The 72,089-nt window shown below is 39.8% G+C and overlaps 1 protein-coding gene across 3 annotated transcripts; it reads left to right on the forward strand.

Annotated features, from left to right (window-relative positions):
* Positions 1-27,647: 27,647 nt before the first annotated feature.
* Hapln1 (hyaluronan and proteoglycan link protein 1) lies at positions 27,648-53,505 on the forward strand. Of its 3 annotated transcripts, none has more exons than XM_036207364.1 (5): positions 27,648-27,666; positions 28,619-28,742; positions 43,519-43,890; positions 47,263-47,565; positions 50,025-53,505. In XM_036207364.1, exons 2-5 carry the CDS (start codon positions 28,643-28,645, stop codon positions 50,312-50,314), a joined length of 1,065 nt encoding a protein of 354 aa, XP_036063257.1. In that variant the 5' UTR covers positions 27,648-27,666; positions 28,619-28,642; the 3' UTR covers positions 50,315-53,505. The 3 variants fall into 3 exon arrangements, with proteins under 3 accessions (XP_036063257.1, XP_036063256.1, XP_036063255.1); XM_036207363.1 differs by lacking the exon at positions 27,648-27,666 and adding an exon at positions 27,843-28,034; XM_036207362.1 differs by lacking the exon at positions 27,648-27,666 and having other exon boundaries at positions 28,397-28,742.
* Positions 53,506-72,089: the final 18,584 nt, after the last annotated feature.

Genomic DNA, 72,089 nt, shown 5'->3' on the forward strand with positions numbered 1-72,089 from the left:
CTTAACACTTGTGGCTCTTACAACCCTCCTTCCCTCTCTTCAATGGGATTCCTGGAGCTGGGTCCAGTGCTTGGCTGTGGATCTCTGCATCTGTTTCTACCAGTTACTGGATGAAGCCTCTCTGATGATAATTAGGTTAGTCACCAATCTGATTATAAGAGGTGGCCAGTTCAGGATACCTTTTCACTATTGTTAGAAGTCTTAGCTGGGGTCATCCTTGTAGATTCCTGGGAGTTTCCCTTGTATCAGGTTCCTAGCGTACCCTGAAATGCCCCTCCTTTCCAATCATCTCTTTCAATACTCTCTCACTCCATCCACTACCCAACCTGATCGCTCATGCTCCCATCCCCACTTGCCCTGAATCTACCCTTTCCCAGGGAAATCTGTCCACCCACCTTTGGGCCCTCCTGTTACCTAGCCTCTTTGGGGCTGTGGGTTTAGCATGGTTATCCTTTACTTTACCACTTACATCCACTTATGAGTGAGTACATATCGTGTTTGTCTTTCTGGGTCTGGGTTACCTCACTCAGGATGATTTTTGTCTAGTCCCATCATTTGCCTGCAAATTTTGTGATGTCGTTGTTTTTAACAACTGAGTAATACTCCATTGTGTAAATGTACCACATTTTCTTTACCCATTCTTCAGTTGAGGGCATCTAGGTTGTTTCCAGGTTCTGGATATTTACAAATAATACTGCTATGAACGTATTTGAGCAAGTGTCCTTGCAGTATGATTGAGCATTCCTTGAGTATATGCCCAAGAGTGGTGTACCCAGATCTTATGGTAGATCAATTCCCAGTTTTCTGAGAAACTGCCACATTGATTTCCAAAGTGGCTATAGAAGTTTGCACTCCCACCAGCAGTGGAAGAGTGTTTCTCTTGCTCCATATTCTCTTCAGCATGAGCAATCACTTGTGTTTTTGAACTTAGCCATACTGACCGGTATAAGATGGAATCTCAGAGATGTTTTGATTTACATTTCCTTGATGCCTAAGGATGTTGAACAGTTCTTTAAGTGTATCTTGGCCATTTAAGATTCTTCTGTTGAGATTCTGTTTAGATCTGTACCCCATTTTTAAATTGGATTATTTGGGGTTTTTTTTTTTTTTGATGCATAGTTTCTTATATATTTTGGAGATTAACCCTCTGTCAGATACAGAGTTGGTGAAGATCCTTCCCATTCTGTAGGCAGGGCAGAAACAATTTTTGAAGAAATAATAGCATATGATTTTCCAAATATCAGAGACTGAATAACTCCAAAATCCAAAAAGATAGTCACCAAACATTGAGAAGTCAATACTCAGTCATGGAAGGGAACAACTGCTGGCACAATAGACATGTCACTAGATTCTCCCAATAGTGAAAGACTTCAGACAAAATGAGTAGCAAAAAAATTACTACTTTGCTTTTATTTCCACCTTAATAAAGGACAAAAATCAACATGTTGATATGACCTGATCCCAGGTAGAACTTGCCTGACCAACCTGTTTTCTCTCAAAGCAGAATCTTCTAGGATGAAAGGTGTCAGGGAGTCTTGCTCTGGCAAGCCATCTTTCTGCTGTCTGCTTCTAGCTGCTGGGTGGTCCTAATGATAACCAGGAAAAATTCTAGAGACATCTTCAGATTCTCATATACATTTAAAAATTACAATCTAATATTATTTAAGTTAAAAATAGAAGGCAGTCATTGAGAAGTTTATCCTTTTTAAGTTTTTATTTATTAGTACTACTTGTATGCACATGAATGTCTATGGGATGTGTGTGTGGGGGGGGTCGGTACAGGTACCATGTTGTGCATAAGGAGGTCAGACACCTTTGTGGAGTTGCTGCTCTTTCCACTTTTTTTTTTTTTTTTGGAGCTGAGGATCGAACCCAGGGCCTTTTGCTTGCTAGGCAAGAGCTCTACCACTGAGCTAAATCCCCAACCCATCTTTCCACTTTTTTATGGGTTCCAGGCTATCGTTCAAGTGCCTAGGCTTGCCCAGCTAGTCTCTACCTGGTGAGCCATCCCCTTGGTCAGGGTTTAATTGTGTGTAGGATCTCTCACAATGTCCTATTTGAGTCTCTAACAGATAAACATTGGGAACTCATCATAAAGGTTCCAAGAATTTAACTCTCAGAATGCTTATCTTGTCCCCTGACTCTGCACTCACCCACTGCTTCCCAGCAGGAATCCTTCCCACTCCATCATCCCCAGGACACTGGGCTCCTGCTGGGATGAGTGAGAGTTCTTCTTTCAGACTCTCAAGCTGATATCCAGCTGGAACGAGTCCCACCCTCCTCAGGGCTTTCTTGATTTTTTTTCTGTTCACGATACTATTTCTTTCCAGCTGTTTTATTCATCTTGTGCCTCAGTCCCCTATGGAAATACCCTTCCCTTCTTCAATGATTTATGAAATTCTTATTATGAGGTTGTTTATGGTCCTATGTTTGTTGGGAGTTCTAAACAGAAGTAAGGATGAGGTTAGAATTACAGAAAGCAAAGGAGTATATCAGTTCCAACATCCCACTCATTGTAGAAATGTCCAATGTCAGTGTCAAATGTGCTGAGGGCATGCAGACTGACCCACATCAGCACCTGCAGTGTCTTGAGGCCAGGCATTTCACTTTTAGATGACATGGTTCTTCCTCAGGACATGCAAGATTAGCCATCCCAGCTTCCTTTTGTTTGTTCTGGCAAAGCCTCATGAAGCTACATGCACAATGTGAAGATACATTGTATCTGCCCCACAGTTTAACAATATATTTATGAATGCGAAGCATAGTGGTTCTCTTTTCTAACTTGTTATTGGGGGAATACTGTTCCAAATATTGCAGATCACTTTGTTTCATCTGGCTTCTAAGCCATTGAACAAGCACTCTTAGTATTGGTTTGAATGCTCTGGAACAGAATTTAAGCTTGGACACTTTAAAACCTAAAGAATAACTCTTATTTATATTAGCATTATCTGAGAGCAACGTTTTTGGATAACAAAGGATATAAATGAATAAGATTATATCCTTGTTACTGCAGAGGTCTCCTTTCAATAAATGAGTGGAAAGGAGAAACAAATGTCAATACCGGCTGGAAAGTCTTCACTTTGAAAGCACGGTGCCCTGCACTCCTTCACTATTACTTCATTGCATATTGTTACTTTTAAAATCAATCATCAGAGAGCAGAGTGGAAAGAGCATTTTATTGTCACTCAGGTTCTGCATCATGAAGCTGATGGTCACTGCAAAGCCAGAAATTAAACTTAGTCTGGTCTTTATTCACTAACTGCTCAACAGTAGGACAGAATAGTTAGAGAAATTCATATCTCCACCCTAAAGAAAAGCCCAGCTTACTACAATTGGTATAAATGTATTAATGATCTTTTTAAAGATTTTCATGAGAAGATAAGACTTTCCCCATGCAGTTACTATATCCAGTAACTATATTCTCATTCCTTCTACTGGTGCACATTACCATTAACACTATTTTCCTTATACAAGGACAATTTCAAATTATTTCTTGAAGCGTGAGCCATTGAATGGTCATTTTGTATCGCTGACAGCATCTTCCAATGGTCTTTGCCTTGGATGGGCTGTTTGTTGCTGCTCAAGAATTCTAGGTTGACAGTTCTTTTCTGTCACTGGTTTAAAAATCACTCTCCACTTTCAGCTTAATTGTTTTGTTCCAGGCAAGAAATATGCCTTCATCCTTTATAAATGTTATGTCTTCTTTGCTAACTATTTCTTCAGAGATTTTTTGGATAGATTCAATTATTATATCCTTTAGTTAAATTTTCTTATGTCCAATATTTGTGATTTCCTAAGCTCCTTGAACATATATGTTTATATTTTCTTCAGTGTTGATTGGTTTTATTCATCAATTCTTCAAATAATCTTTCCCCCTCCTTGCTCGTTACCTCTGAGAAAACAATTACATATTTATTTGTCCACTTACAGTGTCTCAAAGCTGAATTGGCTTCTTTTCTTTTTATTGTTCAGTTCATTTACTGTTTCAATTTTAGATAATTTCAGTTGCAATTTTCCACTTCATTAATGTTTTATTCTGAGTTGCTTAACCTGTGATTAATCTCAGTAAAAATTTTCATCTCAGAAAATGTAATTCTCATATTTAAATATTTTATCCAGGTCTTTTGTAAATGTCTAGTATGTACTTCTTTTTGACATCTTCAGTAATTTCTCTACTCTCTACATTTGTAATATAGACATAATATGATTTTAATGATCTTATCTACTATTTCTGTGTCATTTCTGAAACAGTCCATTGATTAATTTCCCTTAATTTTTGCCAGTTCCCTGATTATTCACCTAGGAGCCTTCAACCTATTGACATAAATTGTGAATTTTCCTATGTTTGGTACTGGATCTTTATTTCCACAAATATTACTGATAACATTCAAAGATGTGGTTAAGTCACAAAAAAGTTGGATTTTTGTGGGGTTTTGTTTGTTGTAGTTTATGGTAGATGGCACCAGAGCTGCATTTAACTTTAGTATTACTGCCTTCCTGTTCCCAAGTAGGGCTATTTATAGCACTACACCAATGCTTAGAGTTACAACACTTGCTTTGTGCCTGTTGGAAGCAGGTGCTGTTGGGGTGCTGTGAAGCAAAATCTTCCATGATGTTTCATTCCCAAGACAGCCTGTTTCAGTTCAATCCCCATCAGAGCATCCCAGCAGGACATCTGTAAACATCTCTGTTCTTTCTGGGTACCACTGTCCCATCCTCTAACTTCTGCTGCTCTGCCATATAGTCAGTAGCAGCCTTAGATTTCCAGACTCCTGCTCATCCACTCAACTAATTATCAACCAACTCCAGGCTGTTTTCTCTTCCTTATCTGCAAGGCAGCCTTCTTTGAGCAGCGACACGGGCTTCACCTCACTTGTTACAAGTCAGTTAGAATGTAACTTTCCTTTGCTTAAAAGTCAATAGTCAATATCTTAAGAGCCACTGGGTTTAAAAAAAAAAAAAAAAAAAAAAACAACCTTCTCTCTAGTTTCCTAGAAACTGGAGTGTCCTGAGCAGCATGATCGCTGCTTACCAGTCTTGGTAAGAAGCAAAGTCTGCACGATTTTATTTTCATAGTTCTACTGTTCTTCATTTTTATACTCTCTGGAATGAATTTCACTTGTATATAACACAGTTGTAATAATTAAGACACATAACATTTTAATAGTACCATCTTAATAGTATCTGAGGACCTTGTTCAACAATTAATCGTGTTAATATATCTGCATGTATCATAAATCCTTACATAAAGAGTTTTCAATTTCATCACCAACACCCATATTTTTTTCTCTGAAGAATAGGGGATTGAGGATACAAAATACCATAAGTCAGGAGGTGAAAAAAGTAAAGACTTTTTTTTTAAAGTACAATATGATTTTTTAACTATAAAAACTTGTACTAATAAATCTCAAAATGTTGCAGTGAAACATATGAGCATAGTTAAATAGGTCTAAATGTAAATTATATGGTTTTCTAATAACTCTATAGCCCAATGCATTTCTCAATCATTTTTAATATGGACTTTCAGTTGCTATTGACAGATGTTTCTTCCGTGAGCTGATGAGAATTCCACTGCTTAGATATTCCACGTGGAATAGTGTCTACTTTCCCTAACCTAGCAATGTGTCACACTATAAAAACCCTGCTTCTCCACCTGTGAATTCGGCATCTGTGATCTCCTTGGGTGGCTCACTTTTTTTTCCCTTTGGAGTTTTCAAAGCTTTGATTATGAAACAAAATTTCTGGAAAAAGTATCAGAGATTGTAGACTTTTTTTTTCCTCTTAGGGTATTATATGGACAGAAAGGAAAGACTAGAATGCTTTGAGAATTTAAAAGTATCTTCACTTATGTACAATACAAAGTGGTATGAAAGTGTCCTGAACCCAGGAACATGTCCCATTGACCTTTCCCACTTAAGTCAGCTGAAGATTGCTTCCCCGATTAGTTCAATTTCTGGGTGGTCTTGAAATAAAATCCCTTTGAAGAAAGTAGTCTTCTAATAATACAGTAAATGCTAAGACATTTGTGTTTTAATCTTGAAGCTAAAAGGAATGAATATCAGTTGGTCTTTTTCATTTGTATAGAATGTCTTGCTTCAATTTTTAAAGATTTATTTTTATTCATTTGTGTGAGTGAATGCAAATGTAAATGTGGAGCCTAGGGATGCCCAACGAAGGATGCCTCAGGACTGATTCGTGAGGCATTGGTAAGCCTCCTGTGAGGGCTGGGAAGGGTCAAATCCTCCAGAAGAGCTCAAGCACCCTTACCTGCTCAGCTGGCACTCTACCTCCTACCCCTTACTTTTAAAAGAGCCGTGGTGGTGCACGCCTTTAATCCCAGCACTCGGGAGGCAGAGGCAGGAGGATCTCTGTGAGTTCGAGGCCAGCCAGGAAAGCCACAAAACTACACAGAGAAACCATGTCACCCTGTCTCGAATAAACAAAAAACACAGAGAGAGAGATGCATACGTACAACAAAGGAGTGTAAAATTCCTATCAAAACCCAATGGGGGGAAATATTCAAGTGTATTTGGTGTTAAAATTAACCAAGCTTATTTAATGAGTTGTGTGTGAACTTACCACTCAGCTTCACATTACAACAATAAAATATATGACACAATTAATTTCTAAAAAGAATTATTTAGGGGGATGGAGAGAAGGCTCAACAGCTAAAAGCACTGGCTGAACTTCCAAAGGACCCCAGTTCAGTTCCCAGCAGTCACATAGTGTCTCACAGTCACCTGACACCCTCTTATGACCCCCAGTGGTACACACACACACACACACACACACACACACACACACACCAAACCATCTATATACATAAAATTTAAAAATCAATGTAGACTTGAATTGTGTACATTTTCACAAAGTTTCCAAACTCGTGTCCTGTCCTTTTTCCTTCTATTAGTAAAGTAAAAGTTTCCTTTGGCAATGAACGCAGTGAAGCCAGTAAGCAAGGATTTTGGAAGTGTTAGGACAAATGGTAGATATCGAAGCAATCTACCAAGGGGAAAAAGATGGCTGGATGAAACAGAGCTCTGGAAAGGAAAGATTTCACTTACACCATCTGCCCTGAGGCCTAAGAATTTTAGTGCAAACTTCTAATAACTCATTCTGTTTCCTCTGCAAACAGTAATTTTCAGAAGGCTTGCTTAGCTGCTGCTCCAGGACTCCAGTCTGAGAGTGTGCCTCAACATGACTTTAGACCTTCAGTGAGAGCACCAGATGGAAAAGACAGGGAGCGGAGCATGCATTGGACCTCACAGTTAATTTCACCAGGAAGAAACCAGGGACAGAGCCCGAGTTCCACAATCCCCTTTAAAAGCAAGCACCAGGGAGGCAGAAATTCTCCACTGGGAAGCTGGTGAGATGGGCCAGCAGAACAACACACTTGCCACCAACACTGAAATCCAGACTTTAGTTCACAGCTTCTCAAAAGTAGAAAAACAGAAATCGCTCCTACAAGTTTTTCTCTCACCTTTGCACACACGCACACACACACACACACACACACACACACACACACACGCATGCACACACACACACACCACACAAGGCACACACATGCACACATAACACACACACATAAACAAACAAACAAATAAGAGATTAAGTGAATAAATAAATAGATAAATAATTAAATAGATAAATATTTAAATCTCCCACTGAGCCACTTTTTCTAAGGGTCCGCAACATCTCCTGACACCCCAGCCTTGGGATAGAACCTTAGCACAAGGGTCTTCAGGAGACACTATACAGAAAACAGAAATGACTCTCTTGACTTGTTTCTGTCCATGTGCTAATCACTGCCCACAGTCACTGCCTTCCACATTAAACTCACTGAAGGAAGGGCTGGTGATGAATGCAAGCTCAGGCGTTAGAGCCCAGGCTAAACATCCATGAGGCCACAGCGTTAATCTCATACCCAAAAAAGTGCAGATAGTAAATTTAATATGTCTAGGGTTATGAAGCAAATAAAAGCACTGTCCATTTTTGAGAAAACTAGCTATTATCCAGCCTTGTCAAAACTTTTGATTTCATTTTCAAATGTGAAATCACAAGATGTTTTCTGGATGTTAGGACTCTATTGTAACTCACCCAGAACAAAATATTAAGGTATTTAAAGTTGCTTTTGTGGATGATCCATTTTCTTTTTCAAAAGTCTTATTTTCCTTTTGTTTTCTTTACCTAGGCAATGAAACAAACTATATTTTAGTTGCAAAGGCATTTATTGCCCTGAAAAAAAAAATGTCTACACAGCCAGCTTTCCACTCCAGGAAAACACTGGACAAGTTGGTAATGCAATGACTCTTCACTATAGTGGTGATCTTCATTACCACACTGGCTGTGTGTGTGTGTGTGTGTGTGTGTGCGTGTGTGTGCCATGATAAAAGTCAACCTTTAGGGTGCTTAGAATGTGTAATTTGCACCTCAGTTAAAGGTACTGGCCTTATCCCTCCAGCTTCACTCAAATAATGCACCACAAATAAGGACCTCACAGTTGGAACTGGTTAGCGGACGGAGTGAGCTGACTTTCATAAAATACACCAGGAACAGATGCAGACCTTGCAAAACCCTCTCACCAGCCATTCTAAATGGTGTCTGGGGCCGTGCAGGTACAATGACTGTATTTATGGATGTACTTTAAGTGTGAACAGCAAACACTGAATTTAAGTTCCTCACAGCGCTGCCCAACTCCTTCAGCGTGAGCCAAACTGGGCTTTGGTTGGCAGATGAATATTGCATGGTCTGCAGCTTAGTGTTCTTTGTTTACTGCTTTATTAGAGGAGTTATTAGAAGATGTCAATGCAAATGGTAGAGGCCCTTTCTTCTCTCCACATTGCTCTTTCTGCACCACTTTCCAGTCTCATAAATCCCTACTCTATAGGAATGTCTCTTATTTAAATAGCTTTCCTCAAATACTCATTCTGAAACAAAAAGAGAGGAAAAAAAACTATCCAAAGATACATTTGGCAAATACCAGCCCAGGAAATTTTCCAGAATCGTGGATTCCCACAAAAGAGGTCAACATCCACTTACTTTTCATGTGCATTTAATCATTGGAAGGATTTTGATTGGGCAATTATGTTCACATTTTGAAGCAACTTCATTTTCTAGTTGAGAATGAGGCCTTCTTAAAGTGGGGATTGTGCCAGTGGGCTCTGCCAGATCCATTGTGGGCCCTGAAAACTTCAACTTGTGTAGAAAAGTGAGTAGAGAATGGCAGGCATTGCACTGTGGGGGACTGGTGTACCTAGTGCCTCAAAGGAGGCAGCCAAGGGAATGCTGGGAGTCTGTGACAACACCAGAGCTCCTGGGGCAAACCATCCCTCCCATTGCCTAAAATGTCCACTACAACAATTAGTTTTAAGTCAAAGGCAGTATGTTCTCCCAGAGAGAGTCAGAAGAGTAAAGCTTAATAAATGTGATGTTAACGGGAGTAAAGAAGGACTCAACATGTTGACTAGCAGGTTTTAGAGATTCTGTAAGCGTAGATGTTTCATAGCTTGAATGGCTCACAGAGCAATTTATTTTAAAAAGACAAATGGAATGAAAATTTTCAGAAAGAAAGCAATTGAGGGGCACAAAGCCAAGTTACTGTGGCCCTCTTGGTCTCTTTTTTGACATGGGATTTCTTGTTCAGCCTACCTCTGTAAGAATCTAAAGCAGTAGACACAGTCTTTTGATCTTCCAGGAGGACAGCAATAACACGGAACATTTTATAAAAATGCCTATCAAAATTTCAAATATTCTAACACCAAAGAGCAAGAAATGAACCAACCAATTGTCTTCATGCTTTCTAACTTTTTCTTTTTCCCTCCATGATATAAATAGATAGGATGTACAAAAATGTTAGATGTAATTCAACACAGTGATAGTATTTCCCAGGCTTCTGTGGTAGAGAAAAAAAAGATCAATGGTACAATTGGAATGACTGACTAAGCCCTTTCCATTCTAGGGGCATTCTGATTTAAAAAGGTCCTTCCTCTATGGACTGGATTTCATAATGGTGAAAGGTATTTGGAGACTTGGGTTGCATTTTATATACTTGATCCTACAATGATGCTGAAAAAAGATTTGACCATGATGCCAAGCAGTAGCTATTTCTTCTGCTCATGCATACTGCTGAATAGAAATTGATGTTCCTGCTGAGAGAGCTATTTTAAAAAGGCTTTAATACACTGTCACTAGAAAATGCAAATTGTGATCAAGAGGTTCCTGAGGGCCATGTTCTCTATGAGTTGAATGGCAGGTGCATACTTTGGGCATTCACTGCATCTGGAGAGAATATTTGGCATTGCACACAGTCTGTCAAAATGGGTTTTGACTAGACTAGCATGGAAGCCTGTGGGTCAGACGGGAAACTGTTTCCTCCTCTGGCTTTGCCCTCCCCTCTAGACCCCCTGTTTTGTTTTTCATGTTTCATAAATTTAACTTTATTTCCTTGTGTTTCACATTCTAAATATTATCACCCAGAGAGCCAACTTTACCTACGAATTTCTCCCTTTGTGAGTGCTTCTTTGAACAACAAGAATCTCTGAGAATGAAATTCAGGAATGCAAATGAAAACAATGTTCCAGATGTGAATTTTATCCTGTCTTGAACCCACAGAAACAGAAGTTACTTTTCTTGTTTTCTCTCACTTTGATCCTCACCTGCTCCACTGTCTGCTCCCACCTCCCGATCTGGGAGTTTAGATAACTTTATGAGTTTCCCTTAACTTGGTGGCCCTCTGGTTGAATGTAGACCAGGGAACAGGCACATGCCTCTGTTTATATCAAGCCTATGTGCCCCTGATATAAAACCTGAAATAATATACTTTTAGTCCACATTGGCATTAGGAGGAGGTGGCTTGGCTGTCTCTGAATTAGCTCATTGCTAGAATTTTCTGTTGAAATCCAAAGGCATTAAAATCCTTTTTGCTGCATGTTTTCCATCACTGTTAGTAATTGAAATATGAATTTAAATATGCAGATCTCAATGTTTCTCAGGTAACTAAGGTAGCAGTATTTTTAACCTAGCAGAAACAGTCAGTTTCAGAAAGCTATAGAGGTGATCGTGTTGACGGGCCCACCTTATTATCTCTTCCCCTCTTCCCAACTTGCAATAGCTGATTCTTTGCCTTAGAAATCATAACTTACCCTTTAAGTCAGAGAGTAAATAAAGGGATCAAACGGGGCACAAATTTTAAGTCAATTTTCAGCTCAAGGATAGGAACAATGAGGCAGAAGATGGGAAGGGATGAGGTGAGGATGGGAAGGGATGAGGCTGAGATGGGAAGGGATGAGGTTGAGGATGGGAAGGGCTGAGGCTGAGGATAGGAAGGGCGGAGGCTGAGATGGGAAGGGATGAGGTGAGGATGGGAAGGGCTGAGGCTGAGATGGGAAGGGATGAGGTTGAGGATGGGAAGGGCTGAGGCTGAGATGGGAAGGGCTGAGGTTGAGGATGGGAAGGGCTGAGGTTGAGATGGGAAGGGATGAGGTTGAGGATAGGAAGGGCTGAGGTTGAGGATGGGAAGGGCTGAGGTTGAGGATGGGAAGGGATGAGGTTGAGGATGGGAAGGGCTGAGGCTGAGGATAGGAAGGGCTGAGGCTGAGATGGGAAGGGATGAGGTGAGGATGGGAAGGGCTGAGGCTGAGATGGGAAGGGATGAGGTGAGGATGGGAAGGGCTGAGGCTGAGATGGGAAGGGATGAGGTGAGGATGGGAAGGGCAGAGGCTGAGATGGGAAGGGCTGAGGTTGAGGATGGGAAGGGCTGAGGTTGAGGATGGGAAGGGCTGAGGTTGAGATGGGAAAGGATGAGGCTGGGATGGGAAGGGCTGAAGATGAGGATGGGAAGAGATTCCTTTCAAGTTTTGCCATTCTCTTTCCTTCTCTTTCCCACCTCCACCACTGCCCTTTTGGCTCCATTTTTCATCTCTGATTTTGTTTTAGCTCAACTTTATTGGTGGTAGTACAATTTCATGTAATATCCAGTTTGCAAGAGTAGAAAAATGAAAGAGTATGATAGTGGCAAGGCTTTTCTGGCTTGGAAACTAAATCCTCCACGAGTGAGACTATCGTCAATCTGACCAGCTAGGACTTGACAAAATAGGGAAGGGGCAGAGTCAGTGTAGACCACAGTAAAACACACACACACACACACACACACACACACACACACACACACACACACACACACACACACACACACACACACTAATATGCTTTCTCTTTCCCTACAAATGAGCTTTAAAAACGTTAGTGGAAATACTTCCAAGAATGTCTAACTAGTCATGTGCTCTTGGCAAAACATGTTTTTAGAATTCAGCCTGGAATCGGCTTTTTGCAGTTGATTTCCCATGCTGCCCATGGCTCCAGTGTTCCCCGAGTTTTTGTAGTAGTACATGAACTAAAATTGATTTTCAAGCGTGGTGTTATTGCAAGCCTCCAACACTGAGGACCACCAGCGGTATTATGGTAGGTTCTCCGGCCTAGTTTGGTTTCTGTTGCTGTGATGAAACACTCATCATAATCAACTTGGAAGTAGAAAGGGTCTGTGTGGCTTACAGCTTACAGTCCATCAACAAAGGGAGCCAATGTAGAAATTCAAGGAGGGACCTGGAGGCAGAAACTGAGACGGAGATGGCTGCCCCCACTGGCTCCTTCAGCTACTCTCCTTGTTGCAGCTCAGGCCTACTGGGGTAGGGATGAAACTGTCATCTCAGCAAGGCTGGGCCTCCCTCAGTCAGTTAGTAAATATGCTGCAGCCATGGCCACAGACCTGTCAGATGGAGACAGTTCCTCAATTGAAGAAACCTCTTCCAGGTGACAGGTTGTGTCAAGGTGACCACAACTAAGCAGTGTGTTAAGAATTGGACCTGTTGTCAATACCTCTGCCTTCAGATGCTGTGTTCTCACAGTTACGTCCCTACACTTCATCATTTAGATAGAAGGCATACAGATACTTCCCTAAGTTAGGAGGGTCGAGGAGGGACGGGGGTGGGGTGATGACTTCTACCCCCCGACCCCCACCCCAAGCGTTGCTTGCTCAGCAGTGATGAGAAAGAGGCTCGTGGAACGACACCATCTCCTCTGAAAGTCATAAATGGCACAAATTTCTTCTTGTCCACTGCTCTGTTTTTGTTTTGTTTGTCTGTTTTTGTTGTTGTTGTTGTTATTCATTTCATTTTAATGAGATTGCTACCCAACCAGATACCCTGTCACTCTGGCCTTACTCCCATGAGCACAGCCAGGAGACTTTCTGTACAGTCTTCAGAACTATGGACAATTCAAAAGGGGAACTTTGTTCTGAATATCTAATGATGAGATTGGGAGCCATTGTAAAGTGAGACACCCCAAGGAAGGATGAGACTCTAAAGGTCATTTTAGAATAGTGAAAAAAATGGAGACTTAAGGCATATCTAACTTCTCTGTACACTTGTTTTTCTTCCAGAAAATTTTGCCCATATTTTTATGTAACACAATCATAATCATATAGTTACTTCACTCTGAGTTGATGACAAACCTAATATGCACACATAATAAAGACTTATCCATGTTTTAAATGTGAAAATGGTAAATAACTTGCTCCTTTATAAAGTACAAGTGCAGTTTGTAAAGGTTTTTGTAGCTTAGATGGTCATTCTAAGTTGGTTTAAGGATTGTACTTGCTTTCAATGTAGTATTTCATGGAAAGAGTTCAAGAGTTAAAAAATACTCTCCTATATCACTGTAATTTAAAAATGAGGGGTCTGAAGAAATGGCTCAGTCTAGGAAGTGCTTGCTGCGTGAGCATGAGGACGTGAGTGTGGAACTCCAGCGTCTGTGGAAAAAGCCGGACATGGCAGCTCAAGTCTGTATGGGGTTGTCCTGGCTTTGTTCTCTGTTGTTTTGTGGCTCTCCCAGCTCTATGGAGCACAGATAGGCAAACACTGGAGACTGACTGGCCAGCTGTCCTAACCAAAACTGCAAGCCCCAGGTTCAGGAAGAGTGCCTGTCTCAAACACTAAGATGAATAAGAGATTGTGATGACATCCCCGTGTCAAACTCTGGCTTCTATATGTACTGGTACAGATGAGCACACTCATATTCACACTTACATGTATACAACGCAGATACATACAAAACTACTAAATACATTTTAAGAGTTAGGTGAATGTTTAGATGGTCGTCGCACCACAGAGAGTTCAGCCATCACTGCATCTCTTTTAACTCAGATAATTGGTGGATAGTGTATTTTCCTGAGACCTGTGCTTTGTAGACAGCATTAGAGGCTAGAACAGGCTGTGTTGCTAATGAACAGAACTTTGATGAAATCATGCTTCAACGTGGGATGCTGATCAGCAGCAGAGCAGCATCCAGTCTTTTGAAGATGTTGGTAACCTGGCAGAGAAAATGGTAGGGATCTTTAATAGACTTTTGTATTTCATGAATCCACATAATCAGCACCTCAGTAAACCATTGATCATTTACATCTTAACTCCTAGTTGGAGGGAGTAAAAACAATGCAATGGGCACGTATTTTATGTCTTCCTGAGCCTCCTCATGATCTGTCAGTGCTTGACATAGGTATGAATTGTCTGATTCGTGTGGTGGGTCAGCATGTTCTGGACTACACAGAGCGGTGGTGAGCTCACTGTTGAGTTCTGCTTTAGGGCTGTGTTTCTGTCACGTCTGTGATGGAGGTAACGCTACCAGAAGATGGTCCGAAATTGTGTAAGTGTGATGCTGAAGTGACAGCTGTTCACATTTTGAGCTTTCAAACAGACATTAAAACTATAGAGGAAATGGAATCTTCTAGCTTCGCTAGCTCTGTGAGAAACAGGTCCAAAAGGAATTTAGTTCAAGTGATGCTACAATCAGTTTTTCTATCTGTGTAAATTCCTACTTCTAACACTAACAATTTTGGTCCAAATTATAAAACTTACAACTAAGAAGTTTATGTTCATTTATTTGTAGGCATATATATTTCATCCTCATTTTGTACAACCTACATTTCAAAGAAGAATCCTAAACATCTCAATTGTTTTCACATTTCTATATTATAGTATGAAGGGATACTTATTTCCTCTTTTTAAAAGTAATATAAAATAATCTGTAAAGGAAGTTGCTTTATTTTTCTTGTATTTTTTTTAATTCTGTAAGATCTAAGCTCTTAGTTTCTTTAGAATTAAAATAAATGTTTACATTATTGGCTAAAAGTGCCTTCCAATGTTTTTAAGATGCTTCCAATATTTATTCACATTGTAATTCACTAGAGAATACATTATGATTAGCTCACTTTTATGGATTCTTTAAGTCTGCCCTTGTCAGTGTTCTAATACTATTTAATATACTTATAATTTCAATTATGCATTTGATTTCATACATGAAGAAAAAATATTTTGAGTAAAAATGTCTATTATTCAATATAGTGCACTGTTGTAGATATTACTGGGATTTTGACTACCAGATCAAGTATGAGGGAAAGCTATGAGGTAATGTCTCTCCCATGCAAGTATGCCCAACATACACACCATTTAAAAGTTATGCTTCTTTGGTAAGTGAGATGTCTTAACTTGTACACTTGCCTCAAGACACCCTATACCTAATCCCCAGAAACCATGCAAAGGTAGAAAGAGAGAACTGGCTCCACAGATGACCTCTGACCTCTACAGAAATGCCTTGGTATGCACATTCCCATGTGGACACACCACGGGGGTGGGGGTGGGCAGGAGAGAGAAAATAAATGCTTTCTTAACTTTCTCACTATTTAGAGAATTTCCTTTTCTCAAAGCAGTACTAAAATATATATTGTCTTTATACTTCTGTTGTTTCACTTCATTTTTTTAATTTAATTTTTTAAAATTATAATATAATTATATGATTTCTCCTTCCAAAACCTCTCATGTATCCCTGCCATTGCTCTTTCAGATACATTGACATGTTTTCTTTAACTACTTATTGCTCGTGTGTGTGTGTGTGTGTGTGTGTGTGTGTGTGTGTGTGTGTTCCTACATAAAAACAACCTGCTCAGTCTGCGTAATGTGTGGGTGACTAGCTCCCACATTTACTTGCCCCAAAGACTCTTGAAGAATGAGGGATAAGAGACTTAGGTAGAAATAAAGAAGGGAGATTAATAGAGAGAAACGCAGGATTGCCTCCGGAGGGCCTGGATACTTATTCACCGACCCAGAACTTTATTCTAAAGGTTTTTTTTATAACAATACCAAGGGGGGGGGGCAAAGGACCTCCCCCTTGTTAGATATAGGCAAGTGGAGACCCTTCCAAACACCCAGTACTCAGGCCCATGGTCCAGTCAACCTTTTATGCAATCCTGCTGGGTACAGCCACTAGGAAACCTAGATGGGCTCCAACAGCAATGTTACTTGTGTGTTTTCAGAGCTGACCATTTGGTATTGGATAACCAATTGGTGTGCCCTTCCCTGGGAAAGACTTGTTTTCTCCTGTTTCAGCATTTCTTGGTTGCCTGCAGTTCTTTGGCATTATGACCTTCCCCCAGTCTGTTATCAGGTCCACTAGTGTCATTCTGTTTCAGTCTGTGTTTGGGCAGTCACGTCGGAAAGACTGTGTATAGGTGTGGCTTCTGACATCACAGGAAGACAGTCTCACAGCACACTTCCTGATCCTCTGGCTCTAGTCTTTACCCCCTATCTCTCAGTGTTCCCTGAGCCTTAGGTATGCGAGTTGATTTGTAGATCTATCTATTGAGACTCAGCTCCACAACTCCACATGTTGATTGGTGGTGGTTTTCTGTAATGGTCTCTCTCTGTTGTAAAGAGACATTTTCTTGATACTGAGTGAGAACTATGCTTATCTGTGGGCATAAGGACTAACAGAGTGTGGTTAGAGATGATGCTGGTTTAGTAAAGTGGTGGTTCTAAGTTCTCCTCCATGATCCATGACTTCAACAGATCTTAAGTCCAATCAGAGAGCCATTGTTTACTACTAAGGTATGTGCACCACTAGCGCACCAATAGAATTATCACACCGTGTTGGCCATTGCTGTGGTTTATAGTCATCATTGTGGGGTAGGACTGTGGCTATTTCTCTCCTGATAGCTTGCAAGGCATATTCTGGCATACAAATGCTAGTCCTAAGGGAGGAAGCTTTCAGGTCAGGTCTATTTTGGTGGCCTCTGGGCCCTGTGTCTGAAGTGCTATAGCCAGTAATGTTTTTTTTGAAGCCTGTTGGACAAATTTGAACAACTACTCAAAGCTTCTTGTGCCTGGTGTTGGGGATTTTGTTACATAATCTATGGTTCTTGAGGGGAGCATTGCCAGACCAGATAGGAAAATTTTATTTAAAATTATATATTTAGGTTGGTTCTTTGTGACATTTTTTTTTTTTCCAGAGCTGAGGACCAAACCCAGGGCCCTGTGTTTGCTAGGCAAGTGCTCTACCACTGAGCTAAATCCCCAACCCATCTTTGTGACCTTTTCAGACATACTACGTGTTTTTATCCTCTTCTATGTTCCTGTATGTATCACCCACCCTCTCCCTAATCAGAAGGCCTTCATTTTTCCCATTCTGCTCACTTGGACTCTGATATTCTCCAGTCTCCACAACGGTCCCTTTTTACTTTTCTTAGCTCTGTAGTACTCATATCTGAACATCTGGAGCTAAGAAGCTACTAGAAGAGTGAATATGTGATGCTTGTCTTTCTAGGTCTGGGTTACCTCACCCAGTATGATCTTTTCTAATTCCAGCCTGATTTCAGTTCTTTACAGCTAAATGGTATTCCATAGTGTATATTACCACATTTTCACTATTTATTTCTTGGTTAAATGGCATTTAGGTATAGCTGGGGCATATGGTGGAGTTATCTTAGTTTCGATTTTTAGGATTCTCCACACTGATTCTGTGGCAGTTTCTCCAGTTTACAATGCCACCAGCATGACTGAGTGTCTCCTTTTCCCCACACAAATGCCAGCATTTGTTGATAGTCTTTTTGGTGGTCTCAAAATTGCTGAAATTTTGAAATTGATAGAATATTGAAAATTTTGAAATTAATGAAATCTCAAAATCGTTTTGATTTGTGTTTTCCTAATTGTTAAAGATGGAGAACAGTTTTTGAGATTTTTTTTTTTTTTGAGGATTCACTGCTCTAATACCAGGTCCATTTTGTTGAGTAGGAGGTAGGCTTTTGTTGTTGTTGTTGTTTTTATTTTCTGTGTTTCTGAGTTCTATATGTATTCTGGATATTAACCTGTCAGAGGTATTCTACCCTCATCTGTGGACTTCCTCTTTACCTGCTTGATTGTTTCTCTGTGAAGAAGCTTTTCAGTTTTATGAAGTTTTACTCATGTTAGCCCTAATTCTTGGCGTTCTGGTTTCTATGCTAGAAACAAAGAAAGGATTAATGAAAATTTAATGTTATTCAATATTACCTCTAACACATGGCCTTATTTCCATAGTTTGGTGACAATCACAATTCCAGAACACCATAGTAGTAGAATGATATTTAGTATCTTAAAACTTAAAAGAATTCTAAGTTAGCCTGAGAAATGGCAACAGTGATAGCTTATATTCTGAAGATTTAACTCCCTTTCAAGAATTGTTCAAAGTTACTTGATTTTTTTTTTTATGATTTTCTTGATGTTCAATGAGAATTTTCTTCTACCCCAAATGAAGGATCTATTTATAAAGAACCACAATGTAATAGTCATACTGGTTGTTGCATGGGTTTTAATAATATATGGTAAGGAATTTAAGGGCAAGAAATGTATAGTAAGTTTCCATAAACAAACAAACAAACAAAGAGGGAAGTTTATTTCCTCTTAATATTACCATCATCATCTCTATGCAGCGCCTAATGTTTGTTCCTGGCTGTCTCTTCCGAGGACTAACTTCCTGCTTGGTTGTATTGATCTTGGAACCATGGAACATATGCACCTTGGAGACTCAGTCATTTCAAATAGATGAAAAAGCTGGAAGAAGTCTGTGAGAAAAATCTGCAAATAACATTGAGCCAGAGCTCTTGGGAACACTGTAGTCACTTCTGTACTGCACTGCAGGTCTCTCTCGGATTTTAAATTCTTTTATAGATCTATTGCACTTTTTCATTTTTCAACAAATTGTGAATGACCCACCAGAGCCAATTCTATAATATTACATTCCATAGTATATTAGTCCTGACTTAGGTTAATGAATAGGGAAAATGTCTTCTTTAGTATGAATCAGTGTTTCTGTGTACACATGCCACCCACCCCTGTGAGATAATTATTGCAGATATTTGGATACTGTGGTGATATATGGTGTACCCTAATAAAATTTGCCAGAAGATCAGAGGACATAACAAGCCACTAGATTAAACACAGATGCCAGGCAGTGGTGACACACACCTTTAATCCTAGCACTCAGGAAGCAGAGATCTGTTTGGATCTCTGTGAGTTCAAGGGCACCCTAGACTACATGAGATTGATTCAGTCTAGGAGAGAAACAGAGCCAGGCAGTGGTGGCACACACCTTTAATCCCATCACTTGAGATCTCATGCTTTTGCTTGGGAAGCACACATGCCTTTAATCACAGGAAGTAATGGCTGGGCAGAGAGAGGTATATAAGATGTGAGGAGACAGGAACTAGAGGCTTTTCAGCAGAAGCATCCCTTGTAGCTAGAGGCCTTTTCAGGCTGGAGTCCTAGAGGTAAGAGGTGATAACTGTGGCTTGTTCCTTTGTCTCTCTGATCTGTCATATCAGGGTACCAGTTTTTTATTATAAGACCAATTTAAGATTTGAACAACAGGATACCATTAAGAATGCCCATTTCTTTCATTCCAACATCCTTGTTTTCTTACTAGTATAGAATTGGATTTTGTCAACAACTTCAGACTTATATTAAAGCTTGAAAAGGTCAGAACACATTTGGAAGACATAGTTTATTCTTTCTAATCCTTTCATGGTCAGGAAATCGGTTAAATAGATACAAACTAATGTCAAAAATTATCTTCAGTATACCTGTAAATCCTATCTCAAACCTGAGGCCATGGAACAGACTAACCTGAGGGTTCTGCATAGAAATCAACATCATATGACATGTCAAGATTTTGAGAATCACTTCAGAAAAAGCTGAAGGCTTTTGTTTTGTTTTGTTTTTGTTCTTGTTTTTTGAGACAGAGTTTCTCTGTAGACCAGGCTGTCCTTGAACTCACAAAGATTTGCTTGCCTCTGCCTTTCAAGTGCTGGGATTAGAGGTGTGCGCCACCACCACCTGGCCTGAAGGTTTAACAGAGTTTACAACCTGTGTATCAAAATTATGCTAATGTGTATTACTCATTTACTTGCTTAGCCATCTGAGAGTTTCAGTTGGCCACAGACAGCAAAAGTGGTCCCTTTGCTTATTAGTGTATTTACACACTGCTGTTCTCATGTAAGAGCTGTATATATGAGCTCTATAAATACCACATTCAGTTTTTGCTTTTATTATGGTGTACCTATTATATTTCTCTCACAGTAATATATAAACTATTAAAAAGTTATTCAGGAATCTGGTTTGTTGAGACACATTACCCCTTAGTCCAACAATTACCTAAGGCTCAGATGGGCCAAAGAACAGTTTGGGTCAATGTACTTTGATTAATGGCTGCTGAGTTTGCAAAATCTCTGTCAATATTTTCCAAGAGAGGGCTAGCAACAAGCCAGTCAAAAAAATGAGAGAGAATTGAATTGTCAGTTAAGCACTATTGATACCATTCCTTTAAAGAAAAAAAATCTGCAAATTTATTTGCTTAGATGGGCAGTCTTAAAACACAGTTTAAGGAGAGCTTAGACCACATGCCTCAGTAAAGAGCAAGGAAGAGGAGGAGGGGGAGAAGGGAAGGAAGTGGAGGGGGGAGGAGGGAGGAGGACCAGGAATGAGGGGGAAGGGAATAATCTATTTATAATGTTCTCCTTCCATTTCTGTCATCCTTAGTAAAATAAAAAATAAAAATCATTAATTTACTACTTACAATTTTGACATTGACATTAACTGCTTCAACTGAACAACAAAAACATGACCATGAGCTATGGAGTGACTCCTTCCCAGGTCATACAACCAGACTGTGCCTGGCCGAGCAATGAAGATAAGTTTTGTTTTTTCTGTATTACACTCATATTATATCTGCCTATCTCCCTAAGACTGCCCCAGCTTACAGGCTGTACCTTGTGATTCTCAGAAGGCCCTGGGTTCTCCAGGCCCCACAACCGTTTGACATCCAAACTCCCATCAGATAGTCATCTTAGAGGATGACCCAGCTGCTCCTGTGATGGAAATAGCTTTCACCTGACATTTTTCTTATGGTTGTTTACTCATGAAAATTGACTAAGTTTCAAGTAGGCTATGTCAATTTGAATTAGAAAAAAATGCCTTAGTCTCTGTAACTATTTTTCTGGAATATTTCCCAACCAGGGAGAAATTGTCTTCACTCCTGTCTCTGTATGGAGAGCCAGAGACAGGAACTATTAACTAGGCGGGGAGGGGGCAGGAGGAATTCACAGTGTCTGATTTCTAGGCTTTGACCTTTTCTGGTCAACCAGATAGACACCAAGGCAGCCAAACCTTGCATTCCCACAGCCAGACTAGAGAGGAAAGCGATGAGAAGGAAGGGCTGGGGCAAGACAGAAACCTGGAAAGCCCAGTCAGTCCCCTGTGTCTTCACAGGGCCATGCAGTGTGACGGGAGAAGGGGTCAGTGACCTGGAAGTTGAATCCTTCTTTGGTGTTTCTCTCAGGGAACATATCATCATATAACTGAGCAATGTGTGTGTGTGTGTGGGGGAGGGGATGTATGTGTTTTTTGTCCCCAATCACAGCTTCTCTCTAGATATTCAGTTACATTCCAAGCAGTACTTCAGTTGACCACTTTAGTATCAGATTGTTGATATTAGTATATTTGTATGTCAGACTATGAGAATTTTACTTTGTGATGGGTGGTTTTGCCTCTCACCTTTAATCCAGCATCAGGAGGCAGAGGCAGATGGATCTCTGAATTCAAGGCCAGTCTGGTCTACATAGTGAGTTCCAGAACAGCCAGGACTACATAGAGAAACCGTGTCTAAGAAATTGATAAATGAATGAATAAATAGAAGGGAATAGAACAGCAATAAAATATTTATTCAAAAAATCTTATTTTTTATAATCCTACTTCATTATAGTTTCAATTAACACCAAAGCCAAACTGTAAAATTACATACTTACCACCTTTTTTGTTTTTATTACATTTATTCATATATTTATTATTGGGAGATGTTGAAGGTACATGTGCATGAAGCGGAAGTCAGAGGACAGCTGTCAGGAGTTAGTTCTCTGCTTCAACCATGTGGGGCCAGTGACTGAAGTGAGGTCAACAGGCTTATGGAAAATACCTTTACCCAATGAGCCTTTATTTATTTATTTATTTGGTTGGTTGGTTTGGTTTTTTGAAACAGGGTTTCTCTGCGTAGCTTTGGAGCCTGTCCTGAAACTTTTTCTCTGTAGACCAGGCTGCCTTGAACTTGAAGAGGTCTGCCTGCCTCTGCTTCCCATGTTTTTATTAATTGTTTGAGAATTTCTTCAACGTATTTTGATCGTGTTTGCACCTCCCCCAACTTCTCCCTGATCCATTCCCTATCACCCCACTACCACCCTTTTTCCCCAACACTGAGTTTTATCCTATTATTTTTTAACCAATGAAGTCTAATGTGTGTGTTCGATTATTCCTGGGAGTGGGGCTTCCCCCGCAGTGCGGTCAGTCTACCAGAACTCAAACCACAGAAGTAAACTAACTACTCTTCTCCCAGTATCTATCAGAGCCCGACAGCCACTCAGCTACTGGTAGGATTCCCTGCCCATCCCCCCTTCCGTGCTGGGATTCTGTCCGGCTTGGATATGCACAGGTCTCATGCACGCTGTCAAGAGTGCCGTGAGTTTGTTTGTTCAACTGCCCGATTAGGTCTGGAAAATACTGTGTCCTTGAAGCTGTCTGCTACCTCTACCTCTTACAATCTTCTCTCCCCCTTCCCTGAGCATCCCTGAGCCTTGTGATATGGATATGATCCGCGCTCCCTCATTTAGGGTTGAGCACACCATAGTTTTTTTTTTTTATTTTTTGTACATCGACCAGTTGAAGTTCTTTGTGTTAATCATCATCTACTATAAAAAAAAAAGCTCTCTGGAGGATTTGTTAAACGTGCTGATCTATGGTTTAACAATAAGTCATTAGGAGTAATTTTACCCCTTGGTCCATTTAGCAGAATTATAGTATTAGGTTCTCCCCTAGAGCCTGGGTTCCATCACGGAGGAGGCCTTGAATCCAATCAGAAAGTATTTAGTTACTCCCATAGCATCCATACCACTAGTTGTACTAATGGACATATCATGTCAGACCAATCATTGTGTAGCTCACAAACTTCACAGCTAGGTGACATGGATGACTACTTTTCTGCTCCAATAGCATGCACAGTACCCTCTGTCCAGTAAGAATGAAATTTCTAGGTCAGTACCAGCTTAATTCCTGGTGCAAATAATCAACTCTATGGTATCTTCAGCAATAGGGTCTTACTTTCCTTTGAGTTATGGGTGGTAACCAAGAGCACTACCAACACCTCATAATGTTTGGTTATCTATGGGACCCATTAGCCAACAACTCAAAGATTACTATTCCAAGCACTGGGAATTTTATTCACTAGCACATGGTGTCAAGTTGGGGTATGGTCCGCCACTTATAGGGTAATTCCATTAAATATATAAGCACATATATATGTGTGTGTGTGAGTGTATGTGCATATACATGCATGCTTCCACATTAATAGGATTCCATATGGCTATTTTAAATGGCCTTTAATGTTAATTATCCCTTCCCATATTCTCTCCTTTCTCTCATCTTCCCTTCCTCAACCCCGTTTAATCTTTCTTGTTCCATTATTCCCCTTTTCTTCCATATTTATGTGTATTCTGCATCCCTTCATATCTATGTGTATCTACAACCCCTCCCTTAAAATATCAATTTCTCCCCAGTGGCCCTTCACTGCCTTCCTCACCTCTGTGGGTATTCTAAATGAAGCTCACAGGACAAAAGATTCTGAGTTAGCATACGAGAGACAAAGTGCTGGTTTTCTCTTTGGGTCTGGGTTACCTCACTCAGGATACAGTTCCACCTATTTACTTGTGAATTTTATTATTTCATTTTAAACAGCTGAATAATATTCCATTGTGTAAATGTGCAAAACAATTAATTAGCCATTCATCAGTTGATGGACATTTAGGCTGTTTTAATTTCCTGGCTATTGTGAATGGAGCAACAAAGAACATGGAAGCATTGACTCTGTAATAATATTTTAAAAAATTGTTCAATATCCTTAAACATCCAGGAGATGAAAATTAAAACTACTTTGAGACTTAATTTTACCTCGATCAGAATAGAGGAGACTTTTTAAAAAATGACAATAGATGCTTACTTGGCTATGGTGAAAGAGAATGTCTGTTCACTGCTTTTAGGAGTGTAAATGGGGGAGCATGCCATTGTGCAGGAAGACATGGTACTGGGGAAGTAGCTGAGAGTCCTACACCCTGCAGGCAACAGGGAAGTCGACTGACACCCTCAGTGGACAGTGTCCTGAGTATAGGAAACTTCAAAGCCCACCCCCACAATGACACACTTCCTCCAACAAGGTCATACCCACCCCAACAAAGCCACACCTCCTAATAATGGCACTCCCTATGAGCTTATAGGGGCCAATTACATTCAAACTACCAAAAACATCATAGCGGCAAGGCTTAGAAGGCTTGGTGACAGTCGGAGTGGGTGAAGTGGGCAGACACTTGTCATGGGAGCACAATTACTCACGTCGGAAGTCAAACAAGACAGCACCTGTCTGTAATCCCAGAGGCAGAGAGAGGCAGGTCCCTGGAACTCATTGGTCTACCAGCCTAGCCTGTCACTGAGTTCCAGGTACAGCCAGAGACTCTGTCTCATGTAGTCAGGTGAACAGAAATCAAAGACATTGGGTGTCATCCTCTGACTCACACACATGTACAGGCACACACACACAAACACACATACACACACATACACAGACACACAGAGTCAAACATGCTTTTGAAAGAGACTGTCAATGTGTGAGTTTTCTGGCAAAATGTGAGTACTAATTCAGGAGTTGTTAGTAACAGGTAGTTACATTAAAGTGTTCTTTTTTGAGTTTTTACTTTAAAGTAAAATTAATTTTCTGAATTTTACTCACATCAAGAACTGGAAAATTGCACTTAACACATGTAGATGTTCAGAGAAGATGTCATTAGAAACATGAGTCAGATTCACTCATTCATTCACTCTCATGACTACCAATGTCTGAGTTTACCTTAGATTTTGGGAGACCAGCATGCAGATCCTAGGCATAGCACATATACTCAAAAGGCTCACTCTAGTACACCGAACCTGCTCTGTTTACAGTTTGCTCTAATTCCTGAAAACTGTGTCCCTGCATTTTCCTTTTCTGATTTCATGATTATTAAAACAGTGATGTTCTGCCATGTTATATATAAAAAAAGATAATTTCCTTGCTCCTGTTTGAATTGGATTAACACCAGTGTGGGCACTCCAGGGTCTTCAGTGTACAGGCCTCTGTATTAACACCAGTGTGGGCACTCCAGGGTCTTCAGTGTACAGGCCTCTGTATTAACACCAGTGTGGGCACTCCAGGGTCTTCAGTGTACAGGCCTCTGTATTAACACCAGTGCAGGCACTCCAGGGTCTTTAGTTGTACATAAAGATGAATCACTTCCATTGCCTGTTCATAGACGATGTAGATATCTGTGTATGCCTGCTTATGAGCCACCAAGCAGATTCTTGTTATCAGCTCTGCATCATAAATGAGTCAGGGGACACTGATGATAGGGAACATGCCCCCCCCCCCCCGACTGTCTATCACATACCTTGTATATTCACATGTAACAGGACCCAAAATACTAAGATCATAGTTGTTTCAAAGCAGTGCACATTATTAAAAAGTTAAGAAAATTAGCAAATATGTCTATCATCACAAAAAAGTAAGTACAACTAGGTTGGGGACTTAGCTCAGTGGTAGTATGTTTGCTAGCAAGTGCAAGGCCCTGGGTTCGGTCCTCAGCTCTGGCCAAAAAAAAAAAAAAAAGTAAGTACAACTAAAAGTAGCAGTTGCTTTTGCTTAAAGGTAAATCACTTACTAGATTTGAATGTGAGAACTGACTATAGCAGGAAAATAGAAATATTTGTCTCCCAGCATTGGTCCCAGTGGGCAGTATGCATCATCACATAGGACTTGGCAAAGAAGAGAAAATAAATTAAAATTATTTATCATCATTATTACATTATTATTCCAATCTATGTCCCCTACACACACACACACACAAACACCACACACACTCACATTGGAGGGGGAAGGGAAAGAGATAGACACTGTCATCATATTGGCATTTCAGAACTAGACTATGAGGCATCTTAATTCAGTGCAATGCACCTTTAGTGATATATTTGAATAGAGACATATGTAACTAAAGGAGCCATATCCATCCATCTATCTATCTATCTATCTATCTATCTATCTATCTATCTATCTATCTACCTACCTGTCTGTCTGTCTGTCTGTCTGTCCATCTGTCTATCATCTTTCCATATCTATCTATCTATCTATCTATCTATCTATCTATCTATCTATCATCTATCCATATCTATCTATCATCTATCTATCTATCATCTATCTATCTATCATCTATCTATCTATCATCTATCTATCTATCTATCATCTATCTATCTATCTATCTATCTATCTATCTATCTATCTATCTATCATATCTATCTATCATCTATCCATATCTATCTATCTATCTATCTATCTATCTATCTATCTATCATCTTTCCATATCTATCTTCTATCATCTTTGGTGTATCTAACTACCTTTGCTCATTTACCACTTTCCTGAAATGTGTTTCCTTTTTAGTTGTTAAAATGGCATCCTTCTTTTTCATATTGTCTATTTCACAATGCAACCTCTTCCCCTCTGAGACAGCTGGAGCAGGCAGGGAGCACAGCATGCCTCAGGCAGTGTCTGATTATTGTTTCATATTTGTATAGTTATCTCAATAATATTAAAAATTGCAGACATGAAGTTGCCTCTCTTCTAATTGTTCACCTAAAGCACAATTTTAGGTTGAAAATGGGCAATATTCATTAGCTTTAATCTTGTGGACAAAGTCATTGGTACAATACATAATTCACAAAATCCTCAGGGGAACAAGTCCTGAAAATAAGGTTAGAAAATCAGGTAGAATTTTGAAAAGATCACACCTGGCTGCCAATACAAATCAGCCACCTGGTCACCATCTTCATGGCAATGGCATCTCTGTGACTGAACCACAGAGAGGTGTGTTTTCAATCCCTGAGAAGCGGGTGGTGGGTGGGGGTTGGGGGCATCAGGAGATAGAGTACACTTCTCCCTCAAGGACCTCCAGGAACAGACAGTAAACTCATTAATATAAGTATTCCAGGGAGCCAAGCTTTCCTGGAAAAAAACAAATTAGTATGAGAAGCCAGAACTCTGCAATTTCTGTTTTAAAAATAGCCAGTATGATGAAGACTGCTGTGTGCAAGGGAGCAAGGCAAAGTCCTTCTTGATGTTTGCCTCAGCTTTTACATTAGAACAGAAACTATACTGAAATCCTTCCCTGCAAATGCTGCAAAGGATGGAAGGTTTGTATTGCTAGAAATTACGTTTTGGTCCTTCGAGTAACAAAGTTTAGGGGATGCGGTTTTCCATCCTCTCCTATTGAGTCAGTTAGTCTTCGATAAAGGACAGGCGAAGGGTGGCTCTGCCTCCTTCACTTAGGACCAGAGCTGAGCCTCCTTTTCTGTTTCCACTCTTCATTTGCCTAATTGCCTGGAGCCTGGCAGGGCCATTCCCAGCAGGGCTCTACCTGGTACTCGAAGCCGGTGTGTCAGCACTTCAGCTTGCAATGAATGACAGATCAATCAGGATGACTGCAGTGGTGTAGCATGACCTAGTCTAGTTTGTCCAGATTTTCAGCTCTTCACGGTAGACCCCAGCAGTGTTTAAGGTGGTAAGTGACCTGTAGCAAAAGGCCGCTTCTGCTCGATTTTTGTTCTTACCATCCTCTTTTCTATATAGAACAAGCGCATCTAACCTGCTTAGGAAGCCACATGTGCAAGGAATGATGATGTTAAGGCTCATGCAAATACCCTTTATTTGCTCTGGTCTAAGATTCAGTTCCTAATTAGGCTGGCTGGCTAGATATTCATAGATAGATGTGCCAAATTGCTCTTTTGTTAACTTATACTCCAAACTCAGGGGGTTAATGTTTTAAGAGTGTTTGCCTCCTCACTAAAGCTCTTTCTAACTCTTTGTAAGTCTCCATGCCAAAAGCACAGTGTTTGAAATTTCCACATTTACAATTCTGCAAAGACAGAGTTAAACACTGTTTGGACTCTGGCTGCTTCAGAGGAACTGAAATTTTTCAAAGCTCGGCCGTCAGCTCTCCAGGGCTGCTACAGTAACTTTCTGAACAGATTGGGTTAAATATTTTTACAGACCCATTCTATGATGATAAGGCGGCAATAATTTGTGCAGTGCTACACTCCAAAGGGTTCCAAATTTCTCAAGCCTCTTTGTATGTGATCCTCACAGTGGAGAAGGGTCTGAGCTACAAGGATGAAGAGTCTCCTTCTCCTGGTGCTGGTTTCGGTCTGTTGGGCTGATCACCTTTCAGACAGCTTCACTCCGGATCAAGACAGAGTTATTCACATCCAAGGTAAGAAAGCACAAGTTTCTTGAAGGAGCATCACATGGATTTCCAGGTACTAACAGTGAGATTTGTGGTGGTTGTTCATTTCTCTCTTGCTGCATGAACTTTTTCTTTCCCTTTTGGCTAATTAGTAAACATGCTTCTGGTGCTTGGATGCTAATACGTAAGGGGGACATTGTAACTTGGGAACAATCGAATTTGGGCACCTTAAGAACATCCAACTGCAGTGAGTTGGTGTGGTTAACTTCACCTGCAATTGGTATCTTCAAGTAGAGGGGGTGCATGAAGTTCATTTAAATGCAATGTGCAGGAGAGAGCTGCAAAGCAGAGGAACTTAGGGTATGAGGTCAGTCTGTCTCAATAGTTGTTTAATGATTGAGGGAAGCAATGCAAATAAGGAAAATACGAATCACCCATGGGCTGGGAAATAGTAGGTACCCTGTTACAGCTTCTGTGTGAAGCTCTCGTTCCCATGGACCAATATACTGGCCCTGCATATTTCTGTTGAGCTCAGCTGAATCCTCAGCCAGAGAGCTGTAGCAAGGCTAGTGGCTGCAGTATAATGCAGCTCTTTCGTCAGCCTAAGCTTCTGTTGAGGGATAGTCTGCAAAAAGAAAGCTAGGAGACTTATGCAATAAGGAAAGGTAGTCCAAGGAGCAATGGCCTCTCACCTGCCCTTGGGTGCTAAGTAATTAAAGTAAGAATTACACAAGATAACAGTTTAAATAGATGCTATCACTAATTTTAGTTAAGTTCAGTTTGGGAACCATTGGGAGACATAAGTTTGCTAAAAGATGTGAAACACCAAGTTGTAATTTCAAGGTCAAAAGTGGAGCCTCGGAAAACTATGTTCACTGTTGAAAACCAAGACTTGTGAAAGTCATTTGATAGTGTAAATCTGATAGAAATACTGTCCTGTAAATGTTTTGGCAGTCCAGAATAGAATTTTTAATTAATATGTCTCTGATTGTAGGTGCATCCTTTTCAGTTTTGTTTGCTGCTAGCAGTTTTATTTTTTTCACTGTGGAAGCATTAAAAGAAATTATATAATCGTAAATTTTCCCCCCCTCTGCAAACTGCTGACTCAGCTGTTTTCTTAATGTATGTATTCGAACCAAAGCTCCTGCCCAAAGACTGTAACGGCTTTACACACTGAGGTTAAAGATGAAGAGTAATATCCTTTTAACTTCTAGTGGCAGAACTCTACTCAATGCAAATGGTAACACTGGGTCATTAGTAATAGCAACTTTAATTCTAGTAAAATAGCTTAGTATAACTCTGCTTTCAACCTACAAGATCTACTCAAGATAGAGTATAAACCATGCAGTCCAGATAGTCTATATGAAACCCAATGGATAAAAATATTATTTTAAAAATATAATGACATTTATAAACTTATTCATATTAGGGTAAGTTATTTAAACAAGAAAAATCCCATGTGTTCTGTTGAAATTTAGTAAAAGGAGACTCTAGCCCCAAGTTCCCCAAGTTATTCAAATGATTTCATACACTGCTGGATTCTTTCCAAACGCCTAGTCCACTTCATTTCAATTTGTAAATTCATATTCTTAGAAAGTGTAGGCTTCCCTGGAAGGCTTTCCAGTGATACCATGCCTGTATTCGCTGGTAGATACTAATACTGAAATGTGGCTTAGTTCACAGCACTGTGGGGTTGTTCTCAAAAGTGCACTTATTCTAAAGTTGTTCAAATAACCATCTCCACTATTCCAACCCCCCTTTTCTCTCCCGTCCTTACAGCACTCACATCGAAGTTTCAAGTTTCCGAGCTCTGAGAATCCACGTCCAGTTGGCTATTGCCGTTTCAGTTGTCTTGTATAATGCAAATATAAACCTCGTAGCACAGTGAGGAACCAGGGGGGTAGAGAGCCTCGGCTATACTCATGAAGGACTAGATTCCTTTCTCATATTTAAACTGTATTTGTAATAACCCAGGGGAATTAAAAGAATTGAAAATCTCACAAAATGTTATGATCTATTTGTACTCCAATTATTAAATTGGCTGGCTGAACCTCAAATTACTGAATTATTCTCTATAAGTAGTTTGATTTCACAGAAGTAGAAAAATGTTTAGAATGCACATTATTATTAAAACATATTTTATGTCCCTTATTCATCATTAGCATTCTGTTTTATATTCTAAATTCCCCAAGCAAGGCCAAATTAAATTGAATTAATATTAAATATAGTCCTCAGATTCTCCTTAGATGATTCATATAAACACGACATTTGACTGATTTGCCCTTGAGCCTCTCTTGTCACAGTTACCTAAGCACATTTCTGTTGCATCTTATAGCAGTATAGCCATAGAGAAGTTTAATCTGGCAAGAAGGGATGAAAAGAAGAAGGGATGAAGAGGAAGAAAGGAAGAGAGAGAAGGAATGAGGGAGGAAGGGAGGAAAGTGGGCAGGAAATAAAATTCCAAGCACAGAGCATAGATCTCAGTTGGCAAAGTGCACATTTACAAGGAGGAGGACCTGACTCTGAATTCCCCAGTACCCACATAAAAGGCTGGATGTGGAAGCACTTTCCTAAGCCCAGCACCGTGGGAAGAGGGGAATCGGAGACGGATGGATTCCTGGAGCCCATTGACTAGCCAGGCTAGCCTAGTCAATGAGCTCCAGATTCAGTGAGAGACCCTGTCTCAAAAACATAAAAAACTCAAACAAACAACAACAAATGAAAAAATAATGAGGAGGAGGAGAGACTAAGGATGATGTCAACCTCTGTCTTCCATATGTCTATACACAAGCATCCACACATATACACACTTCCACACATAAACAAACCACACAGACAGACAATAGCACACACACAAAGAACTACTGATTACACACACACACACACACACACATATATGTTCACATACCAGCCTTACTTGTAAGCAATCTATTTATTCAAGCATTTGCCAAACCTCAGGCTGCTTTCTCACAAACAGCAGTCATGTTGTCCAAGGTTAAATAATCTCAACAAACTAACACCACCACTAGTGCAACACTAGTGATACAGAAGAAAACAAAGATGAAATAAAACTGAACATAGAGAGAAAAGTAGTCACAAAGGGGCATATTTAGAACTATGTATCCAAATTTATTGAAGTTTTTAGCCCATAAAATATAGCTTGTGAGTATTTCTAAGCTTGATATTAGTACCAAACACTGTTACTTTATACTACTCTGATAACCGTCAATTAAAACTTATACTTCTAGGTACAAAATCTTCCTTTCCAGTGGCAACAAATTTGTATTGGATGCTCTTTTCCTGGGTGCAGAAATTAAAATCTAAGAAAGAAATCAAATTATTAGAAAATACAAACAAACAGACAATTAACTAGTAACACCTTTCATTTGGATTGAAACTGTATGAGAACAAGTATTGACTCAACAAAAGCGCTTGCCTAAAATCTTTACATCTGCTAACTTTCTATTTTACCACCTCATGAAAATATTTACATTTCTTTATTGTTTCAGCTCTCTACTTAAAAGTAAAGTGACAATCTGTCATTTTGATCAAGTCATGTGGAATAGAAACACTATCAAATTCTAAGAAATTAAAACAGTTACTCAAGGATAATCAAACTAATAGTATCTAAGAAAAATAAAGTCATTATTATAGAAAAATTATTCCAAAATAAAAATACTGAAAAAATAAATACAATAGCTTTATAAACACTACTTCAATTGTTTTGTATATTTTATATGGCCATAGTGAAGTACTGCTTACCACTCTAGAGGTGGTGGGACCTGGGAAAATGGAGCCGATAAATGAGGTGGACTAAAGTCTCATGCACTAGCCAACTTGATTCAGACCATCAGACTATTTACACTCACTCTGAGAGTTAGGAGGAGTCGTATGAGTAAAGTGTGCAGTCTCAAGGACAAGCCACACGTGGTGGGCAAGACGCATGCAGCAAAACCATGTTTTCCATATAGGCATATAAACAAACAACAGTAGCCAGTTGTAATGATTAATCTGAAGGAAACTCACTCCTACCCACCACACCTGAGCAGGACCTGAAAGCATAATCCAAAAACAATTCTGTGTTCTTGAAGAAACTGAGGTCATAAGACATTTGTCTTGGTTTCTTGGAGTTTTCTCACAAGCACTAAGAAATCTCACATGACTCCATTCTTGAACTGTGTTCCCACACAGTACCTCTAGACACATGTAACCTCAGGAATCATTATCCAGTAATCAGTACAAATGGTAGCCATTTAGCCTGGTTTATTTACATACATTGGCTTCTTGACTTCCTTGTATAGTTAGTTATTAATCACCACATGTACATACTCTGAGTATATCACTTTATGGTCCAAGACTATCCTCTGACGTGTGTTGAACGAAGTAAGTCAAACAAGAATTCACCCTTCCTTTTCTGCTCTTCACTCAAAAGGGGTATAGATGTCCTGAGAAACATACCCCCCCCCCAAATCCACAATGCTTTGCATACAAAGCCTGTTAGAACAAGAATCAGTTCATTATAGTCAGACGTGTAGACTATGTGAGCAGGATGGGGATGGGGAAGAAAGCCTTTGCTGTGTTTTTATAAAGCAGTTGAAAGTTTCTAGTGGAGTGGAGAAGGTATGATTTAAAATGAGACTGGAAAAGTAAATAAAAACCAGACTACCGTAATTTTTGCCATCCAGGGTTTCATTTTACAGTTAACCATTGAAAAAATGGTTAAATCTTAGGCAAAGATATAATCTATTTGATTGCTTCTTAGAAAAGACCATGTGGACAACACACTGCAATGAATGGTCCTGGAGTAAATATGAGGTAACCCTTTAAGAATGTGCTGGTTAGTTTTTGTGAGCTTGACAAACTCGAGTCACTTGGGCGAAGGGAACCACTGTTGAAGAATTAACTGCCTCCATCAGATTGGCTTGTGAGTTTGTTTGCAAGACATTTTCCTGATTAATAATTGACTCGAGAGGATGCAGCTCATTGTCGACAGCGCTACCCCTGAGCAAGTGATCCTGAGTTGTATAAGGAAAGCAAGCTAAATAAGCCACGGAGCCAGCCAGTAACCAACATGGTATGGCTTCTGCTTCAAGCTCCTTTATTAAGTTCTTGCCTTGGCTTTCCTGCATGATGAACTGTAAGCTGTAAGCCAAATAAATCATCCATAAGTAGTGGATGTAGAAATGCCAGAATTTACTGAGAGAGTGGATGTGGAGAATAAGAGAAGTATCTTACATAGCCCATGGGTTTTCTATTGAGTAAATGAATGGATAATGGAGGCAAGGCCTAGACTGATAGAAATTGATAAAATGGCTTCCATAAAAGAAGAGAGAAATGTTTGACAGAACAATATATGACCAGAAAGTATATGGATTTGCTAATTTATAGAGTTAACTATATATGATATTTATAACTTATTATATAGGTCACCACTGATTCTGGGACTAGACAGAATAACCTGTGGAGGGGGAGTACCAAGGCAGAGACAAGAGGATGCCTTTGGATAAGGGAGTATACAAAAGACATGTATTCACTCCCAAAGGGTTTGAATCCTGATCTTTAGTACACATGAAATTTCTCATTATTTTTAATTCTAAATTGGCATGGTGGCACATGCCCATAATCCCAGAACTGGGGAGACAGAGTCAAGTCAACATCAAGAAATCATGTTCCAAACTTGCCTGGATATAAAAGTAAAAAAAAACAAAAACAAAAAAAACCCAACTCTTTAAATCTAAATTAGCAGCAAGGGATTATAAGTAGACACTTTAATACTGTCATTTTTCTAATCCTTGATCAACCAAAGCATTTGTTTTTGACTTGTGGTGGGGTCATGGCAGGGAGGGAAACAAACTTTGCAGAGGTGAGAATAAAAACGTCTTTAAGTTTGACTTACTCCAAGTGGATCAAACTTTGGGAGTCTGATGTCAGACAGTTTACTACCAACATATTTAATCACAGTAAATTTGGAAAGAAGTTTCCTGGTGTAAAACAATCCCCCTAGGCACAAGGAGGCATAATTACATTGAAACTTAACTCAAAGGATAGATATCTACTTGTATTAGCTTAATGGCCAAAGGCCAATCTCGGTCAATGATAGCATTGAGGTCATTGGGCTATTAGCCATCACTGATCCTGATTGTGGGAGCTTGGGGGAGCCTCTGGCTATGCAGAAAGGGTCATTTAGACTACTAGTCACCTCCAGTTCTGGATATAAAGAGCTTGATATGGCCTGGCCCAACAGATAATGTAGACCACCAGACTATTAGTCACTCACTTCCAGTTCCCAGCCTTCTGGATGGAAGAATAGGTTTTACATCCTCTCTTTTGAGAAGACAATACCCCAAACTTAACATTCTTCACATCCCTGGAGATCTGTGGGCACAGAAACTTCATCTCCGAACAGACTTGTATTTTCTGTTCTTTCAGCACTAACTTCAATACCTGACCCTCGAAGGCTTCATGATTCATGGTTGTTAGCAAAATGATAAAGTTCCCTAAATAATTTTCTTAGTGCTTTTGTATTACTATGATATCTACCACATTAGGTACCAGTGTTAAGGTACCGGTGTTAATCTTAGCAGTGCACACAATTAAGTGTCCTCTCTGGAAATCATTTGACCTTCTACTTCCTCCCAAGAACCTGCCTGACATGTTCTGCATGGAAACAAAGTGATCTGAGTTCTTTCCCTTTGCCACATAGTAGAAGAGTTTCAGAAATTGGGAAATTGGTGGATGATCTCAGATATCAACGAAAACAGCACACACTATCATCCCAGGGTTTTTAATCAACTTTGAAATAAAGCCTGACAGTCACCTTTTGGAAAGCATATTTCTCCTTCTCATTTTTATTAATTCCTTGAGATTCCATACAATGTATTCTGATCATATTCATTCCTTCCCCATGCCTTCCCTACTCACCCAAATTTGTTCCCTCTTTTTTTTTTTTTTTTTTTTTTTAAGGCCCATCAAATATAGTGTGTGCTGCCCATGTATGTACTCCTGGATGGATGGCCTTTACTTGAATGTGGTCAACCTCTCAGGGGCCTCATCCTTAAGGAAATTGACTCTCCCTTTCCAGCATCTATCAGCTGCTGATAGAGCCTTAGCCAGGGGTAGGACCTCATGGCTACTCTCCTCTCCATGCTGGGATTTTGGATGGCCCAAGCCTGTGCAGGTCTTGTGCATGTTGTCACGGATGCTGCAAGTTCATATCTGCAACTGACTTTTTGTGTTCAGAAAACATGTGTCCTTAAAGTCATCCACAGCCTCTGGCTCTTCGAAACCTTTACCCTCCCTCTGCTGCAATGAGCCCTGAGCTGTGAGAAACAGATGTCCAGTTTATCTTAACAGTCCCGTTCAATTGCCCCAATTTAAACTTTTTTTTCTGTTTTCCATAATCTTTCTAAGATATCCTGATTTTTTTCTCAGTCTATATTAATAAGAATTTAATGCTAAATTTTACCTGTTATCCACTGGTCATACAAATAAATTTAACTCTTAAGTTAGCAAAAGTACTAAAACCATCTCTTGCTCTGAAGCAAGTAACAGACTTCATGGCAGAATGCCAACTTATCAACCTTGACATTTACAATCAGTTTACCTGCATGAAGAAGGATGAAATGTGAACCCTGTCACCTGATCTAAGCCTCCCCAACAGTGATACATAGATGTTGAGTCTCACTAACATTGACAGAGAGTAAGCACCCTGGCCCAGGCAACTGCTTGTCAGCTGTTGAAGCTGAGATTTGCACCTGAGTAGTCTGTCTTCCTTGAGTGCCACGCTCTCACGGGAGCCAGATGGAGAGCATGGAAATTTCTCCACTCTCGTGGGAGGTACTTTTTGAGTGAAGGAATAGGTAAAAATGGGCGACATTTGATTGATTCCATTCGATGTTGTTCCAACTGTTTAGAAGCATGTTCCAAATGAAACAAATCACTAAGAAAGTTCAGTCTTGGCCCTTACTGGAAATGTACCTCTAGGCTGCTATGCTGACTTTAAGAGGAGTAAGAGCAAGATAAGGTTAATAGAGATGAATACATCTAAATAAAGATTGTCTGAAACCTACAAAGAAATTGAGGAAGAAGCAGAGAGAAATTGTGCTATATAGAGGTAAAGACGAGGTGTGGGTGGCAGGGGAACCTAGTTACTGTTTGACATTCCATACATTTATATAATCATTTTTAGGCATTTTCACATACCCTATGTCCCCCTCTTATCCTCCTCCCATTGAAATCTTTCCTCTAGAGAAGTCCTCCCCTATATTCATGTCTTCCTTCTGTGTGTGACTCACTGAGTTTAATTTGAATTGTTTGGCCTGAGCATGAGTGGGAGGTTATTTACCATAAGCAAGGACAACTTACCAGAGGCTCCACCACAGAAGAAAATGAAACCTCATATTCCATCAACTGTAAATTGCCAGTGGACCAGAAGAGCAGGGTAGAGCCTCCTGGAGGTTGATGGTGCTCAAACGCAGCCTGTTAAGAACCGCTGCCTTAGAAGACTCAGTGGGGAGACTGATGAGGTGTAGGTTTTGGTAAAGTCAAAGACCAGCTGGTAAACACACCGGACACATGAGTACCGAGTGAATGCTCCTCAGCATGAGGAACTTTAACTGGACACTCAGGTCGGTCAGGCACTAGCAAAGCTCTCTGTGTGTTGAGTTTAAGTAAGTGTTCATAAGAACCCTGCGATAAACTAATTTGACAATATTGTTTGATGGAAAGGGCATTTGACAAAAGTGTTTACAATATTGCCATAAATTGTTAAATTTAGGATTTAGCACAGTGGCGGCATGTGTCTTTCCTTTTTACTGTGAAGTTGGCAATAGCAATAACATAGCACATATCCATGATCAGGATTGCCCCACACAATACTGTCTTTCGGTATCAAACAACATCCCATCACAGTCAATTTAGTCAGAAGACAGGGAGGAAGATGTGTTGAGTTCCTAGGAGGATGCTTGCTCCCTAGCACATCAAGACCAGAAAATGCAGGTCTCATAGGAAAAACACCCGCTGCCTGAGAAGACTGTAAAAGCATAGCTCTGGATAATTAGCTAGATTAACGAGAAAGAAATGGTTCTTAGGACCAGAGTGTGGGAGGAGTTGACACGGATGCAAGGAGCATGAGCTTGCAGCTTGTGCAAGGCAGCGTCGCTGAAGGCAGAGAGACGGCAGCCATCACAACCTGGAAGGGTGATCTTCATTACCCTGTTTCCAGCATTGGGCTTTCTTTCATTTATAATTTAAAACTAGACACCCGAGAGTCCTTGGAAACACTGCTTTAAGGAGTAAGGAAAGTGAAATGAAACATCTTTAAAATCTTGCTTAGAGGTATCAGTTTTGTGAAGGGAACAACAGGCTTTCTGTAACAAATGTAACAACACACCGTAATCACCTCTGTTGACCTCTTGTATGTCTCACCTGAGGCGACACAGATAAGGATTTGGGTTGTTTTCTGTTTGTTTTATTTGATTTAAGGCTAATTACTTATTAAGGAATTCCTCATTTTTTAATTTATTTTCATACCATTGTTAAACATTGTTCATACAAAATACATACACAAAGTTCAGAGTTTTCCAAACATGGACATATGCACACAAACAGACAAACATCCCCTGCCCCAAACACACACACACACATTTTTCTACCTTTCTAGAAAGAATTTTTAAAACTTTGTTCAGCCAGGCAGTGGTGGCCCACCCCTTTAATACCAACTTGGAAGGCAGAGGCAGGTGGATCTCTGTGAGTTCAAGGCCAGCCTGGGCTACAGAGTGAGATCCAGGACAGGCACCAAAACTACACAGAGAAACCCTGTCTCGAAAAACCAACAACAACAAAAAAAACACCCTTTGTTCGGGGTCTTTCAAATGACTTGTCAGAGGGCATGGAGTTTCATCATTGTCTGTGTGTTGGGGATACAAGAGAAATCAGCTTCCTGTTCTGTATGATGGAAAAGTTCTGAAGAGAGAAAGCCGTGGTGCCTGCACAGTGCAGTGGAAGTAGGTAGCGGCACCTCATTGCACACTTGAATGTGGCTTAAGAAAACATGTAAGTATGTATATGTGTGAATATACATGTATACTGGTGTGTGTGTATTTGTAGTCATATATAATGTGGTATGTCTTAACACACACACACACACACAAAATGGGTAACAAGGTTTTGTTTTGTTCTGTTTCCTGTAGAGGGGTATTTTCTTTTTTATACCAACCAGTTTCCCCTCCCTCCTCTTCTCCTGCTCCCTTCCCCAACCTCCTTCCCACCCTCCCTCCCAACGCCCCTCAGAAAGGGACAGGCCTTCCATGGGAGTCAACAAAGCACGGCATATCAAGTTGAGGCAGGATCAGGCTCCCTGCCCCAACACCCTCATCAAGGCTGAGCGAGGCATCCAACCATAGGGAAGAGATTCCAAAAAGCTAGCTCATGCACCAGGTCTTTGTCCCACTTCCAGGGCCCCCCCAAACAGACCAAGCTACACAACTGTCACCCACACGTGGAGGGCTTAGGTAAGGCCCATGCAGGTCCCCTGGTTGTCAGTCCAGAGTCCGTGAGCTCCCAGGAGCTCAGGTCAGCTGTCTCTGTGGGTTTCCTGGTCATGACCTTGACCTAACCCCCTCGCTCATATAATCCTTCCTCCCTCTCTTTGACTGGCCTCTTGGCCAGGGCTTGGCTGTGGATCTCATAGGTGTATTTTTAATTCCCATATTTGACTATCTTAAATAAGTGACCACATTTTTTTCAATTGGTCTAAGAAATCTAATATTCTGGACACTGCTAGTTCCTATACACCATGGGAGAAAGTCATCCAACAAGACTTGTCATCTTGCATGACTCTCTCAGAGGGACAATGTTTGACTCACAGTCCTTTCTTCTTTTTTGTTATCTGGGCTTCTCTGAACATGAACTTCAAAACTATTGCACTTCTAATAGAACTAAGAACAATAGTTTCAAAGCTGTGTTTCTACTTTTTTTCTACAATCACTTTAACTTACTGTTTAAAGATTTCATCTAAAGCACGTGGCAGATACAAAGGTCACACGGCTTTCATTTGGTGCAGCTGAGTTGACCCTCTAGATTTCACAGCGGTCTATAAAATAATAACAGGGACCCAGCGGTCCAGTGCATCCCCAGTTGGCATTCTTGCCATGCCCTGCTGTTTCCCCCGGAGTAAGCTGTGTGCTTGGAAGGGCATCAACTCTCTCCAGTCACCTTCACTCACCATCTCTATTAGAAACAAGTAATTTCATACTTACAAGATGCTCTTCACAAAGGCTACCTCCCCTACTGAGCATCTTTAATTTCCCAAATTGCCTTTATGTTCTGAGTAAACAGCCTCATCTAAGGACAAGGTCTTCAGTTTACTGAAGAGTTTGTGTGACTCCAGAGTGAAGATAGGAACAAAATAAGCACACACATATCCAGCTTGGTTTTATGTATTCTTTCGTTTTGTTAAGAAGAAAAACAAGAAGTACTGATTCTGAAGATCAGGGTTTAATTTTACACTTTGCTTCCTTATTTCCATGAGACCCTCTGCCCTGTCACTCCAGAGGTTTTGATTGATGCATGAATAGATCAGTCTAAGCTAAGGTTTAAAACCTCATGATCAATGTCAAGTGTGGAGGCACATGCCTTTAATCCCAGCACTCGGGAGGCAGAAGCAGGTGGGTTTCTGAGTTTGAGGTCACTCTGGTCTACAGAGTGAATTCCAGGACAGCCAAGGCTACATAAAGAAACCCTCTCTGGAAAAGTAAACAAACAAACAAAGTAATTCAGACCTCGTGATCAGGTCCGGGATTTTTTACTTCAGGCAGCGCTGTGCCATCTGTCGTCAGCTCTCTGGCTCCCCTTTGATGCTGTTATCATTTCTTTTTCATTTCCTTGCTTAATGTATTTCCTGGCTGGTCACGTGATGAAAGCCTGTGACATAGAGGCTGGTCACAGATTAACTTAGGTGTTCTTCTGAAGTAGACGGGGTGGAGCTGAGCTATAGCACGACTTTGACAGAACTTTGAAAGCTTCTGACTTGCTAGCCAGGTTTCATTCTTGCATTTCTTCTTGTTTGGTAATAGACCCCTCTCCCCAGCCATGCTCAGGGCTTTATACTCTGCAGTACATGTCTTCTGAAATGCAAACCAACACCATTGTCAGGGCCATGCTGGGGTTTAGGTGAGTGAACACTGATGACCATTCATCACTAAATGTTCTAGGCATCCTTCTTAGAGTTATTTGAATCTCAGGCAAGTCACCACTTCCATGGAAATAAATAAGAACCCTAGACTTCCATACAGCCTGGGAAAAATGTTAAACTCCAAAATACACAAGTCAGCCTCTACCCACATAAAATGCTGCAGAAGCAGTGTGAACAGTAAGAACAGAAAACATAGAAATCACAGTCCTTTGTGCAAGAGTTTTGTTCTTTGCTCTGTAATTTATGAAACAAGACCTTAGATTCATCCTGAAACATATTACAATTGCTCCAAATCCTCAAAGTCCCAAGTCCTCTTGAAAAACAGGTTGACTTTGATATATTATTTAGTTTTTCACCTGCTTGGCTCAAAAACATTACAAGTAGTTGATACAGAATATCTACAAGTGTGAAATTTTTGCTTAGCGCTGGGCAGTGTTCTAGTATTCTAAGATATATTGAGTAAAAGCTGTGCAACAGAAACCCAGGAGTTAATGGCACGTGCTATATTCTGATAGTGTTCTAAGTGTTTCATGTGTGCAAGCTTGTCTACTATATGATAGCTTTACTATTCCTAATTCATCTGTAAGCTGAGGAGCTTAAGAAATACACAGCCAGCCCAAATAAAAAGGTTATACATTGACACAGTGAGACTAGACCAGGGTCTCTGTCACATGAAAAGCCCTGTTCCTAGGTACTCCTGTGCACTTTATCTTTGCATGATGAGTACTGGTTTTAACTTTAAATTGAACAACTTGAACAAATCATAAAACTGAGGCCTCTTGCAAAAATGTGCAGTGTTTTTATTGATACCCAAAGCCTAACATGCCATAAAGTCCAGGTGTGTCCCTCAAACGCTAGGCATCAGTGTTCCCCATGGTCATTGATTGGTGAGCAAGGTTAGTCAGAGCATCTTTTCCTCCCCTGAGAAAGATGGCCGGAGATCTTTAGATAGAATTTAGATACAGACCTGGGATACTGAGTGGGGGTATGTGTGTGTATATGTATATGTATATCTATATGTGGGGTAGAGTAGAAAGGAGGCTTATCTCTTTTCTCTTCAGATTCTCTTGTGCTAATGAGATAATGATTGGAATATATACAAATGTTTAGTGAACTGCGCTTGTGACTCATTTGAACTAACTACTCTCAAAGTCATTGTTGTCAGCTTGCATTATCTATTGAAAATGAGACCATTGATGACTTTGTGATACTTTCAGTTTTGGGGGATTGGGACTCATATGATCAATGCAATGATATGCTAAATTTTGAATATCAATTCTGATCCCAATAACTTCAGACTACCTGATTTTAGATGCTTTTATGTTAAATCAGAACCTCTCATATCTGTGTTATTAAGTTTTGAGCTCTGTCTCAAGGTACGTGGTTACTCTTCCTGGTGACTTGTACATCTTGTGATTTGTACATCATAAAAGATTCATGGCCAAGGATTGTTCAGTAGCAATTGCCCTAAGGCTGCAAGGACTGACTGCCAAACTATATAAAAGGAAGGTTTTATAGTTTGGAAACTGTGTGTAGGCAAGAGGTATGTTTGTCCTAGAGTTCTTATACCTTCCCCTTTTCATATCTCAAGAATCCTCAATAGAATGTGTCAAGGTCAAAAACATAAAGCGCTAACCAGGGAACCCCAGGGAAAGCCAAGATCTGAAAATAACATCTGGCTTTCTAAAAGCGAAGGCCCTGCTGACTTGGCAACTTAGATTATTATGGTGCTCTTTAGAAAGCCAGGAAGTCCTTGGAAGGTGAAGGTAGGAAACCACAGGGTAAGAACAATAAAGATGGAAGTGGTAAAACAAGATGAGAGAGAGAGAGAGAGAGAGAGAGAGAGAGAGAACAGAAGAACAGAGATGGAGCAAGGCAGCCAAAGGGGAAATAGTTACTTGGTGTTAGAAAATAAGTATAATTTTCAGCAGATTTGAAACTTAGGCATTTTGAAGAATGAATGTATCTCAAAACTTACTGGAGCTAAGCATTAAGTATTAATACTACCCTTCTGATGCCCAGTCTCAGCTGAAACGGGATGTATAAATGTGGCTTGAAATGCTCTAGAACAGCATGGTACAGATGGGCACATAATGGAAAACATAATTGCAAAAGTACTTGCATGTGACCTTAATGACAAGACGCAAGTGAACTGTGTTTCTTCAAAGTATTTTTTTACCAGTGTATTTCAGACTCGCTGCAAGAGAAAATCTAGCTGTACTTACTTAGCCTTGAAAGATTTGGGGTTCATTCTGATGGCCAGGGAACTCTGTCTGCCACTTCCCTTGATGCTGCATCTACTTTCTGGTATTTAAATAAAGAAAAGTGGAATCAAAACAATATTTAGAATTTACTATAAAACCATTAAACCATTAATATGGCTTGAATCCCATAATTTATAATGATTGTTGTACATATCATCCCCAGTTTTATAGTGGCTTACAGACACCTCCTGTCTAATAGAGATATCTTAATATATGCTTCAAAGCAATCACAGAGAATGGTATGTTCTCTGTCAGATAGCCCTTTTCTCATATGAAAAAGTCTGAAAGCACATGAAATTATTTTCTGCCTCTCCATCCTACTTTCTTGTTGTTTTTGCTGTTATAGCGGAAAATGGCCCCCGTCTCCTCGTGGAAGCAGAGCAAGCCAAAGTTTTCTCACACCGAGGTGGCAACGTGACACTGCCGTGTAGATTTTATCGAGACCCTACAGCATTTGGCTCAGGCATCCACAAAATCCGCATTAAGTGGACCAAGCTAACTTCAGATTACCTCAGGGAGGTGGATGTCTTCGTTTCCATGGGCTACCACAAGAAGACCTATGGCGGATATCAGGGCCGAGTGTTTCTGAGGGGAGGAGGAGACAATGATGCCTCCCTGGTAATCACAGATCTCACCCTGGAGGATTACGGAAGATACAAGTGTGAGGTGATTGAAGGTCTAGAAGACGATACCGCTGTGGTAGCATTAGAGTTGCAAGGTAGGTATTATGAGGCATGTTAAACTGTAAAGTTATCATTAGCCATTACCCCTTTGTTCTAGGGAGGATAACATGTGGTGGTTCCCATGGTAATAATGTGAGGACCCAAAAGTCTATGCCTAGCAAATTTTTATTCTTTTGTGTTTGGCAGTCCGCATATAATTTCAGCTTTCATGTTTGAGATGTATGCACAATACTTCTATGCAAAATTGAAGCTATTTACAAGGGGAAATGTGCAATGAAACTAAATTAATAATTTTTGGAAATAGCCTTAATGCCATTCAAAACTTAAAAGCCATTTTTTTTAGTTATTGAGAAATTCAAATTAGATTCTTTTTTATTTGCTTCTAAAATTATCTCCATTCCAAGCTAATGGTAAGAATTGTAAAGGACATCTGCAGTACAATACATGTAATTGTATTCTGTAAAATGGCTATAAAAGTTACTTTAGCAGAAAAAGTAACCTCTGGGTTTACTTAAATATTCTTGCAATGAAGTAATTCTTTTAATGGGCCAGGGTCTTTTAGACACCAAATCTCAAATAATAGAGGTATTTTGGGAGGATTTCTATTTTTTGAATGTATTACACTCAGTAGGTTCAAAGGTCAACTCATGGACAAGGCTACACAAGGGAACGTGTCCTTACCTCCCTCTCCCTTCTCGGCCATCACTCTAGGGAAAGGCCTGTGCTGAGAGTTTCTTACACAGTTCAAGCTGCCTTGTTTTCATGAGCTTCACCCGTGTTCTACACTGGAGAGTGAAGATGGCTGTGTTGGTGGGATGGTTTCCCTCACAGAACCATGGATCTGTGTTTGCTAGAAGCCTTTATCCCCTCCCAGGACACATTTGTGGCTTTTGAAAATGCTAACACTGAACACTGGCCCTCATGAATCCCACAAGGTCCATCAGCATAGATTCATTGGTTTCAACTCTCTCAGAAAATCCAACGTGAAGCTCCACGGCTTCAGAATGCATATTCTAACTCTAAAGAAGTGCAGTGAGATGGATAGACTGTTAATGAGATGGATAGACTATGGGTCTAGTTAATCCTGGTATGGGATGCTTTTTACCTTCAATTTTTTTAAAACAAAATTAATAATTAAATTTTTACAGAAAATAATAAAATGTTAACGAAAGGCATGTGACTATGAAAAGGTTGTATGACATTATGTTAAAATAGAAAGCAACTTAAATATAAATAGAGTATACTGGACTTGGAACTGAATCAATCATATTGCTGATAATCTAGGACTCATGGAAACTTTTCTACTGCCCATTAGAAGCACCATGGCACATGATACACGATAGTGAATTTAAATCTGAATGATTTCCTGGGTCTTTAAAGTTATTACAAATTCAAGTATCCTATATTTTCCACTGTTTCCATCATGAACATCTGGAAGAGCAAAGGTCACACAGAAAGTTTCTATCTCCAGATAGAGATGTTGGGAGATTTTCTGCCACCTGAGTTCCAGCTACCAAGAGAATCCTTGCACTATAGATTCTTTCCCTTCCTGGGCACACATCTGGGATTTCTCAGGAAAGAGAACAAATGTCATGGGGTACAGAGGGCATTGTAACACTTCTGTTCTGGGGGACAGTGTGGTCCCAGTTGGGTGGGGGCAGAGCATCCTTAGAAACATCTCCAGGCTCTTCTTCCCCCTTACTGCAGCAAGAGTCAAAGGTTTTCTTCTGTTGGCTCTGATGCAGCTGATGGATCCCTCAGCCAAGAACCCGAGAAGGCAGAGTGAGATCAGAAAGCCTTCTTGGATCCTCGCCTGCAGAGACATGGGCCAGCTGGACTGGTCTAGAGGGACAAGGGACAAGACTTGATTTAAAGCCTCAGAATCCTCTTGTAGAAACTTCCAAGGATAATTTAGAAAAGAACACACTGGCCATGATTGGTTGTTAGGGAACTGTGCATCATCTTGAATAGAATGTGCAGTTTTGTAGCATGCAACTTAATGCCCATACAATTAGTGGGCCAGTGGGACAAGGTGCCTACATTCCATGTGCTAAGATACTAATTAGTTGGAATAATATTTCTAAGAATGCTTGCTCTGGGTTATCTCTTATTAACTATGGGGTAGACACTTTGACAGATGTCTTCTTTAATATATAGTAAATGACACAATTCTGAATACTTAACTTGGGACTCCATCCTTTAAAAAAACCTATGTGGGATGTAAGACAGCTCAACCCCCTCACCCCAATAATGATTTGACCAAAAGGAATACTTTTGAGACACAGTCAAATACCAATCCATGCTCTTTGCGTTTACTAAGGATTTGTTCACTGAGATACTTGACCCTTCAGAACTAACCAGTTAATGGATGTTTGCTCTGTACTCATCTTGCATAGCATAAATTTAAGGAAGCAATTTTTTTCATCCGTTTATATTGAAAGCATTTTCAAAACCTTGGTTTTAGTTTGTAATATGACATATAAATAGAGAAATCAAAACTGGAACCCATTTTCAGGTCTCTCCAATGCAGCACCTCTCTGTTGCACGGAGATAGACCTTTATTTCTCAATCAACTTTGCTTGCCTGGCCTTTAAATAAATAATACTGGCAATTTTTTAAGTAAAAGCCCTTATTTTAGTGCTGTTTCAAGGGCAGGGAACAACAGTTAAGGAAAGTATTGAAAGTTGAAACAAAGAGTTATATGTAATACTTTGCATGAGGTATGCCTCACTAGCACAAAATTACTTTATTAATATGGAATAAAGCTAGTGAGGCTTTTGTTAGATATGCACTTCAAGTTTCTCCAAATAATAATCCCAAGGAGACAGTCACTTACTTGGATGGTTTTAGGAGCACATGTGAAAGTAGATATCCACTTATATTTGAAGCATTCAACATATGTCTCTATGTGTCAAAGATTATATGAAACTACTTGCTAACTCCATAACAGTAATGACTGAAAAACATTGTGAATTTTTTAAAAAATACCATGTGCCCAAGCTCTACATTCTCCCGCCACCCATACTATTAGCACTGACTTTTTCCTTCCCAGAAAAGTTCCGCAGTGTCTGTGCTAGGGTTTGTAACCAGTAGCAGGAGAGGTGTTTTCAAGACACTGTTTAGACACTATAACCCATGGCTGCATCTCTGTCAGAAAGGAGACATTTTGAGCATAAGTTGAGCTCTTGGCAGTGGAGGCAAGTCACTGAAGTGATTAATCCAAGTAAAAGAAAATTGTGCGATGCTTGGAACAAAGTGTGTGCCGTGGAAAAGGGCTGTGTGAGACCACTGAAACCTGACCAAAACCTGGCTCATCTGGAAACCCCACGTTTTCTCCACACTCGTCTGTACATGGATGTGCTCAGGGTTCTGGCACTGATCACCTTTCCCTTCTCTTCATTGGACAGGTGTAGTGTTCCCTTACTTTCCACGCCTGGGACGCTACAATCTCAACTTTCACGAGGCACGGCAGGCTTGTTTGGAACAGGATGCTGTGATTGCGTCCTTCGACCAGCTGTACGAAGCCTGGCGGGGTGGACTGGACTGGTGCAATGCTGGCTGGCTCAGCGATGGATCTGTGCAGTACCCTATCACCAAACCCCGCGAGCCCTGTGGGGGCCAGAACACAGTGCCTGGTGTCAGGAACTACGGGTTTTGGGACAAAGATAAAAGCAGATACGATGTTTTCTGTTTTACATCCAACTTCAATGGTAAGATGGTAGCTAGCTATGCTGCCTTTCTTTCTATTCCAGAGAACAAGTTGTCTTGAAACACTGTTTGAATTTGGGTGATAACTTTGAAAAACAAAACAAAACAACAATAATAAAAGCCAACCATTTAAGGTATTACTATATTTTAAAAGGATAGATAAAATGTTCTTGAACCTTGAGTGTCATCATTTTCTAACCGCCTACATAAATCAAACAAAAAACGACCTACCTCTGGTCCTCCTACATTTAACCATTCTGTTTTTATGAAGCACATGAAGCTGTCACGTGCTACCCATTTCACATTGCCTCAGGATGCTATCCCTGCACCATTAATCTATGCTGAAGGAAGGAGCTTCCCTGCCATACATGCTCTCCCTTGCCCAGTCACGATATTACGATTAGCAAAGTTCAGGCCAAAGGAAGAACTGAGTGAGACAAAGAAAGCCCTGTCAGCATCGGAAGAGAAAGGTGGGGGAAGGTTCCACAGCATAATGACTGACTTTTGCATTCTTCCCACTCCCAGCCCTTTGGGTGTGCTGTCCTGAACATCATCTTTGAGACCTATCACAAAATGAAAATGTAGGAGCCTTTGTTCAAAATTTATTAATAATAGCACAAGCCTGTAATCCTATCATTTGGTAGACTGAGGCAGGTGGATCATAAATTCAAGGCTAGCCTGAGCTATTTAGTGACACTGTCTCAAATAAACAACGGTAAAACCAAAAATACCAAAAGTATTTTAAGACTACAGAGCATTAAAACAAACATAAGACCTTCTATTTAGCCAGAGCAAATGCACAAGTCACATGGCTGTGAATCAAGCTCTGAGCCCAGAGTTTTGCATTTAGGGTCCCTGGAAACAGATTCAGGGGGAAGCAAAAAGGAATGGGTGGTCACTATGCTATCTCTGTTTAAAAAAAAAAAAAGGAAACAGATGGGAAGCATCTTTTTTCACTTTCCTGACCACACGGTCACTGTTACACAACACAGTTTTGAATGATGTGGCTCTAGCCATTGCAGTATTGAAGCCATTCACTGTGTTGAACAGATGGATATGTGTCCCAGGCAAACTGATTCTCAAACATGTAGAGGTCAGACTTGAACTGATGTACTGTGGTTTGCTGATTTGCATAGCTGGCAGACTGAACCCTCTAGTTAATGAAGGTTGCAGTGGCTTCTCCGCTTATTCCAGATCTCATTAGCTTAGGGTAGAAAGAACTGGTAGCATTAGTTTAGGCTTTGACCTAGGAATGGGGAGACATCTCAGTTGTAAAGCACTTGCCTCCTAAACAGAAAGGACTGTGTTCAATCCTGAGAACTCACATTAAAATGTCAGATGTGCTGCTGCGGTGCACAATGGCAAAGCAGAAACAAGGGGATCCTTGGGGCTTACTGGACATTTAGGCTAGTTTAATGAGAGGCCCCATATCAAAAGATGTAGACAGCATTTCTGAGTACAACACCAGGGTTGTGCCTCTAGCTGCCACATGCATGCAATCAAAACTGTAAACAAATGAGCACATGCATGTATACACACACACACACACACACACACACACACACACACACACACACGAGCATCATGCTAAATGAAGGCCAGTGGGCATTACACTACATGATGTGTCTGATAAGGAAATATATTATATTTGAAACTAACATGACTGAGAGAATATTCAGTGAGTGCCGCTTCAGCCAAATGAGGATACATTTTGTACATGTTGTCATGTTTCATCACGCTACTGGGATCTCAGTCATGAATACTGCAGTGAGTGGTTGAAAGTAACAGTGTCCCTATGCAGTGAAGGAACAGCACGATGTCAGGCTTCAAATGATGGAAGTTTTAAAACATCAACAAACCCCAGGCTAGTAAGGGAGTGCAGGCCGGGTTTGCATTCAGTGAGAGTATCATCGATGACGAATGACTTCCTGTGTTTGATGCATTTTTATGCTGTAGGCTTTGGGTGAGAATAAGGTCTTATTGATACCTATAATGAAAAGAACTTGAGGGCTTTTGATTTTCTTAAATGGACTTTTATGTCAGGAATGCTTTTTGATCCTTTCACATTCAAATTTTGCCTCTCTAGAAACTTGTACTGGGGTTCAGTCTTGCAACAAGTAGAATTTAAATAGCCCTTCTTTCAGTGTGGTATTCTGTCTTCCCTAGAACTACAGAAGGGCTCCTTTAGTCTCTAATTAGCTAACAGAAACTGCATCTGCCATTGGACTTTTCTTTTTAACGCTGTACAAGGGCATGTGGGAGCACACGCCAAAAAGCAAGGGGGAAGTGAATTTATTTAATCTAGAGTGACCTATTAATATGACATTTACATGGCAATGCTATGTTCTCCGAATTTCAGATGTTGCTCTGCATCTCCTGTCATTGAGAAGCACTTGGCCTTGGCTCCTTCCTTCTCTGTGCTTCTGTCAGAGGCTGGCTGACTCTCTCCTTCTCTCCGCAGGCCGATTTTACTACCTGATCCACCCTACCAAGCTCACTTACGACGAGGCGGTGCAAGCTTGTCTCAACGACGGTGCTCAGATTGCAAAAGTGGGCCAGATATTTGCTGCCTGGAAGCTTCTGGGCTATGACCGCTGTGATGCTGGCTGGCTGGCCGATGGCAGTGTCCGCTACCCTATTTCTCGGCCAAGAAGGCGCTGCAGTCCTACTGAGGCTGCAGTGCGCTTTGTGGGGTTCCCGGATAAAAAGCATAAGCTGTACGGGGTCTATTGCTTCAGAGCATACAACTGATTGGGCCCTAGAAAAGTGTCGGTTCTCGAGTCCAAGGGAACATGTGAAAGGTCTTTTTGTTTTTGTTCTCGTTTTTAATATGAACTCATGCAAGTTACCAAAACTGTGATAACCCTTTTCCACTTACTGTAAAAAGTCGTTTTTATAAGGCCAGATCAGTCATTTGTTTTGTAAAGCTATCAGTCAATGTATAGTATAAATTAATATAAGTATAAGGGAAGCTAAAAAACGGGCTTCAGAGCCTGTGTTATGCTACATCATCCCAACAAAATGCCATTTCATGAACGGGGCATGCAGTAGGCTGAGGATAAGCAGGATTGTGTTAGGGAAAATCAGCAGCGACTTCCACAAGCACAAATTTTACATATTTCTACAACTTTGAAATGCATTTCGCTGAACAAATTAGAACAACAAATTTGAAATACAGGCCTCTTTACAGAAACTGGGATTCTGGGAGGTGCAAAAAAAACCTCAGTTTCACAAGGGAACAATGGACACTTTTTCTAAAAGTTAATACTCCAAGTCTCCAGTCAGTATACAGAATAGTTTACTATTTAAAATTCTACCTTTTTTGACTAAAAAGAAAACCATATAGACTCAGATGCATAATAAAACCACAGTTAGAACTCCTAGGGCAATCCATTTATATGAAGTATAGACTTACATACACAGATAATATTTTACCAATGAGAGATTGCTACCTTCTAATTAAGATTACCTATCAGAAAGAATTGTTCTATCATTTTTGAGTAGCTTCACTGAGTTATATTTAAATTCTAAGGGATCTTTGCTAAGCGGTATTTAGAATTTACTCAGGGCAGTTGAAAAGATAAACTGCTGGACAGAAAACATATAAAAATGTAGCAGCTTGATTTTATGTTAGCTTATGAAACATTATTGTCCTATAAAAATAACTTTAACCTATTTAATATTTCTTTCTTATTTACATTCCATAATGAAAATCATCCAATGAATGAATAACTCTACACTTGTTTAACTAAGAAATCAAGGCTCAACTTTCAAAATTGTGTTCTTGTTTGTATACATAATACAAATACCCTGTGTTTAGGAGGGAAAATTTAAAAAAAAAAAAAAAAAGGCTCTCCAGTAGAAAACATAGTCACTGTCAGTTTCCTTTCTGGTTCTCATTTGGGGGAAATAAAATACTGACTCACACTGAAGACTTCAAGTGAACAGTTAAGTCCAAACCCAGAACAATGACTTTCAGTATTAGCAGCTCCAATCTGAAATAAAGCTTTCTTTTTATGACTGCTGAGACCCCACAGGGACCAAGATTTGTATTCAAGTGATTTTCTGATTTCCCGTTGTTTCACAGTGAATCCTGGTGAGTGGACCTTAGTATAACAATCCAAGTACAAGCAGAGCTGGTGTGCTGTCGTCAATGTTTTCGATGTAGATTCCTCCAATGAACATGAGTAAATAAATCTGTTGCCTGAATTGACCGTGGTTGCATTTAAAGCTCTGTAATAACTGTAATACATTTTCTCCATAAATACAGAGGTATGTGTATGGAAGGTATAGAGCAGTTGGAAGTCCATGGAACCATAACTATCATGATATAGTATCTAGATAAAATACTATAAGTAAAACTAGCTCCTTTCGTTCAGATGCTTTAGCCTTAGAGCATGAGGATACAGTTTTAAGTTAGGATATGCAAATTACACAAGACTATAAATCCAAAGAGATGAGGAGACTTCAGGCAAACACTGTTGATTGAACTCAGACTTCTAAGCTAAACTCAAGTTAAAGATACCGAATGGTCTAGAATATAATGAATATATTATTTAAGAAGGAAACTCTGACCAGCTCATGGGCAGGGCTAAGCTCTTTGGAGGAAGACCATACTTGAACAATCATTACCTATATTTTAAGAATTTTGTCTGAAATGCAAGTAGGAAAATTTTATAGTGAAGTGGGTGCATTCCTTTCAGTTAGCATCATAGGACTAAACATTTAAGCACAGTAGCATTTCTTAACTTTTGAATACTTAGTATAGGAAACGGTGCTGATCAAACTCTCCAAAGTGACTGTTAGCTGACTTACATCTATACCAACTGCTTATCATTGTCCGTTCTTGAAAAAAACCCTCGAATGAACACTGCTGGGCAGAGTTTTTAACTTCTGATTTCACACAAAGGACCAGAATCCTGTGTCCTCTGAACTCCTAATTGAAAAGGGGTCTTTTAATGTTCTCATCTCACTGTTTTATTCCACCAAATATCTATTTTCATACTTCATATCTCATTATGAATGTTTTCAAGAGAAAAAATTGTCTTAGCACAATTCCTAGCAGAAAGCTGACATAACACTGTCTAATTCAGAAATCACTTTGTAGATTTCAAGGTTCCCAGAGTATCAAAGGAAGATGATAGATCACAAAATGTTTCCATAATAGTTTATCTTATGGCCCAAATAAAGAACAAATTCTATCTATACATTTTACTGAGATTCCCTCCTTCCATTTGAAAACGCTAAGCCAAAAAGAACCAATTCACATAAAAATACAATACAGGGATGAAGAAAAGTTGTCACATGAACACTGGAAGCCATCTTTTAATGACTGCTGCCATATTTTGTCACAGCAACTTTTAGCCAAATGTAGTGTTTGTAAATTTAAAGTTTCTTTCATATAAAGGGGGCCGGCACCTGTTAGTGTTGTTTTATACAGTACAATGGTTGCTTGCAATTGTGGCAATTAGTAGACTCAAATAAGATTCCAATTTGGTTGCTGGCAGCCATACTGGGTTTCTTGACTTCAGTACTCCTAAAAACACACTTTTGTCATGGAGTAGCTGACCACTAAGAAAGGGATGACTAGAAGGGAATCAGTCATCAGGTTTGGTTTAACTTGTTTTTTTCTTTTATTTGTGTCATTTTGGTTTTGCATAGAATACTTAGAGAAAAATCCATTGACAGCTGACAATTTTTTTTGAGAAGTTACTGTGTCATAGCTCATGACTGCCAGAACAGCACTCTACAAAAAAAAAAAGTTATAAATAATACAGAAATCATTAAGCCACCCAATTAGAAGAAAAGTCAATATTTAAATGTGTTTGGTAGCTACAAAGTACAAGTTTGAGGAGATCCAATCTGTATGACAAAAAGACTGTTTTCATTTTCTGTAAGATAAAATGAACTGGTAACAAACATTAAAAGTTAATTTTGCTTTACTACAGTATTATTTGATTTTTCTGACTCAAATAGAACCAGCCATTTCCTTGGGTTAAACCTGGTGTGTACATATATCATGGAATGGTCTGTTGCTGGTGAAATGCTTTGAATCAAAACACACCAGTAAGCTAGAGCTTCGACATTCAAACATTAAAGAATACTTCAGAACTTCCCCATGCTCATCCAGAATACATTAAACAGCTTTAAAGAAAAATAATTCTCAAAAGAGAAGTCAATTAAATCTCCTTTTAGTGTGGAAACTCTTTAAAAATGAGGGGTATCATTTTTATTCTGTCATTGTTTTTCATATATTTTTAATCTTGTTATAAACAAACTCTGTGAGGCAGGGTGAAAGATCCTATGGAGGTCCTTAGTCCCCAAATAAAAGTAGTTAAACCATTCAAGTGTGATGTGTTACTTCCCAACCAAGGGCATGGCTTAATACTACAATCAGATACATAAGGAGGCTAACAAGAGGGAGGGATTATTGGCTGACATGTAAACTACTGAATTTAAGAAGAAACTGACATACTGCTGCCTTCTATTTCAATTGTTTGGTCTCTTCATTTATGATCTTTAAAGGTTCTGTAGCCTTAATTCTCAGTAGCTGATATATACACATACATATATAGTGTATTTTATTTGATTCATGTTCCAAACTTATGGGAAAAAATTTCATTACACATGTTATTTGTCTACAAGCAACAATCTTCAAATTCATTTCAATGAATTTTTATATCCAGTTTCCAGGCCAGGAAGTTGTTAGCACTGTAACCACTCACCTTCTGAACATGTGGGCAGGTCAGGGTAGAAATCAATGGTTTATAAAATCAAGGAAATTTCCTTCCTTCCAATGTCTCTTCTGCTCTCACCCTGAGGTTGTCCACACTGCTCAAGCTACCTGATTATATGATCACTGTCGATTTGGGAGATTATCCTCAAGGTGAAGACAAAGCTCAAATTCTCCTCTGTCTAGTAATTAAAGCATTGGATGGTACTAGTTTGTGACAATATTAGTCCCAATGCATTTCTATCCAAGGAAAGAACCTAGAAACCATGTCTTTATTCCACTGAAAAATATTTTCTTCTTTAAAAAAAAAAATCTCTTAGTGTTTCCATCAATGGAATTTTTGCCAAAATGCATATATTTAGAGAACAGAAAAGGGGTTTTAAAGCAAGTACGTTTGAGGGCTCACAGACTATGAAAGCCCTGTCTTCTAAGATAGTGAGAATCTTGTGTGTGAATCTAAAAGCAGAGCTATAGAAACACTCACTTACCATTTATTATTCTGATAAAAAAGCACACCTTCGGACACCTCTCCACACTAAGGGACAGACAAGTCTTTAGTGGTCCCCTTGTGCTTGGGTTCTGCCAAGCAAGATATCCTTACTCTAATAAGATTGCTTCTGTGATGGGAGCCAGTTTCAAATGGCTGAATAATGAGTTCTGCTCTTCTAGTAGAATGTTTTCAAAACTCTTCTTGGATGGGTATTCAGTGCAGTGGAAGAGCACAACCCTAGCATGTCTGAGGCCCTGTGTTCCATACTTGTTGCCACTAAGTAACTTGTTCTTTCAGTTTGGTCTCTTGTGCCCAGCATTTGAGAATCACCTGTGTTCATAACTGAAGACAATGGTAAGGCAGCAATCTGTAAATAGGATTTTTTTCAATTTCCTTAGATACTCAAAGATATGCACTACTGTTGCTGCTGATAAAACAGCCAGCGCATGCAGAAAATATTTCCATTCTTTCTTTATAAAAATAATAAAAAATACCAATTTAAAATGTATTTCATCTTTATGATCTCAGTGCAACCACTTAATAAGTCTGGAAGAAATCTAATCAACATGTTCAGAGAGTTAACATTTTACTTTTTCTAAGGCTTCCACAACAACAAAAGTGCATTATAAAATGATTATTTAAAGAATTTTAGTGTGTAGGTTGGGGATTTAGCTCAGGGGTAGAGCGCTTGCCTGGCAAGCACAAGGCCCTGGGTTCGATCCTCAACTTAAAAAAAAAAAAAAAAAAGAATTTTAGTGTGATGATTTGCATCAGAATGGTCTCCATATATCTGAATGCTTAGTCATCCAGGGCATGGTACTATTCAAAAGGATTAGAAGAAGGATTAGAAAGTGTGGCCTCATTGGAGAAGTGTATCACTGGGGGTGGGCTTTGAGGTTTCAAAAGCCCACATCAGGCCACTCTCTCTCTTCTTGCTGTCTACAGATCAGGATGTAGAGATCTCAGCTACTTCTACATCACCATGACTGCCATATGTGCTCCTAAGCTCCCAACTATGGTGACAACAGACTAAATGTCTGAAACTGTAAGCAATCCCCCAATTATATGTTTTCTCTTATAAGAGTTATCTTGGTCATGGTGTCTCTCCACAATGACCAAGACCTTTTAGTCATCATGGTATATTAGAAACCAATTCTGGAGGCGTATTATGAACTCTCTGTAGTGTACTATCAAACATCTTCTTCATAATAACTTACCCTCTTTCCAGTAAGGTGCTGGTTAACAGAAATCCAAACAATTCTTGTCAAATAGTCAAAATCTGAATCTTTGTGACACTCATATTCCCACTAAAAAAAAAGCAATCTGTTCCCAACAATGCATTTAAAAAAATACCAAAATTCTTCACAAATATACATTTACCAACATTTGTTGACTTGTAAAACCAAATACAGTGTAGTTATGACACATATGACAGTTCCTTTAGAAGTGTGTGCATTTGGAAGACTAGTTGACATTTCTTAAAGTGTAAGACTGATGACACTTGGACTAATCATAGTCTGTTCCCAGCTTAGCAAATCTCTCTGTGGTCAGTGAAATCTTCGCTGATCAGAGAGCTTCTCTCTAGTCTTCAAAGTTAGAGTCAATATCTTAAAATTCTTCACTATCAGCCTCATACATTTTTTTGAGACAGAATTTCACCATGTAGTACTAGCTGATCTGGAACAATATGTAGACCAGGAGGGTCTTAAACTCATAGAGATCCACCTGCCTCTGCTGGCCAGTACTGGGATTAAAGGTGTGGGCCACCATGTTCTGCAGTTTGCGATATCTTCCAGACCTTCTGTGACACAGCCCAGAACCTGTGTTGGTGTACCTTAATAAAAGTATCTTTTGTTAATTATGAAAACTGAATTTATTTATTCATGCTTTTAGCAAGGTCTGAATTTGTTGTCTGCCAAATTCTTACAAACTGAAGGTCAACTTTTCTGACATAGGACCCGGTCCCCTGTGTTCGGGTCCATGACATAGAAACACATAAGCGCTCAGATCAGGGCTGTCCACCTCCTTCACCATTTCTAGCAGAACATGTGGTACTTTCAGTAGGATATGAATACAGTTCTACCAGTGGAAGTTAGCCACATTACATTGTCAGACTAAGTTAAAATATGTTTTACAGTATGGTTCAGTATTGATGAAAGAGTTCTCAGTCAATTACTGACAATAATCTGCATCTTTCTACTTCCCCCCCATCAGGGAAAAGAAAATATTATGGAGCATGGGTTCAAAAGATCTCTCTTCATCAGCCCTTGCTAAGTAACTCTGAATAGTCTATTATTGTATTTTATGTCCTGATTTAAAAGTCATTCAAGTTCACAGTATTTTCAGTTATAAATATATTCAAGATACCTGGTGAGTCTGTTACTGAACCAGATGGCTGGCAAATATGCAGAGTGCCACCTAATCTAACTTTTTAATCTTAAAATAATAGAGTTTTACCTCTTCTTATAGCCTTCAAAGGTAAGCAAGCTGTGTAAGGAGAAAATGGTACTAACACTTGTTAGTGTTTTATCAAGTGATTTGATGTAAGTCAGTCTTGGTCAATGTGGGGGGAAATTCTGGATCACAAGATTTCCAAGCCTGTTGGAGATCTCCACTATGCTAAAGAAAATGGCTGTTGAGTATGTAACCTGTCCTACTAGAAATACTGACAGGTCACAAATATTTTTAAACTACCAACTTCCAGGTTTGGCTGACATATTTTTTGATTGCTATTGACAGGTACATCTTTCTGAAGTTCTCAAACTATTTTCTGCCATTTCACACACAAAACCAAAAACAAAAGAAAGCAGTACAATGTAGAGATTTATGATGTAGTCCAATATTGCAAAGTATATGTTTGTGTTTCTTATCAAATACAGAATTTATTCATTCACATTCTTACAAGTTTTCATCTCCACCACAAACCCAAGGGCAGACTCAAAAGTCACCCATATGGAGGCTGAAAATTAAAGCTAACATACACACAACTCTTCAACATCCCTGTAGTCTAAAAAAGGTTGAGATGCGTGTTCCCAAAAGGACATCACTGCTCTCCAAAAGAAGAAAATGAGGCAGTAGGTAAGAAAATAGAGGATGGGAGCTGTGATAAAGACAACAGATGAGAAAGAATGAGTGAACTTATGCAAGCAGAAGCCACCTGTGCACACTTATGTGTTGTTGCTGAGTAAGCACAGAATATATATCCTATCTGGAGCACTATTGGTGAACATCCAGACCTGTGTCTGTCCATCACCCACCCACTGGTCTATACCTTGAGAGGCTTCTAATCCTATTACCTGATCTATCTAGAATGGAAGAGATGTATAGTTGTAGAAGAAGGAAAGCCCCTTCTCTGAATAACTAATACAGAATCAGAAATATAAGGGACCAAAATACCTTTTTAAATTCTCTTTCTCTTTGTATACATTCTGTTAGTAAACAATAAAAGTACAGTAACTGCATTCCAAAAAAACTCAGAATCTGATAGATTCAGTTACTGGTTGAAAATCACCTACTCTGGAATTCATATAATATAGCAAAATTTTGGTTTAATTTTCTTAATATGTACAATCAAATCTGATAAGCATTTGACTAAAACAATACTATGTGCTAAATATTAAAGATGATATTACAGCTGTGATACCCTGAGAAGAAAAACACTGAGACTCCCATATCCCCTCAAAATTCCTGTAAATCAATGACTCTACACTGAAATACTACTTTCAAAAACTCAGTGCTTCCTAGTGGTCCTTGCCACCAGAAATAGCCAAAGAATTGGAAAATGTTTTCCACCATAGTCTCACTTCTCACTGGAACCAGAAAGCTAATCAGTTCTACTAGAGTTCAGTACCAGTTCAAAAGCTCATGGACCATCATTGCTATTGCCTAGCCTCCATTCATGTGATGTTAGACAGATTAAAAGTGATGAAGGAATGTTACCATTATAGTATCCATGTACAGCTCATATCCATGCCATCATTGTCTCCTGGTTTAATTCTCTCAGGCTTGAGAGATGAGAACAGTAGCCTGAAAATCCTATGTAACCTGAACACAATGAGCCGCCATCTTACCCACCTCACTATCAACAGCCCCCTCTGCAATGATTTGATTTTGATGAGATTTCCATATGCATTTCATGACTCCTATTTTACCAGTGATATTTAGTCTTTGACCCTTTGGCCTTGTTTGCAACCCCTATGCACAAAACAGTGTATATTGCCATGTATTATTATGCCACTTTCCAAGTGAAAGCAATACCAAATACACAGAAGGCTGTGATTTCTACCCAATGGAAAAATTCCACTTCCTTAATGATTGGGGACTGTTCTTAAATAAGGCTATAATATTACTGTCTACTTCCTTCTGTTTAAGGCATTATTATCCCCAAAACACACAAATAATTTCTTTCTTAGTAAATTGGACACAAATGCTGATTGAATCTGAGGTACTAATGTGTACTAAATGGGTGCTCCCTCTGTTGGCAGATCCATCAACTTATATCACTCATGCTTTCAGGATTTGCCCTAACCCAATCTCCTACCTACAACCTTTCTTTTGATGATGACTTGCTCCAAATCTGTGATTTGATGAAGCAGAAACACCCAAACTCACAAAGAGCATCTCAGGATACACACACAATTCATATATAGTATTTATATGATCATTTTCACCAGGACTCTCAGTTTATAGTCTATGATTTTTTTCATTAAAGTGAATTAGAGCTATGTCTCAAATATTTGAGATGCTGTTTCTCTGGGCTGAGTCAGTTGCTGTGGTAGGTTGAATGAGAATGACCGCCATAAGCTCATATATTTGATTGTTTGGTTCCCAGTTGATGGACAGCTTAGGAAGAATGAGGAGGTGTCTTAGTTAGGGTTTCTATTGCTGTGAAGAGACGCCATGGCCATGGCAACTCTTATAAAGAAAACATTTAATTGGGGTGGTTCACTTATAGTTTCAGAGGTTCAACCCATTATCATCTGTCTGGATTATTTAAAAAAACAATTTTACATGGTGGTTTAAAGTATTTATATTCTACCATTTAGAAATCCATTATTTAGAAGTAAGTGATTAGACCAACTCTACATCTTGTTACAACTGATTGATTTGGATACACATGCTGTATCTTTATTCCTAGTCTTCCTGTGCTCCTTATATGTTCTTTGCTAGCTGAAAACATTGTGCCCATAAATTCATCAGTAAGTAAATTAATTCTATATAAATATTTGTCTTATTTAAATAGTATGAAATCACAGCTTATATTTTTGTAAGGATAAAATTATTTCTAGATATAAGCTTAGTTATCAAAAAATAATAAGATATTATTCATATATTTCACCTCTCTAACCAAATTTATTGTGAGCAAAAAATCTAGTGTAGAAAAGCTCACTGGCAATCACAGGAATGCTATCCCCTAAAGACAAAAGACCCCATCATTGTCAGTCAAAAGGATAAGTTAGGCAGGTGCTGTGTGGCCCCCATGGCTTAAACACATTTTACATAATGATGACATAAATTAAATTCATCAAAATAATACAATAATCACAGTTACAATTACAATTAAATCAGTGATTCTTGGTACATATAAGGATAATGCAGAATATCCCAAACCCACTCCCAAAAGGACCTCCTTTTTAAGAAATATAGCCACTCCACTCTTGTTTGATGAAGTATGTTTTGCTTGCTTAGAAACCTCAAATGGCCTGACCTAAGATGCCCATGCTGCCAGGACATGTTGACTCTTCTCAGGCAGCTACTGTTATCTCTCACTGTTTCTAAACAGTGGAGCCCAGAAAAACCTCCCCCCAAATATTTCACCTTGGAATACTGACCCCAGTAGGCTGAAAGAAATCGAGATAAGGAGCACTTAGATGAAAGATGTGTGTGATCACCTCCCCCTCTTTCCATGGAAACTTCAGTGTCCTTTCTTATGTCTGGAGGGAATGATGGCTACCCAGGAAAACTGACAAACAAAACAAAACAAAACACAAAACCAAATAGAACCATGTCGTGATAATTTCCCCCAAATTTATTGTCATTGAATTATGCTTCTTTCATTTAAAAAATATCACTTTTCTACGAAAGAAAAAACTTCTACACAATTGTAAATTCTTCATCAAAACTAAGTAAAAACTATTATTTCCCCAGGATTTAGGGTCTTCAGTTTTTCAAAACTCCTGAGTAGAATGAAATTTTGAGTAAAAATTTGTTGTTTCTCTTGCTAATTTTTCTTTCGTGTGGTGGTTACAAGCCGTGAGCTGTGGGGTGTAAGGAAGTTACTATTTTTTCTACATTATGCAAATATGAGGCGGGAGTCAGGTCTTAAGGGTTGAAAAAGTGTGATGTGAGAGGCATATAACAGCAAAATGCTTTGGGAGATTTAAGAATTTATGGCACCAAGGAACTTAAGGGGTAGCTAGTCTGAAGTTGAGAATAGTATATGAGATAGTATAAATGAGTCTGGACTCATTGCAGTGGCCACTATCAAAACCCAGAAGGTAGCAACTACCCATACTCATTGGAGTGGCAACCAAAACCCAGAAGTTTTGCAATGATACAGACACTGGAACTCCTAAGAATGATGACAGGTGTTGAAATGTCCCTGGCCTGGAGAAGAGCATGGTAACTCCTAGAAAAGTTCAAATTGGAATTACCATATGGTATATTGGTACTTCTGCGTGTCTGTTGTCAAAATCCAAAGCACCATATTGAAGAGATAGTTATGCATCCATTTTTCATTTGGTATCAATTCAAATAGCTAAAACATTGAAGCAAACCAAAGTATATCTACAAGGAAATGGATGATCTGACTATTCATGCAATGGCACATTATTCAACCTTATAGCGAGGGAAAATCTGGCATATGCCACAACCTTTCAGGACCAATGTTATGAAATAAGCCATCACTGAGGTGTGGTTATTTGCCTCCTACTAATCAATACTCCATTCATGTGTTGTAAACTTAGTGCTGATTTTAGCAATGTTGGGAGGTCAGGTTTGATGGAACATTTTGGGATCCTGAAGTCTCTATTATGAATGGATGAATGTTCTAATAAAAATATATTTGGGAATGAGTTTCCTCCTCCTCCTCATATGTCATGTGACAAACAGCACTTCTCTTATCTAGAAGATACAGTATTCAAGGTACCATTTTGAAAGGGGTGGTGGGCTTTATCAGACAAAACTGTTAATATCTTTAGTTTGTACTTGCCTATCTCTACAACTGCAAGAAGATAGTTTCATTGTTTATGAATTTTCTGGCATCAGATAATCTGTTCTATAAGCACAAAATGGAGTAAGATGGCCAGTTACTCAGAAGACACATGCCATGTGTTTCTTCTTATGAGAAGCCCTGGAAGTGGCTGACCTCACAGAAAGAAATAAAAAGAGTTAATGGGAAGAAGCAGAACATGTTCAATAGATATAAAATTACAACTTTATAAGACAGATGATTCTAGAGAGATTTGCTGAGGATGGTTTGACATCCTCTAAACTGTTTGTTTAAAATGGTTACACTGGTGTGGTGGTTATGGTCAGTGGTCAATGTGGCAGGATTTGGAATAACTTGGCAATGGAGTGATTGTCTAGGTAAGGTTGGCCTGTGGGATATGCCTGGGGGTTATTTATTTAATAAGATTATTAAGATTGGAAGGCCTACCCTTATGTAGGAGGCACCATTTCCCAGACTGGGCAAGGGAGAGGGGGAGTGGATCACAAATTTTGGCTGCTCTCTGCTTCTTGCCCATGAATTCTGTGTGACTATCTGCCTTGGATTCCTACTCTATGATTTCCCTGCCAGAGTAAACTATAACTTGAACTGTGAGATAAAATAATCTCTTGCTCTCATAAGCCTATTTTTGTCAGAGTACTTTAATCACAACAACAAGAAAAGAAACTAAGACAGAAGATGAATTTTGTGTTTATTTTACCACAATAAAATGTTGAGAAAAAATCATGCTCTATGATTCTATTTATGTGAGAGCTACAAAATAACAAAGGCAGAAATATCTGGCATTGGACTTAGTCAGAAAAGTAACAAAACTATAGATAATCTGACCATTGGTCTGAGCTTCCATGGTGAAATCATGGGAGCTGGAGACTTCAGCTTGATGGCATGAAGTGCTGCCCTTCAAGAAGTTATCCCCACTTCCTTGGAAGAAGGCTAGTGTTTTGCCAGATGTTACAGATAATGCTGCCTTTCCAGATGGCTGGAATCAAATGGAATGTCTTTCCAGATGAAAGTCATGTCAATGGCTGGACTTGTGCTTTACCATAATCCAGACAGGAAAGTGCTGGGCTTCTCGAGGAGGAAAGGCAGTGTGTCTTGAAGAAGATGTAGGAGAGAAGCTTGACAAACAAGTTCCACCAGGACTTGGAGATGATACAGCAGACCAGTTTATAAGGGTGCTCGCAGCCAGGTATAGAACATAAAGCTGAGCCAGGCGGTGGTGGTGCACACCTTTAATCCCAGCACTCAGGAGGCAGAGCCAGGTGGATCTCTGTGAGTTTGAGGCCAGCCTGGTCTACAGAGCAAGATCCAGGAGAGGCACCAAAACTACACAGAATAACCCTGTCTCGAAAAACAAAACAAAACAAAGAACATAAAGCTGAGTAGGAAATGGTTTTTTTCAGTATGGGATCATTCTCCTATAATACAAAATGTAATACCTCCAAGTACCTAGGAGATAGTCTTGCAATTATGTACCAAATGAAACTTCATTAGTTACTGCTAATGGTCAAATACAGAAACAACTATTTATAAGCCAGTGGTTCTTGCATAACTTCTTTACATTGTAACAAATAACTTGGTATTATTACTTTATTCTGAGCACATCTTTGTAGCACCTTAGCAAAAAGGACAGCATGGTAACTTTACCAATAAATGTAGGACTAAAGGCAAAGTCTATTCACCCAAGAATGTAAGACTAAAATGAGGAGGGCTGCAGGTTATAACACATTTTGGAATAACCAGACATTTGTGCTCTTTGCCTAAAGCTTCTAGGATTCAGTTAGCTGTCAAGCTAGTAAGTGACCTTTTTATTTCCTCTATACATTCAATCCTGAGAATAATGTCAAAAGTATCTGAAAACTGAAACATGGGCAAACAAAGTTTGGCAGCTAACACTGTTAAAGGGGTCACACTGGAATCATGTTCTTAATTTGCAGGATTAAAGTCCTTTAGAGAAATACTGAAGATATAAAGCAATACAATGTTAGTGAGAAGGGTAAGTATAGAAAGATTCTGCAGTTCGAATTGAAAATGTGCAAGGATTCCTCATCCAGTACCACCCCTGGTTTTGGAAAAAGAAACACCAGGGCACAAGAATTCAAAGTACAGGCAGAACAAGTTCTAAATGATAAAGACAATCAGATCCAGTTAAATGCTTCTTTTAAAGCCTTAGAAAGAGAAAGAAACCAAATTTACACTCAGTTATCTGAAGTAGATAAAACAAATGAGGATCTTACAGAGCATATCAGAAGTCTGGAATCTAAACAGACATCTTTGAGGTCAGAAAACACACTGTTTGAAAACAAGAAACAGAAGCTTCAACAGAAACTCCAAGGCTTCTGATCAATTCAAAAGCCTGACTGAGCTATACCAAGAAAACAAAATGAAGCTTCACAGGAAAATAACAATAGAAGAAAATTAACAATTAAAGAAAGAGAAAAAGAAAAAAAAAAACTTTCAACAGCAAAGCCCTGAACAAAAGGTGGGCTTATGTAGAATTTCTTGGGGAGGGGAGTGGAACTTTTCAGGGTCAAGCTTTCCAGGGTGAGGATTAGAGGGGTTTCACATCCAGAGCTTGGGCTTTTTATTCTGTAGGGTAGGGGCTGGGTCCAACCATCAGGCAGTTAGAGTGTTCTGTGGGTGAAACCTGGCGGTTGGAGGTCCTTGGGAAAGGGGTCTGGCCGCTCATGTGGTTTGAGGGCTTACAGTGGGAGCTCATACTGAGCACATGGTGATGATTTGTTATAAGACAATAAAACAGTGTAAGTGTAATGTGCTGTCTAGCCACCTGCAGTTGAAATGCAACCAAAGTTTACCTTCTCAGCAGAACTGGAACCCTGCAAAAGCCCTCTCCCTCTGTGGGGTCTCAAATGTGTCTGAGAGGCTCTTTTAGTTATTCTTTCATTGTTAATTTTACTTTTATTCCTATAGATGTCTTTACTAACCTAGAAGGAAGTCTCAGACCCCAGCTGTTTGGCCATTACTCTGAGATATCAAGTCTAGCCCATGAAGTGATTTTTTTTTTTTTATTTTATGAACATTCCCACAGAAAAAGAAATCATAGCTCAGCAACCAAAGAAATCTTCAAAGTAGCTGAGATTTTTTTTTTTGCCCTATTCTTAAAACCCTATTTCTGAACCAGTCTGAACCAGTCTGAACCAGTGGTCTGAAATGGATTGAACTGGTCTGAACCGTTCTTAACCGGATTGAACCAGTCTGAACTAGATTAAACTGCTCTAAACCAGATTGAACCGGTCTGAACTAGTCTGAACCGGATTGAACTGCTCTGAACCAGATTGAACCAGTCTGAACTGGGCTAAACAGGCTTGTGAGGGGTCTGAACTGGATTGAACCAGCCTAAACCAGAATGAACCAGTCTGAACCAGATAGAACTAGTCTAAACTGGACTAAACCGGATTGGAAACCTGTCTGATTGAATCAGATCAAAGCAGTCTGACATGGTCTGAACCCTGTTGAACTGGTCTAAACTGGTCTGATCTGATCTGAACCAGTCTGAACTTGTCTGAACTGGTCTGAACTGCATTGAACCTACTTGTGTGTACATGATTTGCTGAGGGGGTCACATAGCCACAGTCTGGAGATCTGAAAGTTCTAGGCCAACTGTACATCATACAAGGGCATGGAAGAAGGAAAGTTTTCCTTTTGCCTACTTGTCCTCATTTCTGTTGGCAAGTTCATCTATCCTGATGCTAAGGTATTACTTCTCTCACATTAGAACCTACTTCTTTAGGATTCTAGAGTAGACTGAGTACCAGTTGAGATGTACAGTCAACTACTGGATTATTGGCCTTTTTGTCAGGAGACAGCCATTGTTGGAGTAGCTGGGCTACAGCCTGTAAGGCAATGAAATGAAACCTCTTCTTATTTGTGTGTATATATCCATCTATTGGTTCTGTCCCTCTAGAGAACTCTGACTAATACAGCAGTGGTGATTTTTTTTTTGAGACAGACTGGGTCTCTTGTAGCCCAGGCTGGCCTCTAATTGACTGTGTAGTCCATGTTGGCCTAGAAATTTCTACCTTCCTCCTGCCTCAGCCTGCCACCATCCTCATTGCTGGTGAGAGTGTAACCTTGTACAGCCACTCTGGAAATCAGTATGGAAATATCTCAATTAATTGGGAATCCACCAACTTCAAGACCCAGCAATACCTAATGGGTGTATACCCAAAAGATGCTCAACAACACCATAAAGACATCTGCTTAACTATGTTCATAGCAGCATTATTCTTAATAGCCAGAACCTGGTAACAACCTAGATGCCCTTCATCTGAAGAATGAATAAAGAAAATGTGGTACATTTGCACAATGGAGTATTACTCAGCAGTTAAAAAAAAAAAGGACATTGTGAAATTTGCAGGCAAATGGATGGAACTAGAAAAAAAACCATCCTGAATGAGGTAACGCAGATTCAGAAAAACAAACATAGTATGTACTCACTCATAAATAGATATTAGACAAAAAGCAAAGAATACCCAGGCTATAATCCACAACCCCAGAGAAGCTAGGTAAAGAGGAGAACCATGCAGAGTTTCCTCCAGAAAGGGGAAAGGGTCAAGATCTATCTCCTGGGTAAATTAGGAGGGGGAAGTAGAGGGGAGGAGATGGGGAATGGGAACATGAGTGATCAAAATGGCCGAGGAGGCATGGAGAGGGAGAGCAATGAAAGATATATCTTGGCAGAGTGAGTCAGTAGGGGGTTAGGGAGAAACATGGTACTAGAGAAATCTCCAGGAACCCACAAGGATGTCTCCAGCTAAGACAGCTACTGATGGTGGAGAGGATGCCTTAACAAGCCTTCCCCTGTAGTCATATTGGTGACAACCCTAATTGTCATCATATAACCTACATCCAGTGACTGATGGAAGCAGATGCAGTGATCCACAACCAAGCACTGGGCTGAGCTCCTAGACTTTAGTTGAAGAGAGAGAGGAGGGATCACAGGAGCAAGTGAGGTCAAGATCATGATGGGGGAAACCACAGAGACAGCTGACCCAAGCTAGTGGGAGTTCATGGACTCTGGACTGATAGCTGGGGAACCTGCATGAGACTGAACCAGACCTTCTGAATGTGAGTGACAGTTGTGTAGCTTGATCTACATGTGGGGCTCCTAGTAATGGAAACAGGACTTATTCCCAGTACATCAACTGGCTCTTTAGTGCCCATTCCCTATGGTGGGATACCTTACTCAACCTTGATGCAGGAAGAGTAGCTTAGTCCTGCCCCTACTTGCTATGGCAGCCTGTGTTGACTACCCAAGGGAGGGCTTACCCCCTATGAAGAGCCGATGGGGAGTGTGATGGGGAGGAGGTGGGAGGGATGGCAGAAGGGCAAGGAGGGGAAATAGCAGTTGGTATGTAACATGAAAAAAATTAAATAAAATAAGTTTTAAAAAAGATTCTTCAAGCTGAATGTCTGCTCTTTCTAAATACTGTTTCTTAGGAAAGAGTATAGGCATCAACCCAGTCTTTAGACATTTCTGGAGTCAGCCTGACTATCCTTTTTTGGTTTAAGTGTTCTTTTTTTCACTTTTATTATTATTATTATTATTATTATTATTATTATTATTATTATTATTATATTTGTGTTTTAATTTTACACATCAGCCATGGGTTCCCCTGTCCTCCCCCCTCCTGACCCTGTCCCCACCTTCCCCCCATCCCCTCCATTCCCATGTCCTCCAGGGCCAGGACTCCCCTGGGATTCATTTAAACCTGGTGGGTTCAGCACAGGCAGGCCCAGCCCCTCCTCCAGGCTGAGCAGCGTCCCCGTGCAAGCCCAGGTTCCCCACAGCCAGTCTTACTTTGCATAAATTATCTCATTAGCTTTAGTCCTCAAATCAACTCCAGGGAAGCAGCCTCCTGCTCCATGTCTTTGTGGAAGTGAAAATACCAAGTCTCTGGAGACTAAATACAATTCGGATAATTCTACAGGTAGAAGAATTATACAGTTGGCATCTGAGTTCATGTCTCTCTGGCATCTGCTATATCTTTCCCTCCATATCGCTCGTATCCATATGCTACTTTTTGTTTTTGTTTTTGTTTTGTTGTTGTTTGTTTTGTTTTTGTTTTTCGAGACAGGGTTTCTCTGTGTAAATTTGTGCCTTTCCTGGAACTCACTTGGTAGCCCAGGCTGGCCTCAAACTCACAGAGATCTGCCTGGCTCTGCCTCCCGAGTGCTGGGATTAAAGGCGTGTACCACCACCGCCCGGTGCTACTTTTTATTAGTTAGCTATTGAGGGTTTTTTTGGTTTGTTTGTTTTTTGTTTTTTTTAATCAGTACTTTCCTTATCATCATACTCTGCAGCACAAATTCTAGGATCTTTCCATTAGAGGAGACGTGTAAATGAACTGAAAATGATGGAGAAAACTACTAGCAGTGTGGGTTTTGTGTTTCAATGGTTAAGTTAAGAAATTAGAGGATTCCGGGCTTGAATATAAAGTATAGGAAGGATTTTATGAGATAGGGTTTGGGGAACTAGGCCTAACTATTTTTTCCATGATGACAGAGATAGAGAGAAAGCATAGACTTGGAAAGAGGATTATTAACTATTCATTACTGTGACAACATATTTTACAAAAGCAACTTAAGGACAGAAAGATTTATTTTGACTTAGTTCAAGATGATACCATACATCATGGTGGCAGGAGACAGCTGGTCATATTGTGTCCACAGTCAAGAAACAGAGGAATGAATAGGCATGCCAGCTGCTTTTCCCTTATAATTGAGTCTGGGCTACTAGCCACATTTAGAATGGTTCTTTCCATTTCAATTAACCTACATAGGCAGGCACAGGCATACCTAAATACTTGTTTCCGTGGTCATTCTAAATCTCATCAAATGAAAAATGAGGATTAATCATCGCAGAGTTTCTACCTTGTTTCTAGTCCAGGCTAGCACGGAAAAGGAGCACTTGCTGGGCTCTTTGACTCTGCAGCTGGCCACCGAGACCTGTAAGCTACTTGTGGGAGAATCTTCCACCCTGCAGGAGCTAGGAGGCTGTTGGATACATCAAATCAGGATAGGCCATGTGATGTTCCCAAATTACACAGTTAATCAAATGAGAACAATCTAGAATTTAGAGAAATCCTGAAGGAGGAAAGGATTGGACACAAGAGTAGATTGGTTCGATGTACCATATATCTCCCTAAAAGAACTGGACCACAAAACAAACATTATGCTGAATTAGAAAAAAAATAATGTTATTTTTAATATTAATTTTTATTAGTTTTCTAAGTCTGTCATAGCAAATAAGCACAAACTGGGTGTCCTGATGGTTGTTCGTTATTATTTGTTTGTCAACTGGACACAAGCAAGAGTTACCTAAAGAGGAGAGGGAACTCCAGGACAGAAGGGGACGTAAGGAAGAGAGAGTATATTTTGGCTTACAGATCCAGAGGGCTGAGGGGCCATGACGGCAGGGTGGAGGCATAGGGACCAGCTGAAGCCTTGCTTGGTGGCAGAGTAGAAATCTGGACGATCACATCATTCACAGTAAGTACAGAACAGAAAGTGTACTACCGGAAGTGGGGTAAGTAAGGCTTTCAGTTCCTCAAGCCTGACCCAGTGACGTATTTCCTCCAGCAAGGCTGCACCTCCCCATAACCTCTTAACACAATATCACTCTCCGGGGATCAGGCGTCTAAATGCCTGAGATTAAAGGGAGCATTTCTCATTAGAGAGACCACACAGTCTTCTCAGGCTTCCATTATCAACTAGGGGGCATCAGTTTCTCAGGAACCTTCCGGGTCTGGGACATATATTGTGACTGCTACAGCGTACAGCCTTCTGGGCTGAACAGTCACTGGGATATCGACTTCTCTAGCAGAAGTCAGCCATTGTGGAGCTACTTTGACTGCTAATATACTCAGCCTCAAAGATTGAGCAACTCCTGGGTTTCCAGTCTGGGTTCCCAGACAAGTATTATTGCTATTTTAAATATATGTATTTTAAAAATACATGTATTCTTAAAATACGTATTTCAGTCCATATTTCATCCTATGGGTTCTGTTCCTCTAGAGAGCCCTGACTAACACAGTCATGAAGTGCTAAGACCACAGATGACTGGATTAAGTAGAGATGGGGGTAGGTGGGACCGGGTTGAAAGACTTAATGATTGCCAAGGGAAACTCAGACATGATTCAGAGGAGAAAATACTGAAAAGGAAATGCAAGATTTAGGCATGGCTTGATTTCTTTGTCAGCATTGCAAATGAGTTCTAAAAATAAAACTGTGCCAGAGGTGAACCAAGGCCAATCCAAGCTCCCACTATTCATCTTGAAATAAAGAGCTGCTGAGAGCAGCCACGTGAACCTGGCTGTAGAAATTAAAATTGGCTTTCAGAGGCAGAGGATTGGGAGAAACCTGGGCTTGCTTTTTCCTATCAAAATGCTGTGCTATTTAGGATTCTGATGACCTGTAGAATCAGGAGAGAACAGGAATTGGTTCCTGCAATTGTGGAGGGTAAGAAGTTCTACAGCTGCTAACTGGCAGTATGTACATTCATAAAAGCCCAGACACAGATGGCTGAAGTTCCAGTCCAACTGTAGGACAGACCAAATCTCATCATCATCATCAGACATCATCACACAATGGTGGTTAGATTTGTGGTGTCGAGATTTTTCTCCCTTCCAGATCTTGTGTCTTGGAAACAGTCTCCAGTGCCAAAGTATTGAAAGATGGGGCCTAGTGGATGTTGTCAGTCCTGGGGAGTCTCCCTTCATAACTGGATTCGTGTTTCTATTAAAAGGCATTTGGGAATGGGTTCCCACTTCTTTCCTTGCTGTGTGAGAAACAGCATCGCTTCTAGCACTCAAGGCACTATCGTAGAAGTAGAGACTGAGCACTAATAAACACTCAAGCCTACCAGCCATGGTTTGTGGCCTTCCTTGCTTTAAAGTTGTGAAGTTTCTGTTCTTTATAAAATTTCTTGTCTTGGTCATTCTTTTTTAGCCTCAGACACTTAGGTATCTCATGATCAAGACAAGTTGGCATGTAAAATTAAGCATCACATTGTATAAATCAAACACAATCACACACTAGAGAAAAATGATGAGAATCTTAGAGTGGAGGTTAGAAACAGTATGCTTTGGGGACTCACTGCCTGGATGTCACATATTCTATCTGCCTGACTTCAGGAAAGTTTTTTTTACCCTTCTAGGCCTCTGGTAAAAGATGCTTCTTAGACTCCTGTCTTGAAGAGTTGTGAAGGTTAAAGGGGATAAAATGGAAGAATGACTTCACATCATGCCTGGTGCAAAGCACATCCTCAGTGTCACTCAGGGTTTTGGTTTGAATGTGAAATGTCTCAATAGGCTGTATTTAAAGACCCGGTGATGCTGTTTCAGAAGGCTGCAGACCTTTAGAAGCTGGAGTACTACTGGGTGGAGTGGGTCACTGGGAGAGCACCATGGTGCTTTATCATCCGACCGCCATTTCCAAGCCATGCTCCACTTGCTGTCTTTGTATGCAATGAGCAGGCAGTCTCCCCGTGCTGTGGCTGTGTTTTCTGTTCTGTATTTTCCAGAGAAGAATCTATGCTAGTCCAACTTCCAGTCTTAAATGAGTTGATTTGATTAAGCATAGAGAGTAAGCCGGAGTAAAGGAAAAATAGCAAATAGCAGATAGAAAAAGAGTAAGGAGAATAATATATAATGTTATTATACACAGGTATTCCCTACCAATCACTGGAACACGTCCAAACCTGTACAGTAGAGTGGGAAGACTTTACAAGAACCAGGACTACTGAATGCCAAAGAGCTGACCACAGACTACAGCATTGTGCAGTACTAATTGTCTGTACTACAGAGGAGCCAGATGTTTACTGGACGCTCCACTAAAGTGAAGAGACATCAGAAATCATGACAAGAATTTAATAGAAACTGCAGAGGGTGGAGAAGGAGTTAAGGGATTTTTGCATATTATTTTTTCTAATATGTTTGAAGATTGACTTAAAATTGCTCATCATTGTGCATTGTTTCTTGACTGAATGTGCACATTTCCATATTTCTTACAGGGTACCAAAAATGTTTTAGAGCAACTTAAACCTTTCATTTTG

Source organism: Onychomys torridus, chromosome 15, assembly GCF_903995425.1.
Source record: "Onychomys torridus chromosome 15, mOncTor1.1, whole genome shotgun sequence".
NCBI lineage: Eukaryota > Metazoa > Chordata > Mammalia > Rodentia > Cricetidae > Onychomys > Onychomys torridus.

Coding starts and splice junctions, on each gene's coding strand:
- Hapln1 (XM_036207364.1), top strand. CDS start 28,643: ATGAAGAGTCTCCTTCTCCTGGTGCTGGTTTCGGTCTGTTGGGCTGAT. Junction 28,743..43,518: donor CAGAGTTATTCACATCCAAG/GTAAGAAAGCAC, acceptor TTGCTGTTATAG/CGGAAAATGGCCCCCGTCTC. Junction 47,566..50,024: donor TTTTACATCCAACTTCAATG/GTAAGATGGTAG, acceptor TTCTCTCCGCAG/GCCGATTTTACTACCTGATC.